We start from the raw sequence: 72,089 nt of genomic DNA on the forward strand, positions 1-72,089 counted from the left end.
TCTACTATTTTTTACCACCAATAAAGTGAACTCAGTGTTATAAGGATACTTAATTTGCCAAGGCAAGTGAAGATAGATGGAAATTGAAATTCAAAGGCCAAGTATCTTTTAGAAGTAGGCTATATTAGAGATTTAGTTATCACAAGGGATAAACTAAGAGATGCTACAAAAATCCTCTTAATTGTCCTGAGTTCTTTGATATGGATCATAAAATATTTTCAAAGCCCTTCAAGAAGAAAATGTTTATTTTTAGGGGGTGAATAGGTCATTCAGTTAATAAATTTCAGTATATCCTCCTATATAAAAATAAAACTTCAAAACACAAATTAATTTTTATCTTTCCTTAAGAATTAGTCACTATATTGTTTCCATTTTGCTCTTTGCTACAGCCTGATACACACACACACAGATTTACACAATACATTTCTCTTTATGGATTTTTAAATATAATTTTTGTTGCCACTATAATTGTCTTTCTTCACAACTCACAACAGGGCTCTTTCAAACCAATATTTTTTCTCACTATTGATCTTGAACTTTCATTGCTTTTCCCAGCATCACTGTGCTATGTGATCCTTTCTCCAAGTTCCTTGAAATAGAAATATTTACGTGTTTTCCTTTCTAACTTTTTGTACTTTTTAAAAAATACTTTTTATTTTGAAATAATTACAGATCCACAAGGATTAGCAAAAATATTTGAAAGTTCCCATATACTGTTGGTCCAGACCTCTCTAATGGTTATATTTTGTATAACTATAGTGCAATATTAAAGCCAGGAAATTGACATTGGTACAATATATGTGTAGAGTGCTGTGTCATTTTATTACATGTGTAGAGTCAAGTAACTACCATTGCAATCAATATATATAATTATTCTATCACCACAAAGATAACTCTCATGCTATTGCTTTATAGTTACATCCAACCTTCCTTCTCTCAACCATCCCTAACCACTGGCAACCACTACCACTCTATAATTTTGTTGTTTCAAGAATGATATATAAGGGGAATCATAAAATATGTGACCTTTTCAGACTAGCTTTTTTTTTTTTACTAATGCCCCTAAATAGAGTTGTTTTTTAATCCACTGTGCCAATTTCTGAATTTTATTTCATGTTAGATAATTTACAATTAAAGTAATTACTAATATATTAGACCTTAAGTCTGCCATCTTATTTTTTGATTTCTGTCTGTTACCTCTGTTTTTCAATTCTTTATACTTCCTGTGCATTGCTTGAACTTTTAAAAAAAATCACAAATAAAAAAATAAAAAAAAATTCCATTTGATTTACCTATAGTATTTCGGGTATACCTGTTAGGATACATTTTTAGTAGTTGCTCTAAGTGTTATATAGACATAGTTTATTGCAATCTACTGATGCTAATACTTTACCAGATCTAGTATAGACACTCCTTCAAATCCCTTTGCTTTCCCTCACATATATTATACTTGCCCTAAATGTTCCCTCTCTGTGCATTAGGAGCCACATCTGACAATGTTGTATGTTTTGTTTCAAGCTTCAATCATATTTTAGGAAACACAAGAGAAGAGCCTATTTGTTTAACTGTATTTCTGTTCTTTCCATTGTATTTCTTCCTTCATGATGTTCTAAGATTTCTTATCATTTCCTTTTGGCTTCAAACTTAATTTAGCCATTGTTTTAGATTAGTTTGTTGGTTACAAATTTTCTTAGTTTTCCTTCATTTGAGAATGTCTTTATTTCTCTTTCATTCCTAAAGGTGAATTTGACCAGATATAAAATTGGGGTTGACAATTCTTCTCTTTTAGCACTTGAAGAGTGTTGTGCTGTTCCCTTCTGGCCTCCATGGTCATGATGAGATTCTATCGTCAGTTGAATTTTTTTTTTCCCTACGGATAAGATGTCATTTTCTCCTCCATCACTTTTAAGATTTTTTCTTTGTCTTAGTTTTCAGAAGCTTGATTATGATGTGCCTTGGAACACATTTCTTTGGGCTTATCCTGTTTTTCTCTCAGCTTCTAGAATCAGCAGGTCTGTGTATTTTAACAAATTTAGAATATTTCCAGCCATTATTTTTACAAATACTTTTTCTGTCCTATCTTCTTTCTCTTCCTGGGACTCTGAGGACCAAAAACATGGCAGATCTTTTTTTATAAGCCCACCTGCCCCTAAGATTCTGTTCAATTTTTTTATGTCTATTTTTTCTTTTTGAGCCACATAGGGTAATCTCTGTTGTTCTAAATCAAATGCAATGATTTTGTACATCATTGTACATCTACTGGATGTTTTATTTTAGTTACTGTCCTTTTCATTTATAAAACTTCCATTTGATTTTCTTTATATTTTCAGTTTCTCTACTTAGACTTTCTACTTTTAAAATTTAATCAGTTTATGATTGCATATTGTAACATCCTTGTGACGGATGCTTTAAAATCCTTGCTAGAAAATGCTAACTTTAGTACCGTCTAAGTATTGGCTTTGTTATTTGCCTTTTCTCATTCAAGTCAACATGTTCCTAGTTCTTGGTATGATGAGCAATTGTTGAAAATCCTGAATATTTTCAATAGTTACATTGACACTCTGATATTATTTAATATTTCTGTCAGCAGGACTCCCTGGACAGTGATCTTTGTTATTATGTTATTCTGATTTATTCATCTATTAATGATTGTGCATGTGTGTGTATTTGCATAAAATTGTGTGTTGTTTTGAAGTTTCTTCAAAGACATGAATCATGACTATTATTTTTTTCTCTATAAATCTTTGATAAGTTAAGTTCTTTACACATATTGTTCATCAGTATGTGTTGTTGATAGACTGGCTATTGAAATAAAAACCAGATACAAGAACTCAGCCTATAAAATTTATTATACCATGATATAACCAAATGCTAAAAGTATAAGCCTGTACAACTGTAGTAAGAAAGTAAAGACAAGAAAGTAGCAGAGCTAATGCAGAATATCTTCAATAGATAAGATTCAAAAACAGTTTCTTGATTAATAATAAAGACATATCTGATTCAGCACTCAAAAAAATTTCAAAAGATTGGTATTTTCTTTTCTTAACAGCCAAAAAAATTGAGACTTAAGAAGGTTAAAAACTTCCCCAGTCAGTAAGTAGTAGTGCTGATATTTAGATCGAGGATCTGGTCTGACTTCCAAACATGCAATTTTCCCCCAAAGTCTCTGTGCTGCATTCCATAGTAGAAATTACATTATAGACATTTGATATGCAGCAAATAAAGTGAAAATTTTTTGTAATGTTCTTCCTGACAACAGCCTTTTAGTTATCTAGATGTATGACTCCCTTTATAATTGTGTATAGAGAAACCGATATTGAAATATCAAATAATGACGTCAGTAACCATGAGGTCTATTCCTGATTCTGCTACTCTCTCACTCTCTCACTGCGCATCACGCAGTGAGTCCTACAGCCTTTCTAAGGCTCATCTCTCATATAGTTTGGTGAGGGTTTCCACATAAGGACATTGAAATATATTGATTGTGAATATCATTTACTTGCATTTATAATGTGACCTCCCCCTCCTCCTCCTTCCTCTTCTTCCTCTTTTTCCTCTTCTTTTTCTTCTTCTTCTTCCTCTTCTCCTTCATTATTCTTATTATATGATGGGAAAATATTCTTTCTAATATTTCAGGATCTAATGTTACTTTATGTTTTAGTGAATCATTGCACTTGACACTTGACATTTATGTTTTTAAGTCAACAGTTTTCTGATTATGAATTAGCCAGTTTCTCATTCTAATTAGCAGTTTGTGCTCTGATTTGATTTGTCATTGGAAAGTCGTGAACAACCGATTCATAAGACACTAATCCAAGAGGAACATGCATGTCAAGTTATTATTTTAATTAGATCTCATGAGCCGAACTTCCTGAGTAGCTTATTGTCAAAACATTTCTCCTCTTCCCAGGAGTGATTAAGAGACAGGCGAATGACTTCTACACCAAATTTGATGAAGAAGAAGCAACTTTTAAAACATATTTTCAAAGTGCTGTTTGCCAAAGCCTTGGACAGAGTCTAGCTACAGAATCTGCCCTTAAAATGTTTAAGGTGAATAGAAAATAACCATGATCATGCACAAAAGATAGCAACATATATAGTTATAGAAATATATATAGTTATCATAATGGGGAAAATTGGAACAAGTGTCTAATTATGGACTAAGTAATCTGGAAGCAAAAGTTTTATACATTAGAAAAAGCATAAATTCCTCTTAGGTTATCTAAAGAATTCAAGCTATGAAAAAAGGGAAAACATGGAATTTTAATGTATTAGGAAATGAAAAACATTATGGATATTGAGGTAGTTAATCCATATGTATTAGCATAATCTAAGAGGATTTTATAATAAGTAGGGACATGCACGATAAATGTACTAATTTTTATAATATGAGTATCAATTGTATGTCAAAGTACAGTTTATATTTCAGCACTAGTTTTCTTTGTTCACAGATTCAGACTTAACATTGAAGAGAATTTTTTTTTTTTAGATTTTATTTATTTATTTGACAGAGAGAGACACAGCGAGAGAGGGAACACAAGCAGGGGGAGTGGGAGAGGGAGAAACAGGCTTCCCGCAGGGCAGGGAGCACGATGCAGGGCTCGATCCCAGGACCCTGGGATCATGACCAGAGCCGAAGGCAGATGCTTAATGATTGAGCTACCCAGGTGCCCTGAAGAGAAAATTTTTAATTAGTTGTTTGCTTGTGACAAAAAGGGGTCTTCCTTACTGATCTCAGAAGTACCGAGATTTAAGCAATTTTATAACTGTATTCTGATCCATGTTACAGGTCATTCCCTATCAGTACACAATTTTTTCCACTACTATTTTCCATTTCATGGCAGCCCAGTTATTCAAAAATCGATGTGCGTTACAAGGGAAGTATAGAAACAGGTAAATAAGTAGAACCAGGTAAGCTTTACTTGTTAAAGTTGAAGATGGTAATTGGCCAGCCTTGACTAGAATTGTACTTCCATTTGACTTCAAAGATATCATTTTATCATTCTATCATTTTGAAGTCTCTTCTATCATTCAGCATTTTATACTCACTTTTGTGACTGGGATATAGGTAAGTAGTCTGAGCTGAAATTTTTGAGATTTATTTTTGTTTTATTTTCTAGATGTATTTAATTGATTAAACTGGCACCAAAATAGGAGCAGAACTCAGATTTGTCTAGGCTCAGGAGCCTATGAAAGGAAAGGCAAGACTGCCTTATGAGCCCACTAAAGACAGGCGTTTCCAGTTTGGCGGTGAAAGATGGGAATAGTTCCCTTGCCTTTCCTTGAATCCCTTTGCTGTTGATCTTGCAGGTGGGACAGAGCAGCTGATGGGATGGGGGAGGGGAAAGGATTGCACACTTGTAACATGGAGGTAATACGGGTCTGAGTGTGCTATTAATGCATATAAAACACCCTACTCACGGAGGGGAGACTTAATATTTCTGTTCAACAAGCTAATCTAGCCAACCTTTGCTCAAGCGTGTTCTTTCCTTAGCGGATTCCATCACTTCCTGTCACAATGCTGGCTGACGTCGAGAGAAAATTATCATTCTTTAAGATGCTGGGAACAGCAGTCGTATCTGGCTCCTCTTAAGTAATTCAGTGACTTTAAGAAAGCAGCAGCTACTCATAAGAAAAGGGGTGTGTGGGGGCGGGGGTAGGGAATATTTTTATTTATTGACTTTCTTCAAGAACAACTGATTATGTGTCAACAAGGTATATATCATTTATTCAAAAACATTTATCAAAAGTACTTAATTTTTCCAGAATTGTTTAAGATCTTGGAGTTACTATATATATATATATATATATATATACACACACACACATATATATATTTACACATATACATACACACACATATATGTGTGTATGTATATGTGTAAATATATTGTAAATATATATAAATATAAAATAAATAAATTAATTAATATATAGATAGATAGATAGGTATAGATATAGATTTACCACAGATAGTGTGGTAAAATTTAGGTCACAGAAAGGAAGGTGTTTGGAGAGCCTAGAGGAGGGGAAACCTAGGGGCAGTGGACAGGGAAAGTTTCTTAGCGAAGCTGATTCCTGTGTTAATTTGAAAGGCTGAGCAGGAATGACCAGGAGAAAAGATGAGAAGACAGGGGCATTTCAATCAGAGGATATAGGATTCACGTGTTGAGGAGTTGGAAAGAAAACACGATGTGCTCCGTGAAACAGAATCCGTGATGTTTCTGGTACAGTAAATGTAGGATGTGATGTGGTAGAAGATTGAACTCCAGCCGCGCTTTTCAGCGTATTCAGATCACTGGGGATCTTGTTAAAATGCAGGTAGTGATTCTTTAAGTTCCGGGTGGGGCCTGAGATTTTGCATGTTTAACAAGCTCTCAAGTGTTTGCTGCCAATGTTGTTGGCATGCAGACTGGGCTTTGAGTGGCAGAGACGCGAATTAGAAAAAAGATAGCTTTGCCTTGCAGAGGTTCATTGTAAAGGTATGAGGGGTTCGTCCTGTGAAGGGATGTGATCAGATTCACATTTTAGATAAATTACCCTGGTGAGAGTGTAAACGGTAAGACTGGAGGCAAGAAGAAAAGCCTATTTATCTATCAAACAGTTTATTGTTCTAAGTGTCTTATGAATATCAGTACATTTGATCTTCTTAACTTCATTAATTTTACAGATAAGGAAACTGTGTCACAGAGAAGAAACATAGTTTGCTTCAGGTCATACAGAATTGGTAGAGACAGGATTTGAGCCCAGCAGTTTGGCTCTGGGGTCCGCGCTTTTAACTTCTCTGTTACGCTGTGTTAGAGCGTCGGTGTGGGATAATCTGAGCAAGTCAGGGCAGTGATGGTCGTGAGACATAAGGCTTGTCATTCCAGCTGGGGTCCTGGGAACGCAGCCCCAGCATGGCCAGCAGAACAGCCCCGCTCCCAATCCCAGCCCTGCTGAATCAGAGCCTGCATTTTGACCAGATCCCCAGGTGATTTGTATGCAACCTAAATTTGGACACAAATTCAACTTATTTAGCAAAATCACTTCATAGGCATTGTGTAGTCTAATCAGGAGGCATATCATTTCTGGTAATTTTTCTTTTAGTGACATTACAAATTTTACTTCTATTAATATGTTAGGGTTGCAAAATATTGATATTCTAATTCTTTCCTGTCCATTTGTTAGCTGCAACACTTTATGAAGAAATCCTTCCCTTATTTACTATTGAGTTACTATGGAATATAGATCATAACTGATTATTTCCCTTTATTATTTTCAGAATAATAAGTTGGTTCTCTAGCAACTTCCAAAGGTGATCAATACAATGTTTAGTATTATTATATATGGAGAGATTTTAAAATATTTGGTGTATTTCAACCCATTGCCCTTATTATCTTTATCAGTGTTTGAATTGTCCCATGTTTTACAATGGAGCATGGTCAGATGGTTTCTGAATTCTTCTGACATGAAGACAGTGGGCTTTTCTAAATGCCTTGCTTTCTCTTACATCAAGATATGCTGTACATTTCATACTGTACATTTTCTGCCATTTCTCTAAAGAGTCTTTCTTTTGAAAGGAAACGTTATAAAAGTTTCTTAACTGGATTCTTCTATTTTTCCCTGACTAGGAGCAGGGTCCCCAGACAAATCTCACTTAAATATTTTATTTGCTAGGTTACTTCACTATGCAAATCCTCTTTTTTTTTTTAAAGATTTTATTTATTTATTTGAGAGAGAGAGAATGAGAGACAGAGAGCATGAGAGGGAGGAGGGTCAGAGGGAGAAGCAGACTCCCCGCCGAGCAGGGAGCCCGATGCCGGACTCGATCCAGGGACTCCGGGATCATGACCTGAGCCGAAGGCAGTCGCTTAACCAACTGAGCCACCCAGGTGCCCACTATGCAAATCCTCTTAATGATTTATTTCACTCATAGGACAGTCCAAACTCCTTAGCCCAACTTCCACAGCAATAGGCTATCTGAATTTAAATCACATTTCCAAATTTTTGCTGTTAGCATATACATAACTTATGCTCCAACTAGACAAATCTATTAGCTATTTCTTGAACTCTCATAGCTTATCACTATTTTCAAACTTTAATTTACATTTTAATAGTCATCTGGGAAAAATTCCTCTTCCCTTTATTTATTTTAATTTATATAATCAGGTAAGGAGCCAACATAAATTCCACCTACCATTTAAAGTTTTTGCTATCTATCTGTATCACAATGTCTTTTTCCTCCTATTTCTAACTATATTGTAAGCTTCTTAGGGCAGGGGCTTTGCTGTAGTTTTTTTTTTTTTTTTTCCTCTTTCATCGAATGCTTTGTCCCACACACAGGAGGCACTTTGTTAATATTTGCAAATTTACTGATTTATCCTCAGAAACCTCTTTTCTCACAAAATTAAAAATCTTATTTTTCTTTTCTTGATACATTATTAATTATGCAAAGGTCAATATTTGAATAGTAGGAAAAAAATTGTTTTGACTAGGAATCTGAAATAATTTGTTTTCAAGTTGTGGATGACATAGTCTCCTTAAGATGAATAACAATGAAAACAATTAGAGTCGCTACATAAATAGATATAATGTTGAGTCACTGATGCCAGATTCCTTTTTTTTTTAAGATTTTATTTATTTATTTGAGAGAGAAGGAGAAAGAGAAAGAGTATGAGCAAGGGGGGGAGAGGCAGATGGAGAGGGAGAGGCAGACTTCCTGCTGATCAGGGAGCCTGATGCGGGACTTGATCCCAGGACCCCGGGATTAGGACCTGAGCTGAAGGCAGATGCTTAACTGACCGATTCACCCAGGTGCCCCTGATGCCAGGTTCATAAAAGCATGTCACAGAAGCATTTTATTGTGTTCTTAATTTTAAACTATGAACTTTAACCTTTGGTCACCCGTTTGCAAAACAAGTGGTATTTGTTCATTCAGATACCAACTTGGCAATAGTAGAAAGTGAAGTGAGTTTCTGCAGATGGAAAGAAGCCATGTGATATGAATTACAAGAGAAGGAAAATATGGAAGAAAATAATGGATGATGGGAAATAAAAAATGAAGTAAGCATACAGGAAAAAAGTAAATTTAGAAAGAGGTTTGTAGGCAAAACTTCGAGGAAGCTCTAAAATGCTGAGAACAAAACTACAAAATCAATACTAAGAGATATGATCAGATATATTCAAACTTGTACACCCAAAATTAATATTACACTGCATGTTAACTACCTGGAATTTAAATAAAAGCATTAAAAAAAGCCATATGAAAACATAAGACAGAACTGCAATCATTTATTAAGCACTTACATGTGTGATACGCATTGTACTAGTTTCTGGGATTTTGAAAAATAATTCTTTTCCCTGATAGAGCCTTCTAGTTCCAGTCTTCTGGCTCATGGACAAAAGGAGCCAACAAGAATCACCAGTCATCAGTGGGTTATGTTCAGCAGGAATGATGGACAGTGTGGGCAGGACTCAGCACCCACTCTCTGCCAGAGATTGCCCTAGCCTGAGGACGAATGCTCAATGCTCAGTACATCAAGCTGCAGGAATGTACCCACATTATACAACTCCTAGTTGTGGTTTATAATCTTATTGAGATTTGGTTCACTTTAGTAGATTCATCTATCAGTAAATAGTGTTACTATCTGAGAACAAGAGTGTCCAGTCATCTCAGCTTGTTTCTCACGGCCAATCACTGTGTTGTTTTAGTTTTGGTTTGGTTTTGGTTAATGTACCGGGCTTCTGTAAGCTGGGTGAACAGAAGTCTAGCTCTTTGAAACAGGGCCAGGATGAGGGTGAAGCAAGTGAGGTCTAGGGCACAACAAAATCCAAATTTTAAATCAAGACAGAATCGGTATTGCTGCTCTTTACCTTTGCCTTGGGCTCCGAAAGGTCTCTTGTTCTGCACTGTAATGTATCCCATCTTTACTTACATTCTGGCTATATTGTTTACCGTGAATTTTTGCATTAATTTTGTTATTTCAAATATTGCATTAAAGTATCATTTATCCTGCATGCCGACTTCCTGGTGATCCCTTAATTTTTCGCCTCGGGTGAGCTTGGGATCCTAATGGGGCCGTGCTCTGAAACCCCTGACACCAATATTGCATTTCTGACTTAAATGCTGCTGCACATTCCTGGAACATCAGGTCTTCCCCCAAGCAAGGGGGAAGGTCGACTGGCATGCCTTGGCCAGGTCAGCTGGCAAACTATTGGATATTTGTTGTTGTTATTGCTGATTTCTTTAACTTGTCAGAGATTCTTTTAAATTGTAGTGAATTCTGTCCAAATTAAAGCATTGCAGAGAATTATTTCGCATATCATAATGCTGAGATTTTCTGTGTTTGATGGGGATTCTAGGTTACAATCTAAGATATATGACGCAGAAATAGAAAAAGCCGTGTGCCCATTGAAAGATTATACGGATAGATGAAATCACATGGGAGGAATTCAAAAGTTAGTTGAAATGAATGGCAAAGTGAAATTCACTTTAATATTGAAGAAGGAGCCAAGGGACTTAATAAAATATCCACAAAGAACTCAGTTAAAACACCAAGTGTTTTTGACCTTACAAAAGAAAATGAACAAACCGTATGGTTTGCCCGTGGATTTAGTTTTCTGCTGACGTCATACTGACAACTGACACTACAGATTTTTGTCACCTGTGCATATTCAGTGCAGAGTAGAACAGAGGTTAAGTTTGAGTATTAACAACTTTCCTACTATCAGGATCTGCTCTGTGAGGCAGTAGGTATCTGTTTCTATTAAAATGCTGCCAATTCTACTGAATTGTACATGTCCCTCTTTCTTACCCCAGCAGCAACCCTCAATTCCTAGAAACTGTTTCTTAGGAGATGACTGCAGTTGATTTGGGGAAGTTGCTAAAGGACTGCCAGATTGAGAGACAAGAGGAAACTGAGAGGCAGCTAAAGCAAGTAATCAGATCGGGAAAGAGAAGAAAATAAGAAATCATTTGAGAGGCCGTATGCAAGATCAAGGGTTGAATTTTGTCTTAGGCAAATTAACCTTAGTTGCTGTGAGCCTCAGTTTCCTGATTTGCAAAATGGGGAATAAATAACTCTTGCTGTTGCTGAGAGGATATACTAAGATAGTGTTTGTAAAATCTCAAGTGTAGAGTTTGATAATTGTAAGCACTCAGTAAATAGTTATTGTTAATATTGCAGAAAGATACTGAAGTTGAATATGCAAAACCATATACAATATATGATAATTCCCCACCCTTATGTAAATATACATGTACCCATGTGTATGTTTGTGCACATGTGTATGTATGCAATGTGTACATGCTCACATAAGTGTGGGCATGTATGTGCAGGTATTTATGTACACACACACACACTTTCTTCTCCAAATGAGGCTCCAAACCACTAACTATAGAAGTTAGGTGTTGTCACTATGCACTGATTTACTAACAAGTGTTTTTATTAAGTAGGATTCTGTGAAATGTCTCTCATATATTTCTTCCAAAGAACTTTTATTTTCCTGAAATGTAAAAAGAGAAAAAACATCCTTTTCTAAAACATCTAGTGATGGTAGTATCTGGAAGTCTTACAGATGAGTGCTAGAATCAAGCCTGTGTTCAATAGTTGAAGTGAAAAGAACTTGATCAATAATTACAAGGCTGTTAATTTGAGTCTTCACAACTGCGAAAAGAGCCAATGGACCTTGGGTATCTAAGCTCCGAGGCCATAATAGCTTAAGTATTATTAATTAGTTAATTAATATTCACGAATGCCGTCCAGACCATAAGAGCCATAATCGTAACCTTTGTGACTGTTAAAAATGACAGTGCTCAGGACAAACCAGTCTTTTTATTTCTGTTAGTTATATTCTTTCTGGAAGCTTGATGGCTCTCTTCAGGCAAATGCCTCTCCTTCGTGGCAAAACTAATAGGAAAAAGAAAGGAAAAGGGAGGGGAGAAGCTTGCGGGTCAAACTCACATGTAGAAAGCAAATGCCACTCAAACTATCTGAGCAGAAGCGTAGCATGGAGGAACCTAATAATGTGCATCCATTAAGCTTGACAAAAATGTGTGTCACATGATGCAGCGCTACACAGAGGAGCCAATGAGCTAAAGATGTAATTCGCCGAGTGGCATTGATGGTGTATATGCAAACTTAAATCAACTTGGAGACAATTCAGAATGGAAGATCATTCTTAATTTCATTTCAGCTTTTCCCTCCAGTGTGTGTTTACTGAGCAAGTGCTGTATGATAACCACGGTCCTAGACACTATGTGGGATAAGCATATGGGTAAATCTTTCAGTAAGATGCCATATCTTTGTATCTTCTTGTCTAAAACACCCAGCATATGGCATGGTTCATAATTCATTCTCAAAAGCTGTTTGTTAAATTCACTTAAAATGTAAAACAGAGTTACTGTCTCCATGAGCAGGCAGTCAGATGGCAGAACAAAACATAAATATATGTAAGAAGTAGCAAAAAAAAAAAAAAAAAAAAGCAAGTACTTATAAAAGGTGAAAGCCATAAGTGCCAAGGTTGGGAATAATCATCTGAACTCAAAGGTAAGAGAGAGGAAAAGTATAACCCAGATTGTCAGTGTAGCAAGAACAAATGTTCAAAAGAAAAAAAAAGTGTAGTTTGTGCTCAACAGACACTTCAAGACAGTTCAAGACGTCAGCTGGGATGGGAGATCCAAGGTGGTAAGAAACGGTAGATACAATTAGACAGCTTTAGTGAGACCAGATTGGGAACTTCGGATTTTATTTTTTGGAGAACTAGGAGTATTGAAATTTAGAAACACTTTAATTGATGGATTGAAGCATAAGAATACTAGGGTCCAAGCCAGAAAATAGGAGATTGCTTCAGTAATTTAGTATGAGTTGATTGAATATTTTGGTCTATCTGAAATGATAAATGTATAAGGACTTACAAGGTATCTTTAGTGAAAAGAGGATGAACTTTGGAGGAAGATTGACATGGATTTTTCTATTTTTCAGACATGGATTTGAGTCCTGGCTCTGCCACTTTCTCGGTTTATAACTTTGGGAAAATAATTTAATTTTTCTGAGCCTAAATTTTTGCATCTGTAAAGAGACCTAAAACTCCTACATTGTAGAATGCTAACATAATACAGAGAAGAATAGATGTTCAGTATTGTCAACTGTCTTCCCTTTGCCTAACCCATAAATCCCAGCTCTTTCTGTAATGCACGTAATTTGACCCTTATCAAAGATTCAGTGGACAGAAAGCTCTGAATTTAACTCTGCATATAATAATAATTAAAAAGAGTACAGTATACAAGTGACTATTCACTTCTACACCTTTATATTCTCTCTCTATATGTGTATATATTTTTTTATCCTTCCCTCTCAGGGAAATACAGACACATACACACACACACACACACATAAATACACACACCCTCAACACTTATTATTCATGAATGCGAGCCAAACCATTTGCATTTGCGACAAGGAATGCCTTCACAGATAGGTTATGCCTGCCTTTGTTTTTCTCCCCAAGGCAGTAGAAACTGATAACTGGAAGGTCTTTTCACTGAGGAGGTAACTTCTTCCTACAACTTTTCCACCCTTAATCAGAAGAGTGTACTTTCTGCTTACTCTTTTTCCCCTGAAGCAATTTAACTTCTTTGCAGAGTGGAGAAGCTTGATTTGCATACAGAAAACAATGATAACTTCCTTTCTCCGAGTAAAAAGAAGCAGACTTTAGCAGAAGGAGCACAAGATTTGGACAGTCTTTTTTTTTTTTTTTTTTTAAGATTTTATTTGACAGAGAGAGACACAGCGAGAGAGGGAACACAAGCCAGGGGAGTGGGAGAGGGAGAAGCAGGCTTCCCGCCGAGCAGGGAGCCCGATGTGGGGCTCGATCCCAGGACCCTGGGATCATGACCTGAGCCAAAGGCAGACGCTTAACGACTGAGACACCCAGGCGCCCCAAGATTTGGACAGTCTTAAGTTCAAAGTTTGCTTCACCACTCACATCAGATGTGAAATGTTAGAACAAATATAAAAAAAGATGTTTTGAGACTTATTTTTTTTTCTGCCACTAAAGATGGGGAAATGATAAGTTCTGCTTTGCTGAGTTATTGAATTAAGTGAAATAGCTTATGTAAAGCTCCTGACATTGTATCAGTGACATAACAACCTAAATCGGCTTCTGTTGAGTCTCAATGATAAAGGCGTCTGCTCATATAACAAAAATACCTTCTTCCTTTAGCTATATTGAAGCACAGAAGATGGGTAATTTGCTAGGCTTGATTAATATAACCCAGAGAGTCTCAGGGCAGTTGCAGGATGAAGCTCAGGATGTACTTGAATAGGACTCAAACAGCGTCATGTTAATACCAAGAGCCCCACTCCAAGCCACCCCTCTCCTGTGACCATTCCGCTTTTCACTTTCCTCTCCTGTTTTTTTATGACTCTCTCTTCCAGGCATTTCTCATTAGTTGTGGGGCAGGATAGAACTGTGGCAGAACTTGAGAGAGAAGCAGCTGCCAGGGTCCTCGTTCCAGCTGGGGTTCCATTATCCATCCACCGTTGGCTGGAAACTTGTCAGAGTGGACACTGCTGTGTGGTCCTTTCCAAGCTCAGGGGCCTCAGTGAATGCTTTGGCAGCATCAGCTTTGTCCACAATGTCAAAACTGTCTAGAACATAAATTTTCAATGAATTCTGGTTCCCTTCTCTAATTCAATTGCTTCTTGTCATAAAATTGTGGATTAGGATAATCAGCAGAATTTCTTAAGAAAGAGCCATCAATATGTCTTCTTCCAAATAAACTTAATGAAGCTCAAGTGAAACTTTGCTTTAAAATGTTAACTGATCAATCACATAATTGTTATTTACTATTTAATAGGCAAGAACAGTAACAGGCATCATGGGAGTCTTTATTATAGGTGTAATATTGCCAAGTTTTGTACTTAACAAAATTGGGAAGTTGCACTTCACATATTGGCAATATTTCATAATGTTCAAGAATGAAGTTTCTGAAATCAAACTACCTTTGCTTGAAACACCAGCTCTGCTGCTTACAAACTGTGGCCTTGCACAACTTATTTAACCTCTGTGCATCATCTCCCTTATCTATAAAGTGTGGGTCATAATTGGATGTTTGTGACTAGTAAGTAAATTAACGCAAGTAAAGAGCTTAGAAGTGCCTGTTTGAAGGCAATGCCCTCAATAAATATTAGCTATTGTTATTTTTGTAATGTTTTTTTCTATAAGCTTTACTTCTAGAATCCAGTTCTTTGATATTCTCTTTTTTAATATCATGCTCATCCCATCCGAATTTCCTGAGTTTTCCCATGGAATACTATCTAGGTCTGAGCTCCTAGATCTTACCTCATGCTTACAGCATTTCTAAGATATCCTTCACCCCCAGATACTAGCCTCAAGGTGGAACCCACCATAGCTCTGTTTCCACCCAAACAGCAAGCTACAGTAATGAATGATTAATCAGAAAAGTTGCCAGCATCAGGGCTTCCTACCTGCAGTAATGGATGACCCAGCAGTTAGGTGGGACACACTCATGACAGTCTGAGAACATTCATCATCCTAGACTAGCCAGCTGGAAGTCAATGGCAGGAAGTCTGAAAACAGTAGGTAAAATGGCCTTAGGTAATGCGCTGAGGCTCACTCAACATGAGGACTTCAGTTCCTGCCTGGGGAGAAATCCACAGGAATAAACCTCTCTCTTCATTTGGAAAGATTAATGGGTACTGGGGTACAATGTGGAAATCAGGAAGCTTGCTTTGCAGAACTAACAACAAGACAGAAACAGAGAGAGGCTGAATTCCCATTTATTGAAAGGGTATTCATGAGGTTGCCCTGATTTAGGGTGAAATCTGCTGTCTACAGAGGCCTTTAGATTTGGTAGGAATAAGATAGAAGAAGATGGAAGAAGTGCATCACCTGTAAAACCAAAAGGGAAAGGCTGAGTAAGGTATGTCTGGGGATATATCAACCTGTCTGGCTAAAAAGGCTTAGGCAATGATACATTTAGGGTCTGAATTTGGAGAGCATTAAATGCAGGGCTAAGAGCTTGATATGTCTCTTTTAGGAAGAAGGGAGCCATTACAATCTTGAGCAGAAGGGTGGAATGAGGCAGGCTGGGTTTAGGAATGCTGCTTTGCTTATATAAATAGCATATATTAAAGGTATGAAGGAACTGTGATAAACAATTCTGTCAACAGTCCAGGTTTGAGGAAAAAGTCTGTGTTGGGTTGTTGAAGTAAAAATGAAGTCTTGAAGATATATTTGGATTTTAGCTAATATTCAGGATTTGTTAATATGAAAGCATAACCAAAATACAGCTCTGTTAGTTTTTACTAATAAAGAAGTCCTTGAGAAGTAAATAAATCCTGCTCTTTTGGGATTATTCAAGTTTACAAATAACTCTTATGCTAAAATAAATAACAAAACACAAAATTTTGTTTAATGGTCAACAGGCAGCAAGGGTAAAGAGAAAGGTGAAAGTTAAGATATGCTAAGTTGTTATGATACACTGTGAAGCAGGAGCTACTCTGTGTGACAGATTGAGTGAACTATGCTCTCGAGTCTCTTGGTGACTCACAGATAAAGGGTTACCCAATGGCATGCCTGTCCATTTCTAACTCCAGCATGACAGCTAAAGAAAACCTGTTTTTTGGTAACATTGTAAGATGGTTCTCTTCTTTTTTTGGTATTTGCCAAAAGTAAACCTGATAATCCCAAATACCTTGAAAAGTTATTTATTACTTTTGGCAGAACAGAAAAAATGTAATAAGATGCCATGCATCAGATAAAGAGTGTTTTTTTCATTTTAAGCTCTATAGAATGCCAGCTTCTTTTTCAACAGCTTCTCTGAGGGAAATATGTTCTTGGCCTCCAGAAGAAAGGGAAAAAAATTGGGAAGTAAGTTATGGGCCTATGAAGCCAGTAATCAGTTTGCCTTCAAGCAGCTGGACAAGTTTTAGATTGGTCGTTGTCATTCCCATTGCCATTTCATTACTATGATGATGGGCATCAGCAGCAGACATGGAAGAAACAAGGAGTTACATCTCATGAATCATCCAATAATTGGAGGGTTTAGGACAGTGTTTCTCAAAGTGTACCTCAGAAAGCTTCTTAACATAAATTAGACTCCTTTCCATTGGGCCCTGGCACCTGAATGTTTAATAAGATCCTCAAATGATTTGAATCCAGGCTTAATTTTGAAAATTATTAGTTAATTGTTTTCTGACGTACATCTTCCCTTTTTCCTACCCACTAACGTTGATTTTTTTCTCCAGCTATAAATAATGACTTACTAGAGTGGAAGCTCCATCTTAGACACTCAAAACTATAAATGCCAAATTATGTGTCTGTGCGTGCTTGTGTGCACATGTGGGCGTATTAAGCGTATGAAAGATACCTTGTTAACTGCTACATTGTGCCATGCACAGAAGTTTGAACTGCATTGTACAGCTTCTTCTGTAATGTTTTCAGCAATCAAAACTGGATAAGCCAAATAAGGACTACATTCCCAGGCTTCCTTGCAGGAGATTGAGGCCTTACACCTAAGTTTTGATCAATGAAATAGAGGGGAAATTGATGTATACCATGTTTAATATTAGTTCAGAAAATATCTTCATAACTCTGCCTCTACATTTCAGAGACTCCTGTATGAGGATCTTCATAATCTGTGACTTAATCTTTCTTCCAACATCCACTCTCTCTTCAAGGCTTTGAAGTTTTCAGGTATTCCTAATGACTCCCATAACTCTTATAAATAACAAAACACAAAATTTTGAACACAAACTTGACTTTTCCATACAGTACATTATTCTCTGACCATTTCCATCAATGTCACCCTCGCTTCAGAGTGTAATTACCTTGGTTAAATTTGTCCATGTCCTTGTTTATCAAGGTAAAGGATAACTAGTCAGATAAGCTTAATGGCCATTGAGAGTTAATGGCTTAATTATCTTTCATTATTTAATTAATATGTTAATTTCTCTCATTAATTAAATAATAAATGAATTTAAAGTAAATTCTTTAACCTGGGGCTCTTTGGATTCTTTTTCTGACTTTGTTTCCAGTCCCATCTTGCATTAATGCTTTAGGTACACATTTTGCTCCAGCTAAATAAATGAGTCTTCCTTGCTCATTTTATCCCTATTCTCTGTTTTGGACTCCAGGCTTTCTTCATGTTGGCTGGAATACTCACTAAAACTTTTCTCCAAATATAATGCTTTCCCAGACTTCATGGTTCACCTTCATTCTTAGACTATCCCTTGACAATCCCTGATCAAAGTCATCTCTCTCTCTCGCTACATGATTGTTCTAATAGTGTTTATTCAACAAATACATGCTGTACAAATAAAATGTTCCGGATAGTGGGGATACCAAGAGAATAAAATCAAATCCCTGTCTTCCAGAAATAATGTGTCATGTCATGAATATAAGTAAACAGCTATAATATAATGAAAGAAGAGATGATAGATTATTGTGAGATTCAGTGGAGAGGTGTAATCTCTACTGATCAATTAACATGTAAGGTATATATGACTTTGCTATCCTAGGTATCTGTTATGCATAGTTTTTTGTTCAGAGCTGCTATGTGTGAGGACTATAGGCTACATCGTTTTTTTTTTTTTTTAAGATTTTATTTATTTATTTGACAGAGAGAGACACAGTGAGAAAGGGAACACAAGCAGGGGGGAGTGGGAGAGGGAGAAGCAGGCTCCCTGCCAAGCAGGGAGCCCGATGTGGGACTCAATCCCAGGACCCTGAGACCATGACCTGAGCCGAAGGCAGTTGCTTAATGACTGAGCCACCCAGGCACCCTATAGGCTACATCTTATTAGACATGCTTAGAAATCTGTTATGAAGCTAATGAGAATCAGAAAAACAACAACAACAATAACCACAACAAAAAACCAGAGGATGTCTGAAGATTAAAGAATATTAAGAGTAAGCATTGGGAGAGAAGGGGCTAGTTTGTGTGGGAGTGGTCGTGTGCCAGTTTTGAGCTTGAAAGTCAAGAAGCTTTTCCCATTTCCAACAATCCCCTTGGAATCTGCCTCTATTGTGTGAACAAGCCCAAACTGGCCTGCTGGATAATGAGACAGGAGGTCCAATAACCGCTGTCATCCCTGATGAGAGCCAGTCCCCAGACACTCTGCCAGCTGACCAAAGATAGAAGAGCAAACCCAACTTAGATCAGTGAAACCTGGCACATAACCACAGAACTGCCCAACTGACAAAATAATGCATTTTCAATTTAAGCTACTAAGTATAGAGGTGATGTGTTATTTCGCGAACCCTGAACACTGACGTATACACTTGACTGGTGGTTAAAAAGACCTAATGTGGGAAGGGGTGATGCGATAATAATCTGTACTAGTAGCTCACATTTACTTACTATGTATGAATTACTATATGTATATGTACTGAATGTTATCATAATAAGGCGTGTAAACTACTCTGAGTGGTAAATATTACCATACATTACTTATTTCTTCTCCTTTTTACAGATAAGGAAACTGAGACCCAAAGTAGCTAAGGAATCTGATTAACAAGGCAGAGCTCTAAGGGGCAAAGCCAGCATTTAAAATCCCTCTTCTTAATCACTTCTGTCCTAATTCTATGTTATATTGCCTTTCAGTGAAAAGAGCAGATCAGAACCAGGACAGATGTGTGTTAGAATGCTCCTTTAATGTGTTTCTTATGGGATGTCTCATTAATTCCTGTGGCTTCTTAATGAGTTATGCTAACCTTGATATCATCTTCAAAGTTCCCATCCCAGTGTCTTGTTCCAGTTCCTTAATCCAAAAAAGAGATATTGATGTGACTTTCATGCCCACTTGCACACCGGGGGGAAGACTTTTGAACAGTCTGAGCTTGAGGTTCTTCAATACACAGTCACAAAGTTATAACTATTCTGCCTATGCCCAAGGCACTGGTGTTCATTAAGGTAGTTTTGGAGCTCTGAGACAACCAGGTCATAATAGTGACATTTCTCACAAGTGGAAATTAGTATATTGTATAGGTCATTTCGGCACTCAAAAATTAGTGTTCTATTTACTTTTTAATGAGTAACCATATTCCTAGGGTGATAGTTATGCCTTTTTAGAGGAGTTTTCCGAGGGCATCCTTTGATGATGTTAGTGTAGGGTTTTTGTTACTGCTGAGTTTTTTGAGGAACAATTTTTATATAGATGTACATGAATTTTGACAAATTTTTATAGTCAGATAAGCACCAGCACAATTAATATATAAAATATTTTCATCAACCCCAAATTTCCTAAATGTTCCTTTATAGCCAATTCCCTCTCCTAATCCCAGCTTCTGGTAACCATTGATCTGATTTCTGTCCCTATAATTTTTCCTATTTTGGAATGTCAGAAGCACATAGTTGCTTTCTCTGTCTGCCTTCTCACTTAGCAAAATGCTTTTGAAATGCACCCACATTATTATATAAATCGATAGTTTGCTGATTAGTATTTCATTTTATGATTGCATCACAAATTATTCATCTGTTCTATAGCTGAAGACATTTGAGTTGCTTCCAGTTTTTGGCAATTATGGGTAAAGCTGCTATAAACATTCATATACAGATCTTTGTATGGACATAAGTTGTTTTTTTTTTTTTTTTCTTCTGCATAAATACATGGTCATGAGATCACTGGGTCACATGGGGTATGGACTGAATGTTTGTGACCCCCAAAATCCATATGTTGAAGCCCTAACCCCTAATACGATAGTATTAAGAAGTGGGGGTCTTTGGGAGGTGATTAGGTTTAGATAAGGGTAGAATCCCCATGATGGAACAGCTGCCTTATGATAAGGGAAAAAGACACCAGAGCTTCTTTCTTCCATGTGAAGATAGAGCCAGAAGGCGGCCATCTGCAAGCTAGGAAGTGGGCTGAATCTGCCAATACCTTAATCTTGGACTTCCCAGCCTCCAGAACTGTGAGAAATGAATGTCTCTTTCTTAAGCCACCCTGTCCCTGGTGTTTTGTTACAGCAGCCCAAGCTTACTGAGACATATGGTGAGTATATATTTTGCCTAGGTTTTTGACATACTTACTTTCTGTATACTTTATCAATTATCTTTTATTTGTACTTTAAATTTTAGATCTTTTTAAAAGGAAGCTAAATATACTTTTATTATATTTTAATTTCCTTCCTTGCTTTAGTAATGCTCAAAAACAACTCCTTTAGACTCAGACATTTGCTCTACACCATAGCGGAATATGTGATACATTCCATTTTTAAAGAAACAATTGTGAACTTACTTTTTCCAAAATATTTAATTTATAAATTGAAACTTATGCTTCATGCACTGAAACCAAAGTAAACATCCTGTGAAGGACAGTGGCAGGCAGAATTAGTTGATGGAGAAAAATAAATGTAAAATTCATTCAGCTCTTCCTCATGATGGCCTAATTTAATCAATACACCTGCAGTTGATTGCTGCCTTTTAATGTGTATATCATATATCACATATAGAGTGAGGAGGAGGCACTTCACTACTGCACCTTGAAATATGAATAAAGAGATAAAAATAGGAGAGAAAAAAAGGAAGGAGTTAGAAGGATGATTACAGCATTTTGCAGGAAGGTAGCCAGACAGGCTTTAAATATATTTTAGATCTATTGAATTAAACCATGAATGAGTCATTGTCTGGAAAATAATTTATATTTATATTAAAGTATTAACTTGTACTTTCTTGGCATAGGAATCAATTATATGATGAATCCCATAGCAATCCAAACAGAAAGTTTTTTGGGGAGATAATTATATTCCATTAAGAAAGGTAGGTAGCACTTTGCAGAAGGAAAAAATAACAGATACCATTAGAATAAATTTCACAGGTTTAAAACTGCATTAAATAGCAATAATGAATGTATCAATTAAGACCTACTCAAGGTTCACTTTGCCCCAAAATAAGAGAAAAGCTGAATTGATCAATTGGAACATCTATACACTGTTGGAAGAATTCCTTAGGAAATTGTCGTATTATCCTATTTAGCTTTAGGGCCCATGGAAGATATTAAATCTCTGTATTCTCTCCTATCCCAGGCAGGATGGAGAACCAGGGTGATGGCTGGTGTTGTGACAACCAGGGCCCTAGAGTCCCCAACTTATATCTGAAGTGACATCTGCTATCACTGGGTCTATATAGTTATTTTCTAAACGTCTCAGTAGATCCTGATGAACATCTTTACAAGATAATTAGTTATATTCTAGGGAGTGACATTTGCTTTTCCTTGAAATAAATTTGCTTTCCTAGCTGTATGCCAACAGTCAGGTCATCCATATGACAGACTATGACACTAATCACAAAAACAGCAATAATTTCTCCTCACTACCACTTTTGAGCAGGTACTTTTGTACCTTTATATGTGTCAGACTCTGTGCTAAATTATTCCCATATATTATTTTTAATCATCACATCCAAACTAGGAAGAACGAATTGTAATCCTTACTTTGCAGATGAAAAATGAATTCCAGCGTTTGATAATTTGCCATAGATCAGTCAATCTCATAGTACATGGCTTATTTGAATTGGGTACTCAAGTCTGTCGTGGTTATTTCTGGGGGCACTGTTGATTTCATATAAGAGCAATCATTTTACCCTTCATCTTTACTAACAGGCACCCTGAAATTATCCAAGTATTCAGTCTTCCTCAAATGACAGCACTCCAGTAACAGAGCCCAGAGACTTTACAGCATTAGGGGCACCACCTATATTGGATAGGAAGTCAACATTTGACTAAGGTAGGCTCAACCAGATCAAAGAAAAAGATGAATATTCAATGTATTGCTTGAATATAAACAAGTGAGTGATTATAAACGAGGAAGATTCTGCTTTTATCGCTCTGGGGCAGACTTCTTGTGACAATAAAAAAAACTAGTCTGAGGATGACAAGACTCCAAAGATGATTGTAAGAAAAGACCCAGGAAGAAATACAGTCCTTGATATCACCATTGGGCCACTGAATCAACCAGCCTTTGAACACACCCTTTCCTTGAGCTTCTTGTTATCTGGGGTAATAAAGTTATTTGTATTGAAGGCCAGTTTGTCAGGTACTCGGTAGAGCATCTTCCCCTCCATAACTAATCTATGCCCGTTTCTATCGCCTGTATAGAAACGTGTTAATTCTCAGTAATGTTTTGGTGAATTTCTATGAAAAAGAGCTGAAAATGTAGATGTAGCATGTGGCCTTTCTCAGTAATAAAGCAGCTTAAATAATAATTGGCTGCACAGGATTCTCATTTTATGACACTGTAAATCTGTATATGCATGTTTAGGGCCGTAGCCATACATTACAGTTTATTCCTGCACAGAGCTCTATGTTATTTGAAAGCAGTAGCAGAGAAGTGATGAAGATTGCTCTCCTGGAGCAGAACTGCAATGAAGATATCCAGTTCCTAAGCCCCAGTCACCAGTGGACCACCTAAGGTGAAAACGATAAATTAATTCATCTCGTAGCAGAGAGTGCCATTCCTTGCCTTTAAATATATGCAATTTATCTGCCATCATTTGTGGGAATGGATAGCTGGACAACAAGCTATCCCCAGAAACATTTTCAGATAAGATGATGATTTTTCTCTAAAAATAGTATTTTTATGGAAACTGCAGCCCAAATATAGTCGAATTGCAGTTAGAGAACACATTCATCTCCAAATTATGCATCAAGATGCAGCTGATAACCTTGAAAGTATATCTGTTTGGAAGGGTTTAGTGCCACTCTTAAATAGGTCTATATTTTTAAATATATTATGTTTCTGTGTAAAATATAACAAAATATGTGTGGCTATTAAAAACTTAAAATCAATGCTTCAAGTTTAATACCATAAAAATGAATTTCATAAAATATGCATAACAGATACGGATGCTGAAGATGGAAAAGCAGATCACTTTTTTGTTAAAATATAAAAAGCTTATATCATCCTGTTGTGTTTTTTTTTTTTTTTTTTGTACACGAAGGCCTTCTCCTTCTAAAACTGCTAAGGCAGATTTTTTTATTTCTCATTAATATTTCTAATTTTGAAAGTAATGACAACATTGTAGACAGTCTTGGCAAATAAACTGAGCTAATTTTTAATTGTCATAAGCAAATGAATTAATTACAATAATTTCCTTTTCCATGTCAAGAAAGCCACAGGTTCTAGGCCTACCCATCTCCTCATAGTTATGTGGATGCTCATGTATGTGTTGGGAGGAAAGCTCATCAACAATTAAATTCGCATAAACAACTGGAAGTTTTAAAATTGCATTACATAGTACACCGACCTCCACCATTTTCTTTGGACAGCAGATTTTCAGTAAATCCATTCAGTTTTGTTTTTTGAAACTGCTTGAAAATGTAGAGTTAATCTTTCTCGGTTCTAGTTAAGAATTAAACATTATGAGCACCAGGAAAATTAAACTCTTACCTATTACTTTATTTACTAAATTCTGTTGGGGGAAGAAAAGTCGCTGGATAATATTTTTAAATCCCTGAATTGTGAGGATGTCCATAAATCTTTGGAGAATATGCTGAGCTCAGTCCTTCAGGTACTTCGTAAGGATCATTCAATAAAAGCCGTCTCACTAGAGAAGTAAAGGAGACATTATTTACAACCACTCTCACTCACAGATGTAAACAAGATGTCTTCAGAGCCAGCACAGAGTGGACTAATCCCACGTATTACCAAATTGCCAAATTCTAGTTAGAGCTTCTATTCTGTGATTGGGAAACACAACTCCACATACGTGACTGGTATACAGTACAAAGAACTTTCTGAGAATATATGTTGGCCAGAAAATTTTAGAAAAGTTTGATTATTTTATCAATCAAATATGCCCCAAATGGGGAAATTTATGTTGTATTTTTGAAAATAGAGTAGAAGAATTACATCAAACAAGCCAAACTTCTGTTCTGTCTGACTCTGAACTGTTCAAATTTTAATTGTAGTGAACTCTTTCCACGTTTCAATAGATCTTTTGCCATTCCAGAATTGTGAAATTTTGTGATCTTTGCCCAAAACTCTTTATCTACATCAACCATTTATTTATGTCAATGCTTTATTCACATCAAATATTAGCATGGCTTATCTCCTATTAACAAGGGAACTCAAGGGAACCAAGCAGAAAATGGAAAGATGGGGAGAGGTTCTAAGTTTTAGAATTGTGAAAACTCCCCATGAAGGAAGCCTGTAAGGCTAGGAATTCCTCGATTGCTTGAGAAGGGTTTGTTTTGTGCTGTACTCTGCTCTAAGTATTTTGAATATATTAACTCAGTTCAGAGTTCTATTAATTAAAGTTCATTAGTATACTTCTACCATCTATCATAACCCATCTTGCAAGTGAGCAAACTGAGACAGAGACCTTAGGAAAATTGCTAATGATAAAACCAGAATTCAAATTCCAGCAGACCACCTCCCAAATCTATGGATTTAATCTAATTTTATCTGGTTATCTAAATTGGCTTCCATAAATCTTTCTTTATAAGTAAAATTTGATATATTGTGTAAAAAACTAGAAAAATTGTATTTGTCCTTTTAATTCTTTTCAGTCCTGGTTCTACTATTTAGAAAAAGAAAATCAACATCTTTGCTGGGCATAATTTCAGGGTTTCTAGATACATTCTATGAGTTGAAGAACATGATATTCTCTTCCCTTGTTAGATGACACAGAAATATTCCTCTCAGAATATCTTCCTGGTGACAGTGCAGCTGTCCAGAACAAGAAAGCGGATTAAATATGCAAACCCTTCTGCCAGGTCAACTAAAGATACGTGATAGATAGAGGGACATTTAGTGACGAATTTAAATCATTTTAACTACCAAATGCAAGATGAATATTTGCCAACCATTCTTTGACTACTATTTTAATGCTGCAATTAAATACCAAAGCTTATTCCATTATCACCTCAAGTTTCTGACCTATTTAGAAAGTTTGCTGGGAACAAATTATATTGCAATTGCATTCACAGAAGTGAAGGATGTTGCCAATAATTACAAATCATGCTTGTTGCCCACATGCCTCTTATTGTTCAGTTAAAGAATGAGACATACCACATCTATAGAAATGAGATTATATAGCATGAATTTATTTGCCTCTAAATGTGAAAAATCGAACTGGGAAGAAAGATATGAATATATGTGAATGGGGGTGTGTGTGTGGAAGTGAGTTGGCATCAAAGGGAACAAGTTCCAGGAGAAGGAGGACTGACATTGGCTTAGTGGAGATTTAAAAGGTAGCACATTTTTTTGTTGGTGTGAGCATGCATGATGAGAGCAGTAGAAATGGGAGTGAGCCCGGTTTCATTTAGGGCATGTTTAAGGAAATAGAGAATGTGAGACTAAATAAGAACAGTGGAGTGAGGGTGAGGTGAATTGATAGATCATCTCGAGCTCAGGACCTCTGGCTATGCTAATTATTCTGTTGCCAACTACTCAGCCTTCCCTGAACATACCAGATACACAAAAACACCTCTGCACCTTTGATCAGACTATTCCTTTAGCCTACAATTATCTTTTCTCCTCCCCCTCTTTTCTCTTGAAGTCATATACCCTTCAAGTTTCCACTTACACTCTTCTCTATATGAATCATTTGCTAATAGTCCCCCAATTAAGCTTAATTATTCCATCACCTGCACTCTGCAGTCTGTGAAAGCTGCTAGAGTCGAGCTGTTCTGTCATGCTGAATGTGGTTAGCTGTTTGCACGGCTCTCTCTTTAGAGAGAGCAGAGGCGGTGTTTTTGCAACACTCCGCAGCACAGGCATGTGCTTTTGAATAGATTTTTCTTGATAACATATGTTGGACTGAGAGGAAGCAGTTTGAAGAGAGCTCTGGGATGAGATGTAAAACTCCTGAAGGTAGAATATATCCAAAAAGAAAGTGGAAGGAAGATATTTCATCTGGGGTCAGCTCATTCTTGTAACATGGAACATACATCATGGGTCTGGGATCACAGATTTGATCTTTGTGTGATCTATTAGCTTTCCTTTGCTCCACAATCACAGACAGGACTCTCTCCATTCCGGCCAGCCCTTTTATGAATTTGTTCTCAATGGAAGAGTGGAGATACGGGTCCCATGAATGAAAATAAAAACAAAAACGAGAAAAAGAGATTCAATTTTCTGCCCTCTTGAGAACATAAATGTCTATTGAATATACTAAGGGCTTCTTCATAAGAATCCAGTTTTGTTTTTAACTTTGGATTTTTTTGGATGATTTAAATGTTGGATGATTTAAAAAAAAAATACATATCATCTCAGAGAGGCCACAAAAGAATTTCCATCATCTACACACTTACATAAGTGTATATTAAGTCACATGCAGCCCACTCTACTTGTGACCAGGAGGTGATTCACAACGGACACTTTCTGTCTTAGGTCATCATTAGTTCTGGAACTGGAAAACTAACTCTCAGGGATAAGAAGGGACTCTTCCACTCCTAATAAATTATATCCTGGGCCCAACACAGGCCAAAAGCATCCTTGTCTGTGACACATTCAGTAGAAATGCAACTTTTTTTTCCTTTTAGTATTACTAGATATGCGGAAGAAACCCACATTACTAAAATTGTTTCCTTTTTTGTGCACAGAGCTAACTCCATTTCTGATTCCCTTGCAATTAAGTGAGGCCTTCTGATTGAGTTCCAGCTAATGGAAGTGAGTGGATAGTTCATGTTCCAGTTTCAGGTCAGGCCATTGGAAATCTACCACACAGGGTCCTTCTGGCTCTTTCCCCATCTGTTGACTGTGTATCAAGTCAGGGCACCCTTGAAGATGATGGAGCCACCAGTCACTTGGGTCATTGCATGAGACAAGCCCCACACCTCCCACCCTCCCAATCCAGACCCACATTAGACTGGCGTAAAGCAAGAAATAAACTACTATGTTTAGCCACTGGAGTTGTGTTTTTTGCTTTTATTTGTTTGTTTGAATAGGAGTTAGCTTGCCTTAAATAATAGAATCTCCAAAAAGATTTTCTGTTATGAATGGTGGTTCTCAACACAGGATAATTTTATTCCCCAAGGATCATTTGACAATTATCTGGAGACATTTTTGATTGTTACAACTTGGTGAGGAGATGCTATTGGCATGCAGCAAGTGTGGATTAGGGATGATGCTACATCCTAAAATATCCTACGAGATATAGGATGACCCCCACAGCAAAGAAATGATCTAGCCCAACATATGAATGGTGCCAAGGGTGACAAACCTTGTGTTATGAGGGTAAGCATGAAAAAGTGTCAGTCTTATTAACTACTAGCTGTTGAAAAACACATTGTCTTTATCTCAACATTATTTCCATTGCAAATACAACATGAGTTCTATAGTCTATAGTCTACAGCAAATAGACTATAGTAGTAATTAATGATCCTGACCTAATAGAATTTGAAATTATTAGAGCATTCAGGGGGTGGTAGGAGCCACTGATGGAAGTTACCAGGAAAGCACAGGAAACAAGGGTATGGTTGTTATGCAGATTTGGGGTGTCCTTTCCATTCAGAGGAGTTTCTAGAAATTTGGTCACTCTTTCTCTGCTGCTACAGAGAGAGACACCCTTATAAATGCAGATTTTCCTTAGACGTATAAATGTTTCTTATAAAAGGATAACTTCTTGGTATTCTGAGCTTCTCTTACATTTGCTGCTTCTTAAAAATATCAGCCTAAAATAATTTTTATGCCAAAAAGACATCTATTGGGGTGACATATTCTGTTCCCCTTCACCTCATTTAACTTTCTAAGGTAGAACTCAGTGATAGGGATGAAATAATATTATACCATAACAATTGCTGGGGCACCTGGGTGGCTTCCTCGGTTAGGCCTCCGACTCTTGATTTCGGCTCAAAGCATGATCTCAAGGTCGTGAGATTGAGCCCCATGTTGGACTCCACACTGGGCGTGAAACCTGCTTAAGCTTTTCTCTCTCTTCACTCCCCTGCCCCTCCCACTCTCTGTCTCTTTCTAAAATAACAACAACAATAAAAAACAATTGCTAAATAAAATTTAAGTAATTTGAATTTGTCATCAGAGCACTTGCCATCCCCTGAGCTCCATTTGCAATGCTTCTTTTCTCGTGTGCATGCATACGCAGAAATTCTTGGTGTCTAATGTCTTCATATTGCCTGACTCCGGACAAACTGGCATCTCAGTGAAAAACCATACTTGAGAAAATGGTCAGGTATCAATCCCTATTTTCTATCACCTGATATGTCACTCTTTCTGCATCTGATTATCCAGGTCTCATTCTCTCAAATCCTTGTACTTCCAGTACGCTGGTAACACTATAAACACAATATAATACATATTAATGACTTCATGTTGTTTTTCTGCCCTGAATGCACTAACTCTTTAACAGGGTCATATTATTCCAGGAAAGCAATACTGAGTTATGCAAATTGACATGAATTGAGGACATCCGGATTGTAGCCCTAGCTAGACAACTAATTAAGTAGAAAACTCAAAGTTAGGCAATGACTTTTCTATACTACATTTTTGCTACTTGTTATGTGAGGAAATTTAACTGCATGGTTTCTAAGCTTCCATTTAATCAATTTTTTTGAGCATATATTTGTGCCGTAATCATTTATGGAGTACTACTTCTCACAGAAGCTGTGCTGGAACTAGAGGCTAGGTGATGAGTAATGCAAATATCGCTGTTTTCCTAGAGTACTCCCAGTCCTCACCTCCAGTGTGCAGGGCACAGCTTAAGGTACTATGGAGACTTTGACAGTGTTTTAGATGAGGGGCTTGCTTTTAAGAATTGTGGACTGGGAAAAATGACAAATAAACACATGAGTATAGTATGTGTCATGTGCTAAGTACCTGACTAGAGTTACAAATAAAGTGCTATCCGTGACCAAAAGAAGGAAGATCTCCAAGTTTAGGAATCTAGGATATCTTCCAGAAAAAGGCAACTGTTGAGTTTAGCATTGAGGATAACAAGTGTAGGGATAGGGAAAAAGAATTAAATACCAAAAACGGTGTACAAAATGTTGAGCAAGAAATATTGGAATCATGGTTCTGTAACTGGAGATTAGTACAGTTTTACTGTTTTAAAATGTGTTTATTAACTTATTAGAGCTGCCATAATAAAATACCATAGTTTGGGTGGCTTAAACTGTAGACATTTATTTTCTTATGTTCTAGAGGCTAGAAGTCCAAGATCAAAATATTGGCAGGTTTGGTGTCTTCTCTTCTTGGCTTATAGATGGTCACCTTCTTCCTGAGTCCTCATATGGCCTTTCTTTCATGTGCAAACATGTTTGTGTCCAAATTACCTCTTCTTATAAGGACACAAGTCATATTGGTTTAGGGCGCACTCTAATGACCTCATTTTAACATAATCACTTCTTTAAAGGCTCTGTCTCCAAAAACAATCAGATTCTGATGTATTGGGAGTTAGGGCTTCAACCTATGAACTTTGGGGGTACACGATCCAGACCATAACAGTGTATGAGGGTTGACGTGAGACATAAGGCAGGAAATTGGTTAGATGGAAATGTCATACCATTTAAGTAGACTGGCCTTTCTCTGTAGGTCCCATTCAAGGATATAGAACAAACTCTTCTCACCAATGAGTTGTACTTTAGAAAGTTAAGTCAGGCGAAGGGAAACAGAATATGTCACCCCAATATATGTCTCTTTGGTATAAAAATTATTTTAAGCTGATTATTTTTAAGAAACAGCAGATATAGGAAATGATCTGAAAATTGAGAAGTTACCCTTTTATAAGAGACATTTACAGGTATAAAGAAAATCTCCATTTGTAAGGGTGTGTGTCTCTGTAGCAGGAGAGGGAGATAACCAAACTTCTAGAAACTCTTATGAGTGAAGAAGGCAGTAACAAATCTGCATGACAACCATACCTTTGTTTACTGTGGTTTCCTGGTAACTTCCCATAAGTGGGTCCGGCCACTCTCAACCCCAAACATCTTTCTTTTGTCGTTAGTTAAAGATCATACCTAAGGTGGTGGCTTGGGCCATTTCAGGGAATTACTCAGTTTTCCTGGGTATCTTCCATGTATACAAGAGGTATATATGTTATTAAACTTCTATTTTGCTCCTGTTAATCTGTCTTTTTTTTTTTTTATAGGGGTGTCTTAGCCAAGAAGCTAGAAGGGTAAAGATAAAATTATTTTCTTCCCTTACACAGGCAACAGGAGAATAGTGGAGATAAGAATGATAAGGTAAATCTCTCTGAAGAGTAAAAGTGGAAGACATTGAGAATTTATTGGATATGATTTGCAGAAGAGAAAGAAGATTCAAAAGGTAATGCACATTTTCCTGAGTTTGTCCACAGCAAATGGGATCCAGTGATTCTAGTATGGAAGTCAGAAGATGAATGGACTTCTGTGACACGTGATATCTTGTGTTCCAGGGACACTGAGATGGAGGTTCTGCTGATTGTTAAGAAAGGTGACCAGGAGATATTTGGTATAAGTAGTTAGAAGTGTCGGTAGGAAGGGTGGGCCACCAGTTTAGAGGTGATAAAGGCAACTTCAGAATAAGTCAGGTTGCCAACAGTTCCATGTGTAGGAAGAAAAAGAAAATGGACCAGGACGGGGAATGACTGTGTGAGAGGTTCTGGCACTGCCATAAGAGAGTGTTTTCAAAATGTTTCATGTCCTTCACACCCCCTGCATAGGCAGCTGCCATTTTTGCTCATAAAGAAGAGAGGACTGGCTGAGGAGAGTGGGGTCACCAAGACTTCATTTGCATCACAGTGGAGCCTACTATCTGACACTTCCCATAAAACCTAACATTTGGCAGAAAGAAATGGCCTATCCAGTGCTGATTTGGAGATTTTCTTTTGATTAAGCATTTCAGTGTAAAGTACATACATCCCAGAGATTCCTATCCAGGAGCCTTGAAGGCAGGCAGTCACCCTTCTGAACTCTGTTCTCTGGCTTCCCTAGGGGCAAGTCATGTTTTCAATGGAAGTTCTTCTAGCGGATCCCATTAACATTATCTTTCTGGATCTAGCATCAATAAAGTATTATTTTAATCTGCTAGAGAATACATACTCTGGTCCATTTCAATTCCAGAAGATTTAGACTTTGGGCTTTGTTAGTCCCTGAAACTCTTACCTTAATTGTCTCACTCTGCCTTACTTGTTATGATGTTCATGATGAAAAGTGGATGCTTTCATGCAAATGAATGCGGCCTTATCTCCCTGCTTTCCCACTCAGCATCCATGTCTCTTCTCCTTCTCCCTTTCCTATCTTTGAATGCAATTTATTTTAAGTATCCTGAAGAGATGCTTCAAGTTAATACTAACTAGTTCTGATCTTTCCTGTCCCCCTCTGTAGGAAGATTCCAATAGCAAAATAGCAAATAAACGTTACCAAATCTCTCAGGGAAGCTAAATAAATGATTGGATGCTCAGGCAGAAAACTAAATTATCAGAATCCTCTCTTAGGCATACATCTGACTTTGACAATCTTCCTATTTCTCTGACTCTCCTATTGAACTGACCTCTGGACACCAAGCCAAATTTATAAGTCTTTTCACACAGAGCCAGGATAGGTCATTATAACTGGAAGTCCCGGACTTGGATTACCAGAGAACATGAAAAACAGCATTCATCACTCAATTACAAGTTTAAGTGCTATGCAGACACCCTCAGGAGTTAAGATCAGCAGCTCTCCCCAAATTAGAATTGACAATGTCTTCACTGCTGTGTTTGAGTTTACCACTTTACAGTACTGAGTTATATGATGGAATTATTGAGAAGGTAAAAAGATGAAAGCAATTGAGGTGGAGCGAAGGGCAAGGTTTATATATGGAAGGGCATGACTCTCTCTTTGAAAGCAAATAAAAATCTTTGTTTACTGACAGCTATGATATGTACATTTCAAAAGTTGATTAAGAGGTAGAGGGTATAAGAAAACAGTTCTTTCATAATTCAAGTTAAAATTGTAAAAACCAGCAAATAGAAAAGAAGAATCCTAATGGGACCAATGCATGTAAGTCACGACCCTGTTTTCCCTTAATGAAAATAAATGGACTTAAGCCAATACAGAGTATTTCTGCTCTTTTAGACTGAATCATATGTTCCCAAACACTTTATAATGACAATATTCCCCAACCCTCCAACACTGGATTAACCTGTGTTGAATTGCTGTCGAAGTGAACAGTCCTCGGGAAATGGAAAACCTGTTCAAATCTAACACAGCAACCCAAGAAACATATTCCTTTGTGGGAAAGCTGTGGAAACATGATGAATGGAAAGTTTTCCGCTATCTCTTGCATCACTGGACTTGAAGCCTCTCTTTTATTCTTAATTGGCCATAATAACTTGGACTGTTGGCACTACCAAGGAATCAGAGCCACTTCTATATTTAAATGCACTGCATTTTTTTGAGAAAATAGAAATCTCTGAAGTTGTGTCAGTTTGATTTATTGACTTGTGTAAGTCATTTTTGTTGTAATGGCCAGTTTTACTTTAGATTTAGAGACCCTGCATGCCATACCACTTTCCCCCCTAGATTGCCAGCCCAGTTGCCTCATGAGGAAGCTGAGAGATTTCTTGGAGTGCTGTATCTCACTCCTTCGACATATTTGGTCATTTTCATGGCTCAACTACAGGTCCAACTTTTGGTCTTGAGTACATTTACTTTGAAAAGATAGCACTCTGGCAAACAGAAGGTGATCTGGGGGTATTCAGGGCTATCCAAGCCTGCTGAACTTACCCTTATGATATGAATTAGGTGAAAGGCTCCAACCCAGACTTGATTTTAGTATATACTTTCCATCTTAATAGGATGAGTTCAGGAAAAAAAAAATCACTTCTCTCAATTTCTTCATTTATAAAACATGAAGTGTAATCTTTTGTCTCTCTGTTGCTGAAGCTGGCTGCCAAGTATAAATGAGATAATGTAAGTGAAATCATATTTTGATCTCTAAAGCACTATGCAAGCTATAACGTGACAATAATGGGGCAGGGATATGCACTGCTTCCTGGCAAGCAGCAAGGATGGAGATAACAGGGAGACCTACCTTGTTGTGCTGTCCTCCTGTTTTGCCATTTAGATATATTCACCTTTTATTCAAAATTTAAAAGGTTAAGATGGATCATTTTTTTTTAAAGATTTTATTTATTTGAGAGAGAGAATGAGAGACAGCATGAGAGGGAGGAGGGTCAGAGGGAGAAGCAGACTCCCTGCCAAGCAGGGAGCCCGATGCGGGACTCGATCCCGGGACTCCAGGATCATGACCTGAGCCGAAGGCAGTTGCTTAACCAACTGAGCCACCCAGGCGCCCTAAGATGGATCGTATTTATAAGTAGTTGTGAAACAATTAATTTAATATACAACTAGCTAATAGTATTTATGTGTGTTGATTCGTATACTTATTTATTCACTTATTTATTTGTTCCCTGGTATATTTTTAGCCCTCCAGGGACCTCATATCTCTTGATCAAGTCCCTCTCACACCATACCAAGTCTTTGTTCAAGATTACATAAAAATTGAGCTTCTGAATAAAGACATCAGCTACCTAGACAGGAAAATCGATAGGAGGTTTATTGTACTAAATGATAGTCCCTTTGTAAAAGGGATTTGCAATAAGTTATAAGGAGTTGGGATTTATAAAGGATCTTTTTGAATCTGTGTATTTAGAAGAATAAATAAAAGAAGGCATGTCAACACACAAGTTAAGACATGGGTACAAAGAAAAGAGAGAACCATATATGGGCTTGTTTTCCATCATGTGTCTATCTGTTTTTGTATTTGGCTCTTCATCTAATTTGGATATGACCTTGTTTAGTATTGAACTGATATGGAAGGCATCATTACAATAAATGCACCAAAAGAATTAGGTTGGGAAGCTTCAGATTCCTAGGAAGATGTTCAAGTGGCCCTGCTACAGCCAGGATTTCTGTAGGTAAATGATCCAGTCATACTTTTCTTCCACAAGCATTGACTGGTTAAACTATAAATCAGTGGGTTCAGAAGATAAGCATATTTTCAGAAGGATGGAATATAGATAGTGCTGCCAAAGTAAAACGAACTTCTAAGCCAAATTAATTACTGTCTATAAAGTATCCATGTGGTTGAAACTTGACAAGAGTATACAACTTGATCAGAAATCATATTGGCTTCTTGAAGAGATGTATGCATTTTTATGATACACTAGAGATACGATAAAACCATAACCTAGAAATTACTAGAATACAAGCAATTAAGTGGCCTGAAAATAAGATGACAACTATAGCAGGCATCTATTGAGTTAAGATGGAAGGGAAGAAAAAAACATTTCTTTGGTTCGACACTAGATTTTTATGTCAATAAAATCAAATGATTAACAGCTGGAAATAGAAGGACCAGGTTAAATCCAAGTGATGTTCATCTTGAGATGGTATGCATGCATCAATATGCATCAACAGGACGTGTGTAACATTCTTCAGAAATCACAGCCAAACTCTAATCCTTCATATTTTGTGTATCAGGGATGGTGATCAACTTCTGCTCCATCAAAGGGGATGTTTTGAGACTGTGATGGTCATACATGGATAGAAGAAATTGATAGTGGCCAATCTGGAAACAAGATACCACAAGCGGTATTGACAATAAGAAAGAATTATCTTTAACTTACTGTATTAATAACAATCATTAATGAATAATTAATTAATACCAAAAAAATTGAGTCTTCTTGTAGAGCAAATAATTAGCTTAAGGGTAACTCTCCCTTAAAATGTGGATGTAACTATATTATGTTTAAGGTTGAAGACCAAACTTGCAACATTAGGGTATCAGGAAAACTCTACCTTTGTTCAGGTACTACTGTGTATTCTGTAATCTGCATCATCCACTAATATGGACCAGAATTCATAGTCAGGTGGGATAGGTAAAAAAATCTACCAAACTCTCCAAATACCGATTTGAACCCTGCTGACCACACATTGACTTTTTAGCACTTAGTATGGTAGTAGGCACTCAATATGTATTTCCGGAATCAATACCTTACCTTGGTCTACATCCAAACTTCAGACGAATCATTTTACATTTTATTCCTTTGCACTGGAATGGATATATCAATCACAAAGCATTTTTACAACCACAGCATGGATGTGTTGTTCAAAATTCTAGCTTTAAAATACAGAAGTTTTATGACCCCCCAGATCATAGTCTTGAATTGTTTCTAATGCTCCAGCTAGGTTTTTCCACTCCATTTTGCTATATCAGATTCTGGGCAACGTAGAATATGTCGGTCGTTTCACTTTCCTCGGATGTGATAATGATGTGCAAAAGGCCCTCCGCCTATGAACACCTGTAAATGATTGATGTAGTTGCAGAGGGGAAAATTGATTATTGTCATTTCCTAGGCTGAGCATCCGCTGGACGATGACTCTATTCCTCCCCCCCCTATTAAATGATCCCTCAGCTGCTGCCATGGGGTTAAAATCTATTTCTTTGCAAACAACTGCTCCATTTCTAGGGTATTGCTGTTTATCTCTTTTTGTATGCTTTACATGTTGATTGTAATAGAAAAATCTCAGTGTCAAATGATACCAGGAATAAGAAATAGAACTCACGACATAGTTCTTTTCTTTGTATAGCCTGTATCCCTTTCTCTGGTGCCTCTTGTTCATTTTGCCAAAGACTTTTATTGTCCTGTGGAAGTGTATTCTTTTTTTTTTTTTAATTTTTTGACAGAGAGAGACACAGCAAGAGAGGGAACACAAGCAGGGGGAGTGGGAGAGGGGGAAGCAGGCTTCCTGCAGAGCAGGGAGCCCGATGTGGGGCTCGATCCCAGGACCCTGGGACCATGACCCGAGCCGAAGGCAGACGCTTAACGACTGAGCCACCCAGGCGCCCTGGAAGTGTATTCTTAGGTGACTATTCTCTTTATTGTGGTTCTTGTTTTCAGTTTGCCACAAATTGGAAGTCATCATGCTGCTAGGTAGGTATTACTTTGTTCATGAATAGGGTTACTGTGTGGAGAGGATAAAGTAAAGACAATGCAGCAACAAGAGGGAAAAATGCTTTCTATGTATGTTTTCGGTTTCTCTGCTGATAACTTTCAAAGCCTCTGAGCTCACATTGTGACCTCTGATTTAGGCATGTTTTTGTGGCTCTGCGTTGATTGAGACACTGCTGTGTTGGGTTGACTTCTCTTCCAGCTGAGATGGTAAAGCACAGCAGCACAGTGTAACAAAATTGGAATTAAGGAGCATGTAAATTGTGTAAGTCAGGTCCATGGGCAGACAATAGCCCTTCACTCTGGCTGTAGTTGATAACCTAGGGAAGGAAGGCTGTCGCTTGACTGGATTAAACCTGCTATTGCACATCCACAAAAGGCCAAAATTAAACACAATTGTCTCTGAAACAAAGGGAGAGTTTCTGAAAATAGCTAGAGAAAGGGCACATTTTCTCCAAACCCTTCTGCAGTGGGAAGAGCAGCTCTCAAAAGAGCTTGCAGAGTCATTGAAATGTATATTTGAAAATAGATTTGTTCTTTGACCAAGGATAACTTAATGAAGTAAACTTGAGTCAAACAATGGAATGTTCCATAAGGGAAACAAAACAGTTTTATAAGGGGAAAAAAGGAGCTTGCTTGGTTAGCAACTTAAAGAATTTTAATACTATGAGATGTTCTGCCACTCATCCCAAAGGATATTTTTAAATTCCCCATGTAAAGCTTTTTGGCTTGGGCTTGATTCATATATGCTCTTGGAGCTTAGACATTTTGCAAGGTCCTTTAAAACAAGTCTTATGGAAAAAGAAAGAGATTGCCTGAGGTGGATAAAATGAAGAATGATCCAGTAGAAAGGAAATTTAAGAGCCAGTAATAAATGCTATGAAGATGACCTATGATTCAATCAATCCAATTAATTTTTTAAAAATCAGTAATGCCTTAAATATTTGGCATTGTGATAAATACTTCACATATGTCATTGTATTTGGTCCTTACAACATAATCGCATGTAGCTACTATTGTTCCCATTGTACATGTAAGGCATCGGATTAGGGCTATGTTAGATCTTAATTCAATAATTTATATAAGATTACACAGCTAGTAAATGTCAGAGATAAAGGTTGAACCCAGCCCATATTGTAACGCCCATACTCTTGATCACTGAACAACTATTTCCCAAAATGAGATCTGCAGAACAGAGTCCTTAGAAGCAGTCTGCAGAAATATCTCTAACAAATTAAAGAATCACCATAAGCTATAACCTGTATAACCTGTATTTCACCCTACCTCCGACCTTGGTGAGTCACATGGGATATTTATTAAAGCACTGAAAATTCTGAAGTTAACAAATCTATTATACTTTTTAGAAATCCAACATTCCCCCAATATAATTGATAAAAATCCTCTTTATAGAACCAATCAGAAGCATCCTCATTTTCCTATGCTGTTGGTCAATGATTCCCTGTTTAAAGAAAGATGTACTAAGTGCCTACCAAGTCAAAGTCAATGTTTTAGGCTTTGTTCACAAATGTAGCTTCTGCCCTTGAAGCATGTACAACCAAGTGAGGAGTTAAGGGTGAAGAAGGTAAGTGCACAGATATCTGTAATGATCAATGCAATTGAGTAGAGAGAGGCTAACAGCCATGTAAGAAATGATGAAGGGTCAGGTCAGTGATTTTGAGGAGTTGTTATCAACTGTTGACAGTAGGTGACAAATAATTGGTGCACAAATGTCAATGTGGTTTCGGTAGCATAAGTATATTTTAATTGCCAATAACTTTGATATCTCCTAATAAGGAGAAAAAAAATTTTCAATCAAATGGTTTATGACTAGTAATGAAGCATGATGATTATATGGTGTCCAATCAGAGATTAATGTTGGGAAGCTGATTGCTACTATTAATGTGTTAGATCCGAATCATGAGATGTATGTTGAATATGCCAGTGTTTTCTTATGGCTTTAATAACTTGTACCCAGGCTGGACATTTTTCTCTCTATATGGAAGATAATAATTTCAAGCTGTTTTATTCTACCAATCCCCCAAAATCCATGCATTCTACTTAAAAATGTGTGTGTTGATCTAAAGGGGTACTGAAAAGTATACATGCTTGAATTACACTAGATATTGTGATTATTATAAAGCTATATCGGAACTTGGACCCTCATATTAAAAATAAAATTTTATGTATATAAACTTATATTCAAATAGATGGCTTTCTCAAGAATTTGTAATTCAAGTCAAATAGACTGTGAATTGAAAACCAAAGCCCTAAAAAAGTAAACAAAGTCAGATTATCATGCAAAATATGCCTCCAAAAATAAAACTTAATCATGAAATGGAAGAAAGAATTGGGTAAGTCAGATGATATGTAAGAGAGCAGAATTCTTCAACAAATCTTGAACATTCACATCCTAAGAATCAGGTTTTGGCAAAACCTGAGAATAATTAGCAGGGTCAGGGAAGATGGGCTTCAGAATTTTGCAATGTATTCAACTCACACACACACACGCGCGCGCACAAACTGATGGCAACAGAAGTAGATTAAAATGGGGCTTTTGTTATTTTTTGAGGACTAGATATCGTGTCCCTGAGGACATACCTTTACCAGTCTTTGGAACTGCATGTCTATCTGTTAAAGAGCAATTGCCGAAAATTCAGGTCTTACATGGGGATATTCTGGGATGGTCAGTGTATAGAAGGCATCTCGTTGACCTTTGAACTATTGGTTTATGGAACAACTACCTGATAATTTTGAGTTTTGATAAAACACATACAATCAGATCAGGTAAACTTTAGTGTGTTGTTTTTAAAGCTTAGGCTCGCTAAAAGATTTTCAGTATTTGAGTCCAAAACAGGAGATCAGTGTTTATATTTGTTTTTTGAGTAAAGTATCCTTACAAAGGCAAGTCAATTCCAAGTAGAATTAGTGTGATTCTTGGCAGTATCACTTTAACTTTTCCCATTCCTTATCCAAATTTGGCTTTCTACTGAATGACCATAACAGACTGGAATAACCAAAACAGAACAAGTTGGAGCCTCTTGGGTGAGGGTTTACAAAGGCCAGTCAAACTATCAGGGAAATTTTGTTATTCCCATTAGCCTAATCTTTTCTAGGCACCAGAATGAAGGCAGAATATATCTTACAGAGATATCTGCCTGAGGGGGTTCTGAACTCTTGTCCATTCAAGAGAAATTGAGGACAAAACATTGGGTTCAGTGACCTTCCATTAAGTACAGAAATAAGGACTTGGATCTTCTTAGAACAGCTGTTTTGGATAGAACTGACTTATGTAGTAGACTAAGGAGGGAATGAGTCATTTATGAGAGTCCTAATCAAGCTACCCACTTAGATGGATGAAATAAAGCTCTTCAAACACCCAAGCTTAGAAGCAGAGGTTTATTTATTAGGGATAAAATTCATAAGTGGCAAGTAGTGGCAGTGCAAGTTTGAGGATTCTTTGGTAGGAAATCTCAGAAAGCCAACTCAAATTGACTTCAGATTAAAAACAGTGGGATATTTGTTTGCCAGCATATCCAGGAAATCTAGGGGCTGATCATATTCTGTGTTGGTTTTTAGGGCCAAAATAGTGTTGGGATTCTCTGTCTCTGTCTCTCTCACTCTCCCCCCTCCCTCCAGTCCTTCTTTTTCTCTTATTTTCAGCTTTGCTACTTCTGTTTCTCTTTGTATGTTGATCTCATTCTAGCCCTGTCACAGACAGGCTTGGTCATGAATATTTTCCAAACCAAAACCTTATAACATATAACCCCAAGGCAAGAAAATACTTTCTTTCCCAGCAACCACCTACCAAATCACATGGAGTCTCATTAGCTCTCCCTGGGACTTGTATTTAACTCTTGGACCAATCACTTTCCATAGAGGTAAGGAGTATTGTGATTAACCAGGCAAGGTCATGTGCCTACCCTTCTGGCCAGTGGACTTGTAGAAACTAGGAAATTTTCAATTTTATAAGAGATAATAGGGAGAGGGACAGGTAGTTTTCCCGGGGTTAAAATGATTTGGGCAGAGAAACACAACAGTAGGTCCCATTATTGCGACTATTGGATATAAAGCAGTATATTCTCACAGTCATGAATTTAGCTAGCAGAGGATATATTGATAAATATTACCTTTGGATCTTGCACTGACTAATACTAAGACTTCTCCCAAATTGATTCCTTGTTTAAGGGAAAGCTAAGAAGTCAAACTGGGTCTCAAGGCATCATTGGTAACAACAAAGACATATACAATATCAGCCCCAGCCAGTGATGACGATTCAATCCTGCCATGATGTTTCCCTTGAGATCCATTCCCCAGAGACAAAGGCTTCCTGGTTCTTCCTTTATCTCCCCTAAAACAGCTGCACTGAAGCAAGGTTTTATTTCACATTGATCTGATTCTTCTATCTTTCTTAGTATAGTAAAATTTAGGAGCTGGAGCAACTAACACATTTTCTCGTAGGCAGTAATGATTACAAGGTTGTTACAATTGCTTTCTTATCACAGAACTTGCAACTCTGGTAGAAGTATCTGGATGCTCACTCTCTTTTATCTCTCAGGGTGTGATAATCACAAGTGGAATACTTAGGAATTTTGAATACACATGCTGCTTGCCAGTGGCTTTTGCATCTTCCTCTGATCTCTATGATATAGCAATTGTGATGTATTTTGTTTGTAATGTAAGGTTAATCTAAATAGTTAAAAATAAGCTTGAAGATAAGTTGAGATATCAAGCCTACTTTGGCAATTGAAGTATATTTACAGATCTGTTAATTAACTGTAAGTAGTTACAACTTTTGACTTCATCTATAAAATGTCTCTCAATCTTCTGTATGCCCTTGGAGTGTTTACTTTTTGACATTTTCTTTTTCAATTCTATGTAGATTTATTTCATTGGTTTATATGAGCAAATTCCCATATGAATGTAAAGCAAACTAGAGTTAAAGACTGGGAAGCAGGTTTCTTATTTCAGTTGTCCCCTTTGGTTCTGTCTGTTTTAATACATTTTCCCCCAGTTTTATTGAGAAATAATTGATATATGTCACCGTGTAAGTGTAAGGTGTACAGTATGATGATTTGATTTCCATATACTGTGAAGTAAATACCACAATAGTTTCGGCTGACATTCATCTTCCCATATAGATAAAATATAAGGAAAAGAAAGAAGAAAAGAATACAGGGGGGAAAAATTCTCCTTGTGATGAGAGTTCTTAGGATTTACTCTTAACAATTTCCCTATGGGGGCACTTGGGTGGCTCAGTCTGGTAAGCATCCAACTCTTGATTTCAGCTCAGGTCATGATTTCAGGGTCATGAGATCGAGCGCCACATCAGGCTCTGCACCAGGCATGGAGACTGCTTAAGATTCTCTCTCTCCCTCTTCTCTCAAAACAAAATTCTCTATATATCATACAGCAGTGTTGCCTATATCATCATACTAGTCCATCCCTAGTATTAACTTATCTTATAACTAGAATGTTCTCCAATTTCCCCTCTCCCCACTCTCCATCTCTGGTAACCACAAGTCTGATCTCTAAGAATTTGGTTGGTTTGGTTTATTTTTATTTATTTATTTATTTATTTATTTATTTATTTATTTATTTATTTAGATTCCATGTATAAGTAAGATCCTACAGTGTCTGTCTTTCTTTGCCTGACTTATTTCATTTAGCATAATGACTTCAAAGTCTACCATGTTGTCACAAATGGTAGGATTCCCTTATTTGTTTGTTTGTTTTTTGTGGCTGAATATATATATATATATATAATATCTTTAGCCATTCATCAATCAGTGGACACTTAGGCTGTTTCCATGTCTTGGCTATTGTAAATAATGTTGCTATGAACATTACGGTGCATAGATGTTTTCATGTTAGTGTTTCTGTTTTCTTTGGATATATTCCCAGAAGTGGAATTGCTGGATCATTTGGTAGTTCTATTTTTAATTTCTAGAGGATGCTTCATACTGTTTTCCATAGTGATGTGCCAATGTACAATCCCACCAAGAGGACACAAGTGTTCCCTTTTCTCCCCATTCACTATTAGCATTTATTATCTCTTGTCTTTTTGATGACAACCATTCTAACTGGTGTAAGGTGCTATCTCATTGTGGTTTTACTTTGTATTTCCTTAATGACTAGTGATGTTGAGCATCTTTTCATGTACCTGTTGCATTTTGTGTATCTTCTTTGGAAAAATGTCTATTCAGGTCCTTTCCCCCCTTTTAAATTGGGTTATTTGGTTTTTGCTTTTGAGTTGTATGAGCTCTTTATACATTTTGGATAATAACTACTTATTAAATACATGGTTTGCAAATAGTTTTTTTTTCTCATTTCATAGGTTGGCTTTTCATTTTGTTGATGCAGTTCCCCTTGTTTATTTTATTTTGGAGAAGAAGTAAAAGTGTAAAGTATATGAACCCTATTAAAGTTAAGTTATTAGTGTAAAATAGGGTGATCTAAGTTTAAGATATTTTATGTAAGTAGGAGGGGCTTCTCCAGGCTACTCTTATTTTCCCAACCAGGCTCTCTGGTCGAGACGGGCTGGGAGTTACCCTCAGCCCTGGCTATGAATCACTGTCAGATTCTCAGGGGCTGAGCCCTGCAGATTTCCCTGCAATCCCTGTGGTACAAGATCTGAGTAAGGACTCCCACAACACAACCCACAATGCTGAGAGAGGCTGTTTGCCTCCCCCACTCCCTACCCCTGGGTTGTCATTTCCCCCGGAGGAACTGGAGGTCCAGGATAGACCTCTATGAGCAGTGCTGCTTTGGGCTGGGGGAGGGACAATGTGTTCAATGTGTAGCTGCTTCTCTCACCCTTCTAACACAGTCTGTCTTGGTTTCCAGGGTGCAGGGGGGCTTCAGCCTCACCCCTGTGTTCTCGGATGCTCTTGTTCTTCAATAGATGTTAGTTGTTCTCCTGAGGGGGAGAAAAGTTAGGAACAACTGATGGCACCATCTTGGTGACATCACTCTGTGTTTTAGCATTTTAAAAGTACCCTTGGCCAAAATGGAAGACATAGACATTTTCATTTTATTTCTACAACTAAATTTTAAAAGAATTAGGAAAACATATATAATGGGATAGGATGAGAAGAAAATCTTATGTGGCTAAATGTTACTTACACACAATTCTAAAACCAGTGACTCCCACAACCTTCATTCCTCTTGACTGGGCTATAACTTTAGGACTTCTTCCCATCAGCATAAGAAATAAGAATATTCTAGCGTAACCCATCTGGGAAGGAACCCAATATATATATATATATTTTTTTTAATTTTATTTTATTATGTTATGTTAATCACCATACATTACATCATTAGTTTTTGATGTAGTGTTCCATGATTCATTGTTTGCGTATAACACCCAGTGCTCCATTCAATACATGCCCTCTTTATATCTAAACCGTCTTAGACACTTATCTATCTAGTCTCAAGGACTCTGTGCTTGGCTCTCTGAAGACTCAGTTTACATAGCCAACCTGGATGTATGATCAATAATAGGTACTGGGTCCCCTCTGGGCACAGAATTTATGAGGATTTTTGCCTTTTTGACATGGACATTACTAGGATCACCCCTTTCTCTTTTAATTCTGGATGACATCTGTATCCTGGATCTGAAATGACCTTCATTTGCCTCCTAATCCAAACTCCAGGTGTTAGAGAACCCAACTCACATTTATTTTTATGTATCAGCGTCTCCTAAGTGGTTAACGGTCATCACAGTAGCTCTTACCTCATTCTGTTATATGCTTTATAATATTCAACACACTTTGGGTTTGCAGTAAATGTTACTGACTCAGTGTTTGTATTGACTATACAAACCTACATTTTCAAAATACTAACTACATGTAGTCCTATACCAGGGAACTGTTTGTCTGATTTCAGGGTCCAGACTTTACTTTCTTCCCATAAATCCTTCAAAGTTTGCTTACTGGCCAGCCTAGTGATAATATTTCTCTCTGTGATACCTCTTTGCAATTAATATTAGTTCTCAAACTTCTGATAATGTCACTGGGAGTTATCTAGTGTGAAATGAGGAAATGAACATTTCCTTTGGAAAGCTGGAAAACTTGTTTTTGAATCCAGCATAGTTCCTCTGAATGAAAGATCCTGGTGTGGTTTAAGATCATGATTTTAAACCGGTCTCTCTCAAAGGGGCAGTATTGTTAAAGTTGCAAGCCACTGTTCACACATTGAGCTTATTGTAATGCTACAATAAGTAGTTTTCTTTTTTAATATGGCTATTCACTGCGTCTTTGTTATTGTTCATGCACCTGGAGGCTACTTGGCAATGGGTGTATGCATACAAAACAAGAAGGCAGCAAATTCCATTGCATGATCATAATCTAGAAAAGGCAAGCACTGTGACAGAAATGACTCTCACTGTATTATTTTGTTTTCTCCTGAAATGCACATGGTCACATTCACAAATCAGTTTGCCTCAAGCTTTTGGGACAAGCACAGCCCTGTGCTAGCTCAAAGGAGAAACAGTCAAAAACCTAAGATAGTGTATGTAATAAACATGCTCAATTCACTCAACTGCAATTCATGGGAAATGTTAACTGGACTCCAGCCATGCAGCATATTAACTCATTTCTTCAAATTATTGCATTTGAAGTGTGTGTGTGTGTGTGTGTGTGTGTACGTGTGCATGCGCATGTCTGTGTGCATCCACAACTGTTGGAAGTAAATAAAATCACTTTTTATGTATTTATTTATTTTTAAGATTTTATTTATTTATTTGAGAGAGAGAATGAGATAGAGAGCATGAGAGGGGGGAGGGTCAGAGAGAGAGGCAGACTCCCCACCGAGCAGGGAGCCCGACGCGGGACTCGATCCCAGGACTCCAGGATCATGACCCGAGCCGAAGGCAGTCGCTTAACCAACTGAGCCACCCAGGCGCCCTAAAATCACTTTTTAAAGGCAGCCTGAAGTTTCCCTTCTAAGGCTTACCTTAGAAGAGTTACTGAAAGAAACTAAACTAATGATTAATAATCACACTTTCTTTTCTTTGCAGTTGGATGGTCAACTAAACACCTTCGTTCCTTTATTCTCTCATTTTGGTCATTGAGTAATATTGTCTACCTTCATATTCTAACTTTATGATATGGTGGACAATGGGCTGTGGCATCATTCTGACCTAGAGAGGAAAATAAAGCCAGTGTATGCCATACTTTTCTTAAGAGACTCCAGAGGTAAATTAACTCTTCGGTTTTGAAGTCCCCATTTGTTGAAAGCAAAGATTGAAACATAATCACCAAGACGATGCAAAGTGTCTATAAAGAAGAACCAAACAAAACAGCGTCTTAGAGAGAGAGTTCATGGTTATTAATCTTTTTCTTTACTTTTTCTGATTGTATGAATTTATTCCTTTTTTTAAAGATTTTATTTATTTATTTGACAGAGAGAGAGAGATAGCGAGAGAGGGAACACAAGCAGGGGGAGTGGGAGAGGGAGAAGCGGGCCTCCCGCGGAGCAGGGAGCCCGATGTGGGACTCGATCCCAGGACCCTGGGATCATGACCTGAGCCGAAGGCAGACGCTTAACGACTGAGCCACCCAGGCGCCCCTGTATGAATTTATTCTTAATGTCTACCATAGATTCTCATAAAATAAATATTGTGTAATGTGTAAGATGATGCTTCCTATAACATGTACAATATATAAAATAGTAAATCGGTAGGTTTCTTTCTTTTAACTCATTTATTATCCATAAATATTTAATGAGTAGCTAATACACAGTGGTCAGGTTTGGAAATACAATGCTGGTTAATTCAATGTCCCAAATGCAAAAACACCAATTCCTGTCTGGGCAACAAACAAAATAATAGATTATGTCAGTGAAGTAATTTAGATGCAATGATACAATTTAGGGTATAATGGATTCTGGTAGATGGGAAATAGGAATGATAGAAGATTGAGATTTAAGGGTAGATTAAAAAAGATTTCTGAAAAGTATGGGTGGGGTCTTAAGTAATCAATAGGTAACATTTAATAATAGCAATAACAAAATCCAGTAGAACATATGGAATTTCATATATTTTAGGCAATACTTTGTGAATGTTATTCCACGTAACTAATTTTTAAATAAAATTTTGGCATCAGTGAGTTTAATATTTTATTTTCTGGAGAAAAAAACAGAGTTAAAATATTCATTTTACCCGATGCTTTTTTCTTGCATCAGAACTGAGTAAGCAGATAATCCTGTCACGTCTACTCAAAACTTAGGGGATAGACTGTGGAAAGATATACTCATTCAATCATTCATTTTTTCATTCCAAAGGTATTTATTGAGTAACATAAGGTGCTGTAACTGTTCTCTACTGCTTTACATAAAACCAAATGAATAAGTTAAAAGAGTAAATAAGACAAAGGATGTCATCCTCATTATTGCCAAAATAACTGTAATGATCAAAAGAAAATTCTAGGAGCCTCTGAGTGGCTCGTTTGGTTAAGCATCCAACTTTTGATCTCAGCTCAGGTCTTGATCTCAGGGTGATGAGTTCAAGGCCTGCATCGGGCTCCACGATGGGCATGAGCCTACTTAAAAACAAAACAAAAAATTCTAGGTAACCAGTAAAATTTCGACTATATTTTGTATTGGTCAAATTGCTGAATTGCCACTCATTAAGGGGGAAAATAGGAAGAAAAAGAACATATTCAGAATTAAACTATCAACATTATTCTAAGAGACAAGCACATTTATTTAATGGGTGACACTGGACTCAGAATTAACTCCTTTGAATGGTCAACCATCTAAATTAGTTTCTTGAATGCCTTACTGATTTGTTTAGATTGAGACAAATTCAACTAAATTAAAAATAATTTTCCTTATTAATGTTTATTTTCCCTTCACAGGAAAACCTGAGGGGGGGGGGTCTCTTTTCTCTATATGATTGTAAAACTAAAATAGCATTATCTGTAAAAGAGAAAAAGATGCTGATTTTTTATTTCCTCTCCTAGTGTCAATTTTCATTGCAGTGTGTAATTGTTTATGTTGGTGTTAGCTATCTCAGATACTACTTTTTCTAACAAATGCTCTGGCCTCCTCATAGGAAATGAGGTGTATGTTGCTGATTGCTCTTTGAGATGAATGACAGAGAGGTTACTCTGGATTTTGCCAATGGCAAAATGGCATCCACATCGTTAGATCCTGAGGAACTTTCTGCACCCTCACCTTATTCCACCTATCGACAACACATTTGTGATCACCGCAATTTGTTCACATAGCACTCCTGGTTTACTTCCTCCTCTGTCTGCCAGCTTATTTTCTGTTTTGTTTGTTTTCTTGTTTGTCTGTTTTATTCCTCTTCATCCTGGAATCTAAATGCAGGTGCACCCAATGCCTTGGTCTTGTTAACTCGTCTTCTCTCTATATACTCTCTTGCTAATTGATCTCACCTTGTCCCATAGCTTGAATATCTTCTCTACTTGACAATTTCCAAAGGCTTTTTTTTTTCCAGTCTGGAACTCTTTAATGAAGTCTAGACTTGTGTTTAAAACTATCAATTTGAAATCTCTACTTAAATGTCTAAGAAATGTCAAATTTAATATGTTCAAAAATAAACTTTTAATTCAAAATATACCTAATCTTCTCCTGGTTGACTATCTCAAAAGATGGATTTCTATACTACCATTTTATTGGGTTGAAAACCCTGGTATCACTTTAGTATCATGGTCTGGTGTCACACCTCTCACTCACTTGAGGCTGATCTGTTATTAAATATGCCTTTGAATTATATGCAAAAATGGCCACTTTCATCACTTTCAATCACCTTCATTTCTCACATGGTTATTATCAGTACCCCCTCAAACAGTTTCCCTGACTCCATCCTGTCCCCGTATTATCTCTTCTTCCCATCTCAGTTCCAGTGATGCTAATACAATACATATGAGATTACACCTCTTCCATTCTCAGACCTTCAACTCACTGTGTTCTTGGCCCTTTATGCGGCAGCTTCCAGCTCTCCTTCTACTTCCTTCTCTTACCACTCCCTACCTTGATCATTGTACTCCAGCCACATCATCTTCCTTGTTTGCCCTTAAAAACACTCACCTCAGCCCTGTGAAGTACTTCATAGTGTGCTCTTCCTCCAGTTCCCTCATTGTCTTCTCCTCTTTGTTAAGGGTATACTTGCATACCCTTACAAAAACCATTTCCTGACCATCCCATATAAAAATAGCATCCCTTATTCTTACCTTTTATCCAATTACTACCACCTAATGAATTTTTTTATAAATTGTCTCCCATCACTAGAATATAAGCTCCATGAAAGTGGGCACTCAGATTTTATTTACTATTGTGGCTCAAACACCTAAAATAGTATGCTTCTTTTTTTTTTAAAGTAAGCACTAAAAACAAAACTTATTTATTGAACAAATAAATCAATAAAAGCATATTCAAATTTAGGATAGATATTATCTGGCTTATTTAATTGCTTTTTAGCCAGATTAGTCTCACATGGCCGTATTTTTTATTTCCAAAGTATAACTGGGGTGGTATGATAAAGATACTTTAATTTCTGATTGAAGGAATAATGATGTGATATAGGGTTAGCATATTATGCTTTACTATTTGGGGTAGAAGCTTCATGGGGTGAAAACCCACACTGACAAAACCCCAGAAATGATTAATGTGGTTCACCTGTAACTCACAACCAGCAGTTTCTCATAGCTCTGGTAAGCAATTCTGCTGACTCTCAGGAATTATCCTAGTAAGTAATAAATCACAAAAGTAATTAAAATGTCCCTTTAGAGTTCAGTAGATTTCTTATATTCAAGCCCACATCCAATTGTCTGAGAGAAATTATTGACTAAGATTCAGGATCAGAAAATAGTACAAGGCCATTTGCGTGAAGTGTATTGTAAGATATGTTATTTTCATTTTTTTTCCCTGTGCCTTTTTTAGTTTTTACATTCGAGAGTATGACCTTGACATAGAATGACATAGAAGAGTGTTGGACAGAGAATGGGCAGGAAATAATCTATTCCCTTAAGGCATAAATCCATCGCCTTAAAACTGGAAAATAAAACTTGATCAGAGTATCACACTTATAATTGAGCCCAATGTCACCTTAACCACAAATACGGCATTGGAGGGAAAGCACGTTAATAGTGTTGATGTATTTCATGATGTCAGCTGCAACAAAGTCAGTGAGGCCAGTTGGCCCGAATTCTGAAAGAGGTGCACTCCTTTTGAGTGCTTACCCTCTTTTTGCCTTGCCTCTCTTCTATTCCCTCCCACTCTTCCCCGGCAGGAACACTGTGTGATTCCAGAACCTGTATGACCCCCTTCCATCAACAGGCCAGCTACCTGCTCTTTGCAGAGCACATACTGGCCTTGAAAAGTCTTCTCCTTTGCTTCGGGACATTTGGGAGGTTTTTAATTTTTCTGTGTCTGTTTAATTCACTTATGCCCTTTCAGATTCCTCCTTTCTTTTCTATCAAGAACAAGAATTAATTGGGAGTGGAGGGGAGAAGAAAACCAGGGACCCTGGACACCTGAATGTTAGGTGGAAGGGAAGGCTTTCTCCTGAAACCCGAGGTAGGAAGTGAGGTCGCACTTGACGCAGACCTTGTATACTGCACCCTCCTTGGTCTCAAGTTATTCAAGATGCCACAGTGGCTGTAATTACAGTTGTTCTCCCTGCCCTAGAGGAAGTTATGGGGCACAGAACTGTCATCAGTTGCCCGCCCTATCTCCCATCTATATTCATCCTTCCCACTCTCCCACAGAAGAATGGGGGGGGAGACTTGGGGAAATCTTTCATCATTTCAGATTCTCATTATAAAAATTGTGAAAGGATCAACTGAATAATAAATGAAAAAAATAGTCTTTGAGATGCTGAAGAAAAATGCTGTATTTATAGAAAGTACCATGTCATGAATTTTTTTCCCTACAAAACACTTCACGCTGCCATAAAACACCCCAAGACTTTAGTAAAAGTGTTTGTTATTTCTGTACACCTCCCCAGGAATATTTTTAGATGCTTCAAACCTCCTCTTTTTCTCTTTTCTTCTCTCTTCTTTTTCTTTTTAGTTTGTCTATTTTTTTCCCTCCTTTACAATTGTCATTATGAGAAATTTCTCCCCTGTTTGCAGTTTAATAACTAGGTCAATCAGACATGCTCAGGCTTAGAAAAGAAATTAGAGGTCACCAAAAGTAGAGAGAAGAGAAAAAGCAATAGATGAATTTTAGAAATAAAAATTTATTGTGCAGTTATTTATTATTTACACTGGAAAAAATTACTAAAGGAGCTGGAAGCATAGAAGCAAATACTACGGACCTCAGTATATATATATTCAGTGTATATATACTCTCTTTCTCTCTCTTTATATATATATATACTTAAAAGTAAAAATGGCACAAACAGGCAAATTGAAACAGCTAGAGAGTTTCTAAAGTTTATGATGTTTTTCCCCTAAAGAAATTGTCTAAAAAATTTGTCTGCCCATCTTGGATTTGCTCATTTACTGGCTCTAAAGGAAGTTCACAGCCTGAGTAGGCATGAAGAAAACGACCTCTGGGACTGAGTTGCTCATCTAATTGATGTGAACATTGAGCTTTGGGGGGTACCATGGTGCCAGTCTAGGCACTGAAAGAGGTAATTTGTTAAATGGCTCCCGGTGCTGTGTTCATTTGTCTCACACCAGGAGCTTTTGCTCTCAGAACACAGCATATAATATTCTCCTGGCTCGGGAGGGCTGGGCCTGGGAGAGGTAATGAAGCATGGTGAATCGGGCTGCGTAGGGCATGATATGGAAGAGGAGGAGCAGAAAGAAAATCGTGAGGAGGTTCCTATTTGGTGTTAATTATTCTTATTTGACATTGCCTGTGAGCCAATGTACACCCATATATTCAGTTATATTTCAAACTTTTAACAAAAATTTCTTAATGTTTCTAAGCCTAAGAGACTCTTTTTGACTGAGACTGAAAAATAATTTAATTAATTTGTCTAACTTATATGTAATATATTATATTAAATAGATAACACCATATAAAATTAAAATAAAAATTCCCTTATTAGTAACAAAAATTATATTTTCCTTTTTAGTATTTTTGAGCATTCTAGTGCTCAAATAGTAGGGCATCTATGTGTCCTATGTGAAAAAAGTTTTCAGACTGTTGCTAATTATTGTCAGAATTATCATCTTTATTTTGTAGATGGGGAAACTGAGTGTCACAGAGCTATTTAAGGGACAGAACTGTCAACCTTCATTATGACTCAAATTTACTAGTATTTTCACCACACACATACATTTTTGAAGGAAAAACCTGTATATTCTGTGAACAGCAATATTTAGCAATAATTGTTCAGTTGCGGGCGCCTGGGTGGCTCAGTTGGTTGAGCGACTGCCTTCGGCTCAGGTCATGATCCTGGAGTCCCTGGATCGAGTCCCGCATTGGGCTCCCTGCTCGGCAGGGAGCCTGCTTCTGCCTCTGACCCTCCCCCCTCTCATGTGCTCTCTCTCTCTCATTCTCTCTGCCTCAAATAAATAAATAAAATCTTTAAAAAAAATAATTGTTCAGTTGCAAGAGGGTGATTATAGCAGTTGCTCATGCACGACACTGTGCTGTGAAATTGATATGCGGTGCATTAACACTGACATGTTCCTTCCAATTCTGTCCTCTTTCATCAACAGGCTCTGTGGCACTGGAAAATTACTCTGCTTCTCTGAATCTCAATTCACTTTTTCATAACAGCAGTGAATGTGTTGGCTCATGCCATCAAACACCACCACTTTTTAGTACCTACCATGAGTTGGGCACTCTGCTAGTTGCTAAGATTAACAAGAGAAACAAGGCATCACACCCCTGAAAGTGCTCAAATCTTATTGAAAGACTTAGCTTAGATGAATTCTTAAGTCCCTTCAAGCTTTACATTTCTAGGGTCTACCCGTGTGCAAGATACCACAATACTATCATCATCAGTAATGTAGACAAATTTGGGGGAATTTAGAGAAAGTATGAACAGAGACATTGCCACCATTGCCATCCACAAGGATGCCCACCTTGAGTTGGAGTCATTTCTCATTTCTAGCTAAGCAGTGATATAAGGGAGAAAGCTCTACACTTGTTGGAAATGAGCTGTGCAATGAAATTGGAATAAATGTAGAGAAAGGAGATCCTTTGGCAAGAAGCAGCAAGATGACTCAGACCAATATTCTCTTAAGTTTGTTTCCATTATGAATTTCTCTGCCACTATTTTTTTCTTTCCGTGTGGTAGTGTTTAGGGCTCAGAACAACTTTCCCTACAATCTCAAACCTGGGCACCTACCACTTGTTTGATTTATTCTCATCCAGCCAAATTCCACCAAGTTTCACAGTGTCCCCATGGAGACACAGCATGGGACACCTTGCTGCAGGGAAGGCAAAGCAGGATGTGAAGTCTGTGGAGGCTTTGTCTCAAAAAGTTAAGGGGATAAAGCTTGATCTACATATCAGCTTATTGTGTGTGTGTGTGTGTGTGTGTGTTAAGTGTTCCACTTAATATTCATGTTAGAGAAATAAAACCCATGTCTAGTTAAAAAACCGGACAAAACAGAACAACAGTATTGACGAAATGGAGAGACACTGCATGATAAGTGCCAAATGACAGGACATTTTGTTTTACATATCCTGTTTCAATCTTTATTTTTCTACTTTCTTAACAACAATCTGACAAAACTTTGAACCACACAAACAAAAAAAATAAGACTACAAAAAGGAGATTAGGAAATTTTTAACTTTTGAAATTAGAGGATGGATCAATTAATTTAATTTCTACATATCCGTGGTCATGTTTTGATGGACTTAGAAGGCTGATATATACAGTGATTGACCCTGGAGAAGACTACTGACTATGCTAATGGCTTGCGTGGCTAAACATTTGCTTAGCTTGGAGATAACTTCTGAAATCAGGCAAGTATGGTGACAAGGTCCTGGAAAACATCAACAAATATTTTATATAAGCAAGATCTATATGGGAAGAGTAGCATTGAGCTAAGACTTTAAAAGATGTCTTTCTTTTGGGAGTTTATGGAGTCTACTATGTAAAGATAAGTGCCAAAATACAATAAGCATTATTAGTTTCTAGATTACTTTTTGCTACTTTTCAGAGTTCCACTGTGCTTATATAAGATAATGCCACAAACTAAAGTATTTAGTGTTAAAGAGCCATGATTTATGATTTATGCAACTTATTTTCAAATGACAAAATACACAGAGAAGGAGGGAGGAAAAGAGGAGACAAAGAGACAGAGACCTGAAGATATTTAAAGGGAGATAGGAAAAGAAAGAAAAATAAACTGATATGGGTGAAGTGTATACAAGAGTTCTTTGTACTATTCTTGCAACTTTTCTGTATGTTTGAAATTGATTCAAAATTTAAAGAGTCTTTACAAAACATAATCAGTAGTGCAAAATCTTTTTATGTGAATTTATAACAAAAGTAATTTTCTGGAAAAAAAAAAAAAACAGAGTACCAAAAGCTGACAATTGCTAACAAGATCAATCATGCACATTCTTTGTTTTCTTCTGCTCTCCATGGCTAATCCTGATCAACAGTACCTCTTCCCACCAGAATGTTCTGGAAGAAAAGTTGCACTTTTACTGGCTCTATTGTTACTCCTGATTCACTGTCATGAAGCACACAGTCTGAAACTTCTCCCTATTCCACAGTCTGTAGTTTACCTATAGGATGTGAACTTCATACTGCATGCAAACCAGAAAAGGAAAACCTGGCTCTTTTAGGGGTGTGTGTGTGTGTGTGTGTGTGACTGTATGTCTGAGCTGCTTTTCAGAATTAACCATGTACTTATTGAACACCTGAAGTGTGATTAATGTGACTAAGGAAAATAATTTTTAATTTTATTTAATTTTTATTAACATTAAATAATCACACATAGCTAGTGGCTACCATATCCAGCAGAACACAGACTATATTATTTTTACAATTACGGATCCTATCTTTTAACGTAGTTTTGAGAACTGCAGGAAGGACTCCATTTTATTTCTGAATTTTGTTAAAATCTTTTGGATGCCAAGAACACTCACGTTAAGTAAGTAAGGTGAGGCATATTCCTAGAGAATGAGATCTTAAAGCAATCTTACGAAATTCAAATCTTATGGAATCCAGAATGACAAAAAAAGAGAAAACAACTCTCTGGCCACCTGTGCACGTGGGATCTTAGCCATACAGAGATGAAAGCTGTTTCTTCTTTGTCACCTGGGTTATATTACCTGCTTTGATAAAGACAGAGTGTTTATATTTAAGCTTAATTTGGATCCCTCATTGTTTCTTAAGATGCCTTGAAAAGAGATTCTTCCTTAATACAGTATCAAAAGACATAAAGAGCCACTGTGTTTGCAAGGCAAACAATAATAATATAGGTAGACATTTCACATCTCAAGAATAAATCAAGATAAAACAACCAATCTGTGTGTCATGAAATCCTGACTCTGGTCAAAGGATATGTATTTATTAAAAGTTCTATATTATTTTCAAGAGATGACATTTTGAGTTTGGGGAGAAAAATGAACCTATAAGTTTAATGAAACAGTAAATTCCTTGAATGTATGCTGTCATCTTAAGAATGAGAAAGAGATAAAAACCGTGAGCTTGCGCTGTAACAACCGGTTCACCATGTCACTATTTACTAATGCATGGGACCAAGTGTGATTCAGAAGAAACCATGAACTCTAAGTGCACAGACTTTGACCACAGTGTCAAAAAATAGAAGTTTTATGTAACTGCAAACCTAAATATAATCTCTTCTCTGCAATCCATGTGCACACATAATTGGGGTTAAAATTCAGTGTTTGCTGCTTACTGATTTTTTTTCACATGTTCCTGTTTAAATTCCCAAGAAAATGTGCTGATTCATGCTGAGCTTTGTACTGAGCCACACTGTGTCCTTCACCAGACTGTGGATGAGGTATCTGGGCTAAATTCCCTAGTTGGTTCTAAATACATGCACTTACAAGGCAATTAACAAATACTTAACAAATGAGTGAATGAGTCAATAAATAGTATTTGAGATGAAGCTGGAACTAAGATTGATTTGCACAACTCACAAATATATTTCATAACTTCATTCCAGAAACTGGAATATTGATTGGCTCTATACCAATTGTAAGCTAAGTTACAAATGGAAGTAACGCATTAATAGTAAATATCCAAGTCTGAACCTTATCTAATCCTCAAATGTCATACAAATGTTTTTGATTGAATGATTAATCTGATATTATAGGTAGGCTTTGAGTTGCCCAATCCAATACTATGTTAGTAGAATAAAATGGTTATGTTTTATGATAATTTTTGAAATAAGCTGGCACTTGAATTCAACTTTAGAAGAAATTGGGCTACAATGTTGAGTAATTTTCTACACTGTTTCTGATAAGCCTAGATGGCTAGGATTAATTTGGAGCAGCTGAATAGAAGGGAAATAAGAAATATGGAATGTGCTATTCTATCTTTTAGGGAGCCAGTTGACTAGTGGGGACTAGAATATATTAATTTTGTCCCCATGCCTCATAGAATTCTTTGTATAATCATCTGATCAGTCTGCATCTATTTGTTGTTTTCTGTGCTTTCTGAATCCATCTTTCCATTTATTCTCACAATCTACCTTACCTCTACCACCATTCCTTCAAAGATCCTGAGACTTTCAGATACTTGTTTTGGAAAGCACACTTTCATATTTCATTCCTAGCAATAGCCATATCTAAGTAGTAGATTTTATAATCAATTTCATCTTGACTATAATATCGGGCTTCTGATGTGTGACCGTGCAGCCTTGACTGAAATCCCAATGCATCTGTGAAAAGTCTGTCAAGGAGACTGACTCCACCCAAATGTGGCAGGTGACAGAAAGTTGGAAAAGCTTGAAAAGCTGAAGAGGGGCATCTATGAACACACACAGTCACACACACATTGTAAATATTTATATTCTGTACAACAAGTACCTAATAAAAAAGCAGTTAGTAACTAATTCGTAACAATAGTTGGGGATCCACTAAGAGTGTAGTGTAGTTGTCTTTACTGGAGGAAGTCGCAGCTAGTAAGAAATGACTTCTTAACATACCAGCACCTCCATGACTGGACTTATAAATGTATAAGGCATTATATAAGTGAGTGATATGTGCCCCATTTAAGTCAGAGATTAGGAAGATATTTGAGGAATAGAATAATTTATCTATAATTTATCTAGTACAGATCTTTGAACCTAGGAAGAGTACCGTTTTGTTTTGTTTTGTTTTTTTAATGCAAGAGGACAATGCCATTGTGAAAGCCAGCCCATTAAATTCGTATTTTTAAAATTCATTTGGAAAATGCATTTTTTCATTAAAATTAACCATTGATTGATTTATGAGAATAATTTGGTAACAGTAGCTTAAAATAAAGTTCCATTAGGTTATGAATGTCTGGAAAATAGAGTATGCTTATTTTAAAAACATTATGCCTACAAAAGCATATCTATGAAGTAAAAAAAATCACTGTTCAAAAGAGTTTACCTGGGTGCCTGAGTGGCTCTGTCTTCAAGCGTCTGCCTTCAGCTCAGGTCATGATCCCAGGGTCCTGGGATCTAGTCCCACGTCAGGCTCCCTGCTTGGCGGGAAGCGTGCTTCTCCCTCTCCCACTCCCCCTGCTTGTGTTCCTGCTCTCGCTCTCTCTCTCTCTGTCAAATAAATAAATAAAATCTTAAAAAAAAAAAAAAGATTGCGAAAGGAATTTACCTTACAAATAATCATCAGTTGAAAATCTCCTTTATCTAAAAGTTTCTTAATTCAGAGGAATATTCTGAAGCTAATTGTAAAAATGTATATTGTATTATCAAGGAGAAAAAAAAACACTTTTAGTATGGTAACTTATACACAGTAAGTCATTATTTACTCAGTAAATAAGTGAATAAATTATTCAATTTTTCAACAAGTTAGTTAAACCAATATTTATTAAATACCTACTGTTTGGCCAGAGATGTGTTAATTTCTATAAGTGAATATAAATGACTTATGTGAAATTCTCTTTTCTTAGCTACATTTAAAATATTGGGTGGGGCTATCGTGCACAGAAAAAAGCAATTTTACATAAAAAAAGAAAATAATCATTGGAGTGAACATTAAAGTGCTAAATTAGACATTTACTGATATCAAAATATAGAATATGTGAAGCAATGACCGTAAGGCATCACCAAACGGAAAGATTGACATGAAACATAAATATCAACTTGAATATTTGTTTCTTAGAAAGGGGCACATTCTACTTTAACTTTGTCTCTGTTTCTAATGTAATTGTCATACTTCTGGATGCTATAAATTACAAAAGTAGAAATGTAATACCTTGGGACTCCTAACTGGAATATGAAAAGGTTGCTGAATTTTTAAAAAGGGTTCCTAGTCTATCAAGTTTTGACATCATTCCCTAGGAAAAATATAAACTTTAAAATATTCAAACTGTTTACTTGCAGAGCTGAAGTGAGATTTTTTTTTCTCCTGTCATGGCCAACCCTGATATCTAAAGGAGAAGAAAACATTGCAGTAATGAAACTGTAATGTATGTTTTAGAAATCAACTAATATAGAGCAGATGAAAGCTCTATCTTTTTTTCTGATGCTACATGTATTAAGATCACCTTACTTTGTATTCAGACATGACTCTTAATGGTCTGGCAGTGGGTTATGTTTGCCTTCTCTAAATTAGCATCATCGTATTCACCCACACAGCTTTGAATCTTAACCAACATTATTGCAAATAACATCTTTCTACCATGGGTGCTTTTATGTTACAAATGTTGATATAGAATATGTATATTTTTGCATAATACAAATATGCAGTAGAAAGAAAAGTACCTTGAAAAATAGATTAGCCACTTTATAATCTTAAATATGTTAAGCTTTGGTTTCCCAATTCTCTTTAATTACAATATTTAGTAAATAATGAGGTAAGGAAGAAAACATGCATTTGATTTTGGTTTCACTATTACCGTTTAGTGAAAGTGAAAATATTCATTGACAGAAAATGAATAAACATTACTATTTATCTATTTCTTCAAGAAATATTTACTAAGTACCTTTACAACTAAATCAAGAGCCCATCTATGATTCCCTGGATGAATATTCTTAGACAGATGGCTTTGGCTACCACAGGTGGTTGGCTAGCCAACTTGTTTATAAAAATTGACACTACAGTGTTAAAGTTATTATTCCAATGCATTTATGGATCAGCTAGTATCAGTCTCTCCAGTTCTTTAACCCTAGCTATCATCCCCACAAACATAGGTTTTAGGTGAAAAGAAATCAGGGGAAAATATTAATGGCTTCACAAAATCCTACCATCCCTGCAGAAACTACAGCAGAGCGTAGGCATTCTGAGATTCACAATTATCACAAAAACTTTTAAAAGATTGAAGCTGAGGGGTGCCTGGCTGGCTCAGTCCATAGAGCATGTGACTCTTGATCTTGGGGTTGTGAGTTCAAGCCTTCCACTGGGGGTAGAGTTTACTTAAAAAAAAAAATCCTGCCAAATTATGAAAGGTTGAAGCTGGTAGTAGAGAGAAAAATGAGCAGATTAAGAAGATGGTGTAGCTTATAATGCTGTATGTTAATTATACTTCAATTAAAAATAAAAATAAATCAAATATGTAAATATTGAATTAATAATGAAACTAAGAAGTGGTGTAGATGTAGCAATTTTTGCAATAAAGCCTTGGGTTAAAGGAATCAAAGTTAAACATAAAACACTGAGATGAAAAAAAAATCCACGCTATTAAGGGCAGTAGGTGGGGGAGGGTGCAGGAAGTGGAGGGAGCTGAGATTGTGCTAGAAGGGACACTTGAGCAGAGTCAAAACATTTTTATTTCAGGTCATGGTCTGTGGTCACCACAGGTGAAACTCAAACATCTGACCGTGAGTGAGAAAAAGGATGGCAGCGCTCGGCCCGTTGAAATCAAGGGTGATCACAGGCAGAATGGAAAGGCAAAGATGCCTTGTGTTTCTATCCTGACTATCTAAATTATATCTTATGGCCAAACAACAAAGCTGTCTTATATCAACCCCATTCTGTCTTTCTGTTTCACAGTTAGAATCCATATGGTCATGAGTAAAAATTTCTAATAAGCTAAGCTCTCCTCGTGTTCAGGCGGGTAAGAACCTGATGTAGAAAATATGGCTCAAAAAGAAAATGAGCATCTTTCTATGTCACAAGGTGACAGAAGTAAAGATTTCCAAATAGAATAGGCCAAAGCATAAAATTGTTCAGAGGAAGGATGCTTATGGAAATAAAATTAACAGAAGTTGTTCATTTGAAGATTATATAATAAGCTAATTGTTTTTCCACTTAACAACTAAATCAACTGGCCAGTGAGTTCAGAAAGGTAATTTATTTGATTCATCTTTCCACTGAGAAACACCTACCACAATGATTAATATAAAGTAAGTATGAAATAATTATATGCTTGTTGAAGAAGAATCAGTTCTTTGAACAAATCCATTAACAGAAGATTCTGAGCTTGTGAAAAAGTAATGAAAGTAATTTTTCATTTCCTAATTAAATGACTACCCCTCAAGAGTTTGTACCCTCAAAAAGAATGCCAAATGCAGATTGTTCCAGGGGATCATCATGTCAGATGCCATCTGGAGGTAATTTTCATTGACTCTGCTCACACTGGCTTGCCTGTTGGCAGTGTGTGTACATAGGTGTGCAGGGGAGGGGGACACAGAGGTTACTTATGAGGAGGTTTTCTGAGTTTAAAAAGACAATGATAGGATCTTGATTAAAACCATACGTTAGAGATTGTACAATGACAACTGAATCTGGTTAACAGAAGCAATTAGGCTTTCCCAATGTCTGAAACAAAACAAAGAAATGAACAATCAAAAGTATAGAATTCATTGCTGACATCGGAAATCGGATTTCATCTCCAAGGTTGGCCAGAGTTTAGTCACCACTGTTAGCTTTAAAAAGGCTCACACTCCCCTGCCCTTCTGTTTCTGCCATCCTCCTGGCCTCTAGACATTTCAGTTTGTAACTCTTGATACTAGTTTTGGGAAAGATCCTAACAAATATTATTAAAGGGATGATTTATGTACACTTAGAAATGAAATCAGTGATCACTATTAAGAGTAAATCATGGCAGACTAAACTAATTTCATCTGATGATGGAGAAGCTAGTCTGAAGGATCAGAAATAATCTTTCAGCCAACAACATTTACTTACTTTATTCTATATTCCATCAGTATGTTTTGGTGGCATGCATAGATAATTACATTTTTAATAAGAAAATGTTCTTTTACTTTTAGCTCAAAAAATGGATTTGTGGAATTGTATTATACTTTTGTTATATTTGTTATTGTTTTTCTTTGCCAGTCACATAAAAAGTGGTTGCATTGCTCAGTATGAATGATACTCACTGTGACAAATAGCTTATTGAATGGCTTTTCTCCATTTTATAAATTTTTAGATATTGAATTTTTGCAGTTTCTCATCCTTTCCCATGTTATTTTGTGAAGGAAAGTGGACTTATACAATCAATATTTATTTTTACATTCAGAGATATTGTGTATTTGTCCTAATAGCTACATTATCCTACCACTGATTTGCTGTTAATGACATATCACCAAAGATACTAAACTAAGAGCTGAACATTAAGCATTTTCCTTCATTAATGAAACTAATAAGTATAATGTAGATGTATCAGTGCTTAATCTAATTACATTTATAATGCATTCTTTTATAAGTGAAGCTTGTAACAATTTACAGGCTCAGCTGTTATGGGCAACTTCTGTATCAGGTTTCTTACTAATATGATTTACCCATTTTCTTAAATGTCATACTTCAAGTGACATCAATAAAATAATCATTAAACTGTGATGTTCTTGAGATTGTGCTAGAAGTTTCAAAGCATTGTGACTTTTTTATAATTTAATGCCATAATTTTGGTGGTTCATAAAAAAGACATAAATTATCAACAATTTGTATATTGAATTTTAGTGGCTTTCCATAGTAAATTGAATTCAAGGAAATGCAGATATATATTTGGCTGCTGTACCTTTATATTTCAATTGCCATTCTTATAATAAGCATCCCTGATTTTATAATTCACATTAAAATATATTTCCATTTTCTGGGGAAAAAGGGAAGACAGAAATATTATCTAATTGTATTTAGGAGAGAGCAAGAAAACCATGGATAAAGAAGAGTACTTCCATAAACTTAAAGAAACAGACCTGAATGGGTCTTTAAATTTGAAATTATGAAGTATAAAACACTTATGAATGTGGAGAGATAAATGAGAAAGGAATTGAAGATGAATCCAAGAACTTGAACCTGGGCAATCAAAAGAGTCTATACTATCGACATGATTGGTCATACATGATGGATAGCAAATGCCGGGAGTAAATAAATGATCTTTGTGTCCAGGCTCCCAGTTACTGAGATATACAAGGTGAATTCACCTACAGTCACAGGGCCTCAGGGAGGCAGAGATAGCTTATAATCTCCTGGAGGGCAGTGTTCATGAATGTATTAATCATCATTATTTACCTTGATCCCAATATATGAGTGCTCAGTAAATATTTGTTCAATGAATGAAGAACACATACACATCATACTACATATATATATCATACTGCAGTAGAATATAATAGATAATACAGTAGAATAAAGTAGTAGATTATATATATATATGAAATAGGCAGAAGTAGGTTAGTATCCTCATTAAAAATTCAGGAAATTCAGGTTATTAATTAGTAGAAGATGATTCAAAAAATTGTCCAGGGAGATTGGTTTGGTCTAAGATTGACAATGTCTAAAACAATCACTCTCCACATGTGGCTATTGAGCATTTGGAATCATACTAGTCAATTGAAATGTGCTGTTAGTAACTGTAAAACACATAAAAATCCTGGACTTAATAACAAAATATACAATTTCTCATTTACGATGCTTGTATTCTTTGTTGTATTAACTAAAACACACTTTTAAATTAGTCACCTATTTTTACTGCTATAATTTTGCTACTAGAAAATTTCAAATTTCAAATGTAGCTCCTGTTGGTGGCTGGCATTATATTTCTAATGGAAAGCACAGACTAAGAAGAGACATATCTTGAAGCTTCTCTTCTCTTCTGGTATTAAAAATTTCCATAAATATGAGAGTAATAACAAAATGTTTTTAGATTAATAATTTATAATCCCTAGTGAGTATATTTTTTTTTGCAAAAGTGTTTTATTTCTAATTTACAGATATAAAAAATCAAAGTTCTTAGTGTTAATAACTTATTGTTTTTAATTTTAGGAAGATATTTCTGCTATGCCATGAAAATCTAAAGTACAGTGACAAAAAGACATTTAAGACAGCTTTTCATTAAGCTGACTAAACTTAGAGTTAAAAGTAATCTTAAAATAATAATAATTTGGGGTTGTCTGGTCAAGAAAAAATATGTTTTAAGGAAGTAACTTAACTTAAAGCAACTATTGCTAATTAAAATTAATTGAATATTGAAAATATTTAAGATTCGGGGGGAAAGATGGCGGAGGAGTAGGGGACCCTATTTCAACTGGTCCCCAGAATTGAGCTGGATATCTACCAGACCACTCTGAGCACCCACGAAACCAGCCTGAGATGTAAGAAGATCTGGATCTCTACAAACAGTATCGCAGGCGGTTGGTTTTGAGGTACGACGCAGAGAGCCGTGATTCTGCGGGCAGATATCGGAGGATAAACGGCAGCGGGAGGGTGCCTGGCCATGGGGATCCTACACTGCCGGTGAGCGACAGCCTCCCGCGCTGCGGACAGGGCACAGACTCGCAGACCGGTATAGCGGCAGGGAAAGGACTTTAGGGCAGCCCCTGGGATGGAAACCCGGAGCGGCGGGGTAGCACGCAGGAACTTGGAGCGGCTGGTGGTTTTAGAAGCACAAAGGGCAGAGACTCACTCCGACCTGGAGGCAGGACTGGGGGCGCTGCGGAGGGGCGCACAACCCAGGACACTGCAGTTTATAGCAACACGGACAGAAACGGAGACGGTGTGGCCTGGAAAGCTCACTGAAGAACAGACTGAGGTCTCTCTGCTCTGAGGCAGAGGGTTGGAAACGGTCTCTTCTGCTCTGACTGGCAGAAGAGACACAGAAAGCCGCCAGGGAAAGGCACCAGAGAACAAAAGCCCCAAAGACTGATTCCCACTGAGCCCATCCCCCGCCACAGGGGCCCAGGGCAACGCTGCCCAAAGAGGGTTACCTGAGTAACAGCGTGGCAGGCCCCTCCCCCAGAAGACAGGCTGGGAAAACAAGAGGCCAGCAACTCTAAGGTCCCAAGAAAACAGGTGCATCTTGCTCAGGTTCTGGTCAATAATTTGGACTCTATACATTCCCTCAAACACCCATCAACAGAATGACTAGGAGGAGGAGCCCCCAAAATAGAAAAGACTCAGAGATTATGACTTATGCTGCAGATTTACAAATGGATGCAGATATAACCAAGATGTCGGAGATGGAATTCAGACTAGCAATTGTGAAGACAATGGCTAGAATGGAGAAATCAATTAATGGCAACATAGAGTCTTTAAGGGCAGAAATAAAAGGTGAATTGGCAGAACTTAAAAATGCTATCAATAAGATCCAATCCAATCTAGATAATCTAACAGCTAGGGTAACTGAGGCAGAAGAGTGAATAAGCAACCTGGAAGACAATATGATAGATAAAAAGGGAAAAGAGGAGGCCAGGGAAAAACAACTCAGAATCCATGAAAATAGAATCAGAGAAATAAGTGACACCATGAAGCGTTCCAACGTCAGAATAATTGGAATCCCGGAGGGAGTGGAGAGAGAGAGAGGACTAGAAGATGTATTTGAGCAAATCGTAGTTGAGAACTTCCTTAATCTGGGGAATGAAACAAACATTCGAGTCCTAGAGGTAGAGGGAACCCCTCCCAAGATCAAGGAAAACAGGCCAACACCCCGGCATGTAATAGTAAAACTTGCAAATCTTAGAACCAAGGAAACCATCTTAAGGGCAGTTAGGGGGAAGAGATTCCTTATGTACAGAGGGAGGAACATCTCTATCCACAGAGACCTGGCAAGCCAGAAAGGCCTGGCAAGACATATTCAGGGTACTAAATGAGAAGAACATGCAGCCAAGAACACTTTATCCGGCAAGGCTGTCATTTAGAATGGATGGAGAGATGCAGACCTTCCACAATCGGCAGAAACTGAAAGAATATGTGACCACTAAGCCGGCCCTGCAAGAAATATTAAGGGGGGGTTCTATCAAAGGAGAAAGACCCCAAGAGTGATCTACAACAGAAATTTACAGGGACAACCTATAAAAACAACGTCTTCACAGGCAACACGATGACAATTAATTCATATCTTTCAATAATCACTCTCAATGTGAATGGCCTAAATGCTCCCATAAAACGGCACAGGGATGCAGATTGGATAAAAAGACAGGACCCATCCATATGCTGTCTACAAGAGCCTCATTTTGAACCTAAAGATACATCCAGACTGAAAGTGAAGGGATGGAGATCCATCTTCCATGCCAGCGGACCTCAAAAGAAAGCTGGGGTAGCAATTCTTATATCAGACAAATTAGAGTTTAAACTAAAGTCTGTAATAGGAGACACAGAAGGACACTATATCATTCTTAAAGGGTCTATCCAACAAGAAGATCTAACAATTGTAAATATCTATGCCTCCAACATGGGAGCATCCATCTACATAAGCCAACTATTAACCAAAATAAAGAGTCATATTGATAACAATATGTTAATTGTAGGAGACCTCAATACTCCACTCTCAGCAATGGACAGATCATCTAAGCAGAAAATCAAAAAGAAAACAAGAGCTTTGAATGATACATTGAACCAGATGGACCTCATAGATATTTACAGAACATAGATATTTACAGAACATTTATAAAACAACAGAATTCCCATTCTTCTTGAGTGCACATGGAACTTTCTCCAGAATAGACCATATACTGGGTCACAAATCAGGTCTCAACTGATACCAAAAGATTGAGATTATTCCCTGCACATTCTCAGACCACAATGCTCTAAAACTGGAACTCAATCACAAGAAAAAAATTGGCAGAAATTCAAACACTTGCAAGCTAAATACCACTCTGCTCAAGAATGTTTGGGTCAACCAGGAAATCAAAGAAGAACTTAAATAATTCATGGAAATCAATGAGAATGAAAACACATCGGTCCAAAACCTATGGGATACTGCAAAGGCGGTCCTAAGGGGGAAATACATAGCCATCCAAGCCTCACTCAAAAAAATAGAAAAATCCCGAATTCACCAACTAACTCTACACCTTAAAGAACTAGAGAAAAAGCAACAAACGATGCCTAAGCCATGCATTAGAAGAGAAATAGTTAAAATTAGAACAGAGATCAATGAATTAGAAACCAGAAACACAGTAGATCAGATCAACGAAACTATAAGTTGGTTCTTTGAAAAAATTAATAAGATTGATAAACCACTGGCCAGACTTATCCAAAAGAAAAGAGAAAGCACCCAAATTAATAAAATTATGAATGAAAGGGGAGAGATCACGACTAACACCAAGGAAATAGAAACAATTATTAGAAATTGTTATCAACAACTATATGCCAATAAACTGAGCAATCTGGATGAAATGGAGGCCTTCCTGGAAACCTATAAGCTGCCAAGACTGAAACAGGAAGAAATTGACAACCTGAGAATAGGCCAATAACCAGTAACAAGATTGAAGCAGTGATCAAAAACCTCACAAAAAACAAGAGTCCAGGGCCTGATGGATTCCCTGGGGAATTCTACCAAACATTCAAAGAAGAAATAATACCTATTCTACTGAAGCTGTTTCAAAAATTGAAACAGAAGGAAAACTTCCAAACTCCTTCTATGAGGCCAGCATTACCTTAATCCCCAAACCAGGCAAAGACCCCATCAAAAAGGAGAATTTCAGACCCCTCTCCCTGATGAATATGGATTCCAAAATCCTCAACAAAATCCTAGCTAATAGGATCCAACAATACATTAAAAGGATCATCCACCACGACCAAGTGGGATTTAGCCCCGGGATGCAAGGGTAGTTCAACATTCAAAAACTAATCAATGTGATAGAACACATTAATAAGAGGAGGGAGAAGAACCATATGGTCCTCTCAATTGATGCAGAAAAAGCATTTGACAAAATAAAACATCCTTTCCTGATTAAAACTCTTCAGAGTATAGGGGAACATTCCTCAAGTTCATAAAATCCATCTATGAAAAACCCACAGCGAATATCATCCTCAATGGGGAAAAGCTGAGAGCCTTTCCCTTAAGATCAGGAACACGTCAAGGATGCCCACTCTCGGCACCATTGTTCAACATAGTACTAGAAGTCCTAGCAACAGCAATCAGACAACAAAAAGAAATAAAAGGGATTCAAATTGGCAAAGAAGAAGTCAAACTCTCTCTTTTTGCAGATGACATTATACTTTATGTGGAAAACCCAAAAGACTCCACCCCCAAATTACTAGAACTCATCCAGCAATTCAGTAATGTGGCAGGATACAAAATCAATGCACAGAAATCAGTTGCTTTCTCATACACTAACAACGCAACTGTAGAAAGAGAAATTAGAGAAATGATTCCATTTACAATAGCACCAAAACCATAAGATACCTCAGAATAAACCTAACCAAAGAAGTAAAAGACCTATACTCTAGGAACTACAGAACACTCATGAAAGAAATTGAAGAAGACACAAAAAGTTGGGAAAATATTCCATGCCCATGGATCAGAAGAATAAACATTGTTAAAATGTCTATCTTACCTAGAGCAATCTATACCTTCAATGCCATCCTGATCAAAATTCCAATGACGTTTTTCAAAGTGCTGGAACAAACAATCCTAAAATTTGTATGGAATCAGAAAAGACCCCGAATCGCCAAGGAAATGTTGAAAAAGAAAAACAAAGCTGGGGGCATCACGTTGCCCAATTTCAAGCTATATTACAAAGCTGTGATCACCAAGACAGCATGGTACTGGCACAAAAACAGACATATAGACCAATGGAACAGAAGAGAGAACCCTGATATGGACCCTCAACTCTATGGTCAAATAATCTTTGACAAAGCAGGAAAAAACATGCAATGGAAAAAAGACAGTCTCTTCAATAAATGGTGCTGGGAAAATTGGACAGCCACATGCAGAAGAAAAACTCGACCATTCTCTAACACCATTCACAAAGATAAACTCAAAGTGGATGAAAGACCTCAATGTGAGACAGGAATCCATCAGAATCCTAGAGGAGAACATAGGCAGTAACCTCTTTGATATCGCCCACAGCAACTTTCAAGATACATCTCCAAAAGCTAGTGAAACAAAAGCAAAAATGAACTTTGGGGACTTGATCAAGATAAAAAGCTTCTGCACAGCAAAGGAAACAGTCAACAAAACAAAGAGGCAACCCACAGAATGGGAGAAGATATTTGCAAATGACATGACAGATAAAGGGCTGGTATCCAAGATCTATAAAGAACTTCTCAAACTCAACACCCACAAAACAAATAATCAAGTCAAAAAGTGGGCCAAAGATATGAAAAGACACTTCTCTGAAGAAGACATACAAATGGCTAACAGACACATGAAAAAATGTTCATCATCATTAGCCATCAGGGAAATCCAAATCAAAACCACATTGAGGTACCACCTTACACCAGTTAGAATGGCAAAAATGGACAGGAAAAGAAACAACAAATGTTGGAGAGGTTGTGGTGAAAGGGGAACCCTCTTACACTGTTGGTGGGAATGCAAGTTGGTACAGCCACTTTGGAAAACAGTGTGGAGGTTCCTCAAAAAGTTAAAAATAGAGTTACCCTATGACCCAGCAATTGCACTCCTGGGTATTTACCCCAAAGACACAGATGTAGTGAAAAGAAGGGCCATATGCATCCCAATGTTCATAGCAGCAATGTCCGCAATTGCCAAACTGTGGAAAGAGCCGAGATGCCCTTCAACAGATGAATGGATAAAGAAGATGTGGTCCATATATACAAAGGAATATTACTCAGCCATCAGAAGGGATGAATACCCAACTTTTACATCAACATGGATGGGACTGGAGGAGATTATGCTAAGTGAAATAAGTCAAGCAGAGGAAGTCAATTATCATATGGTTTCACTTATTTGTGGAACATAAGGAATAGCATGGAGGACGTTAGGAGAAGGAAGGGGAAAATGGGCGGGGGAATTGGAGGGAGAGATGAACCATGAGAGACTATGGACTCTGAGAGACAAACAGGGTTTTAGAGGGGAGGGGGGAAGGGGGATTGGTTAGCCCGGTGATGGGTATTAAGGAGGGCACGTACTGCATGGAGCACTGGGTGCTATACGAAAACAATGGATTGTGGACCACCACATCAAAAACCAATGATATGGGCGCCTGGGTGGCACAGTTGGTTAAGCGACTGCCTTCGGCTCAGGTCATGATCCTGGAGTCCCAGGATCGAGTCCCGCATCAGGCTCCCTGCTGTCAGCAGGGAGTCTGCTTCTCCCTCTGACCCTCCCCCCTCATGCTCTCTCTCTCTATCTCATTCTCTCTCCCAAATAAATAAATAAAATCTTTAAAAAAAAAAAAACAATGATATATTGTATGATGACTAACATAACATAATAAAGTTAAGAAAAAAAGAAAATATTTAAGATTTTCTGACAGTTATCACCTTAAAGGATCCAATGAATGAATTCAAATTAAATCTCCCAGAACACCTGAGCACTTTCAAGTGCTGAAATAATAAACATAAAATATTACTTCATTACAGTGAACATTAATAACTAATCTAAGGTTATGTAATCTTATCACTATTCATAGCTTAATTTGCTATGACTCACAATTTTATTCTGCGACACTTACATTTCTTTATCCAGGTCACCAGCCCTGATTCGAAGTTGTATCCATTGCACCGTCCCTAGGAGTCTAACTGGATACGTTGAAACAGCACACCTCTTTGTATCCTTTGCACTAGTCACCCTTTTGACCCTTTGCATATTCTTTGCATAGAACACTCTTCCTTCCCAGTGTCTTCTAGTTAACTGCAACACGTGTCAGAACTCAGCAGAGGTGTCCCTTAAACTCTTCTTTTGTCAGGTACTCTTATTCGAAATTTCATTTATGTGACTTAATGTAATTGCAATGTTTTCTATTTCTGTGTGGTCTTTTATTAATGTTTGTCTTTTCCACTAGAATGGTCCTAAGTTCAGGGATGAGGTCCAAATGATGCTCAGTGTTGTATACAGAGCATCTTGCATGGTGCCTGGCTTCTAGAGATACTCAACAAATACTTAGCAAAAGAGTAGAGTATCTATATTCCTAAGTTCTAAAACACAGTACCCGAATATCTTTTTAGGCTGTTTACCAAATGGTCACCTTTTGGTAGTCAATCTGTTTAGGCAATTAAAAGTTTAATTAATATAGTTTTCTGAACTGTGTTGTACATTTTTTTCTTCATATATTATTTTATCTCTTCATGCAGGCCTGTTTATTTTGAAAGGTAATGAAAGTAATTATCTCCCCCTCATGGGTAACTACTATAAAAATAAATAAATTAATTCTCCAAAAATATTGCAGACATGCTGGGTGCTATGGAGACAACAAAGGTAATCCAGATAGGCCTTTTTCTCAAAGAGCATACAGAAGTGGGGTGATGAAGACATGTGATATAAATGCTGATTAGACAGTGATTGGTATAAGAGAGCTTCAGAGTTTTTCAAGTCCAGATGATGGAGAGACTATCTCCAACTAAGATAACAATGAAGAAGGACTCCACGAAGGAAGAGACATTGAATATAAGCTTTATTTTATTTTATTATTTTTTTGAAGATATTTATTTATTTATTTATTTATTTATTTATTTATTTATTTATTTAACAGAGAGAGAGAGCACAAGCAGGGTGAGCTGCAGGCAGAGGGAGAGGGGGAAGCAGATTCACCACTGAGCAAGAAGCCTGATGTAGGGCTTGATACCAGGACCCTGGGATCATGAACCGAACCGACTGAGTCACCCAAGCGCTCCTAAATATAGGCTTTAAAGAATAAGCACAGTTGGGGTCTACAGAAGTGTCTCAACAAGGAAATGCAGTTTATCTGAAGGAAAAAAATATACATAAGCAATGGCATGGAAGCTGGGCATTGAGGATCATGTATGAATGGTGAAGAGTTCACCATTTCTCTAATGTAACAGGTGAAAGAATGAAGTATGATAAGATGGCCTGAATGTAGACTTAGAAGGCAGGTAGCCATGATTTTAATTCCTAGCTCCACGACCTACTGGCCATGGGGATTTGATACAAACCAGATCTCCTCTCCAAGCCTTAGTCTCTTCAACTGAGAAAAATGGGAGGAATGTTGTAAGAACCTTGGGGTCAATTGGAGAAGTAAATAATAATGTTTATTAAAAGTATAGGATAGCAAATCCTAAACAAATTATTTAAAATGGGAGTTAGTTCTCAGAAGTATTTTGGGACAAAGTTACCTAAGATCTTAAGTATTTGTGGTTTTACTCTGTTGTCATTGGTTCTCTGTTGCCTCTGTGAGACCTTTTAGCGTACCAGTTAAGAGCACCGACTTTGAAACCAGGCTGTATGTCTGAATTCTGGTTTGTTTGCTCCTACGTAAATAATTTAAGGCAATTTACTTAAATTTTCTGTGCCTCATTTCCTCATCTATAAAATGGGCATAACAATGATTATGAAGATCAAATAAGGTAACCAATACAACAGTACCTGGGAGCGTTACGTGTGTATTTAGGAACTATTATGCAAATGTTAGTATTACTATTGGCTAGTCGTCAAAAGCATTCTAGAAAATTGTGTCTGAAGCAGAGATGTGCCTGAGAAGAAAACAACATGCTAGCCCTGTGTGAGATGAATTGGGAAAAGAGACACAGTTGAAACAACGCTCCTAATTGGAGGAAGTAAGGGCATGAACAGGAATAGACAAAAGGAGAAATGAGAAGTGAGGGAAGATTTAACAGAAATACACTTTAGAGGAGAGAGCAATTGGAAACTTATGGGCTTAGGGGAAAGAGGTCAGTGAGAGGAATGTCAATATTGAGACTTTCAGTCTGAGAATTGAGAGATGTTGCCTCGGACAGAAATAAGAAATCAGAAAAATGAGCAGATCTGAGATGGACATATTTTGGACATGCTGTGCTTGTGTTGCTTTAGGCACTTCTCACTGGAGACGTCTAGAAGGTGAAA

The sequence above is a fragment of the Neomonachus schauinslandi genome, chromosome 3 (assembly GCF_002201575.2).
Source record: "Neomonachus schauinslandi chromosome 3, ASM220157v2, whole genome shotgun sequence".
NCBI classification, from domain to species: Eukaryota; Metazoa; Chordata; class Mammalia; order Carnivora; family Phocidae; genus Neomonachus; species Neomonachus schauinslandi.